The sequence below is a fragment of the Anopheles gambiae genome, chromosome 3 (genome assembly GCF_943734735.2).
Source record: "Anopheles gambiae chromosome 3, idAnoGambNW_F1_1, whole genome shotgun sequence".
Taxonomy (NCBI): Eukaryota; Metazoa; Arthropoda; class Insecta; order Diptera; family Culicidae; genus Anopheles; species Anopheles gambiae.
Window position 1 is genome coordinate 81576169 of NC_064602.1, and position 72089 is coordinate 81648257.

At 43.0% G+C, this 72089-nt stretch overlaps 2 protein-coding genes across 4 annotated transcripts; one reads left to right on the forward strand and one right to left on the reverse strand.

Annotated features, from left to right (window-relative positions):
- The first annotated feature begins 8468 nt into the window (after nucleotides 1–8468).
- On the forward strand, nucleotides 8469–54549 carry LOC1278280 (serine/threonine-protein phosphatase rdgC). Of its 3 annotated transcripts, none has more exons than XM_317894.5 (11): nucleotides 8469–8592; nucleotides 22422–23001; nucleotides 42189–42316; nucleotides 43125–43218; nucleotides 44197–44471; nucleotides 45066–45419; nucleotides 45527–45607; nucleotides 47991–48176; nucleotides 48273–48525; nucleotides 51056–51234; nucleotides 52873–54549. In XM_317894.5, exons 2-11 carry the CDS (start codon nucleotides 22680–22682, stop codon nucleotides 53590–53592), a joined length of 2592 nt encoding a protein of 863 aa, XP_317894.5. In that variant the 5' UTR covers nucleotides 8469–8592; nucleotides 22422–22679; the 3' UTR covers nucleotides 53593–54549. The 3 variants fall into 3 exon arrangements, with proteins under 3 accessions (XP_317894.5, XP_061512906.1, XP_061512907.1); XM_061656922.1 differs by having other exon boundaries at nucleotides 44155–44471; nucleotides 52873–54548; XM_061656923.1 differs by lacking the exon at nucleotides 8469–8592 and having other exon boundaries at nucleotides 22861–23001; nucleotides 44157–44471.
- Nucleotides 54550–61914: 7365 nt separating this feature from the next.
- Nucleotides 61915–62934, reverse strand: LOC3291324 (chondroitin proteoglycan 1). The gene is made up of 2 exons (XM_061656924.1): nucleotides 62825–62934; nucleotides 61915–62742 (listed from the first exon to the last, which is right to left on the reverse strand). Exons 1-2 carry the CDS (start codon nucleotides 62873–62875, stop codon nucleotides 62002–62004), a joined length of 792 nt encoding a protein of 263 aa, XP_061512908.1. The 5' UTR covers nucleotides 62876–62934; the 3' UTR covers nucleotides 61915–62001.
- Nucleotides 62935–72089: the final 9155 nt, after the last annotated feature.

A 72089-nucleotide genomic window follows, 5' to 3' on the forward strand; every position in this document is an offset into this window, starting at 1 on the left:
TTACACCACGTGATAGGGACCTATTTTGGTCTCACGGTCATAGTTCAATTCTCATCTGGATCTCAATGAGGACCACAGTTTTATTCGTTTATTATTTCAGATCCTCAGCAATCGTTCGTGTCCCAATAGGTTTTCGTTAATTTTTCGTTTGTGTTACTTTAGCTGTGTTGTTTTGCAGAAAAACAGGTGTTATATTCTCAACGTTATTAAAGACCTGTTTAGATCGATGAGTCGATGTTCGAAGGATAAGTCGTTGCATTCATCTGTACATCAAAATTTTTTTTAAAATATTTTCTCAACAGTTCTTTCTCAGCGAACAGGTCTTTCTCAACTATTCTTTCATATTAATTGCTATCCCTGCTTCGGTAGCAGAGATGTTCCAGTACAAGTATCTAGATCTAGGTATGGAACAGACAGTGAACATCTTAAAGTTTAGTTTTGAGCATATAGTTTCCCGAACGATGTCTTTAAGTAATTGTATGTAAAATTATACAAACATACAAGAATTGATGGTAATGTTACACAAAATGTGATCGATTTTTTAATAATTAATTAATTATTATATTTTTAATCAAATGCTGAAACAATAATACTTAAGAAAATGCCATAATTTGGTTCTGGTTGCAATACTTGACAATACTTGAGCATGAAAGCTGAAAATGGCTATTTTTCCAATTTCGCTACTGTTTGACAAGCGATAGCTAAACCAATTAACTTATATCCCTAATAAAATCGATTCAATTTGTAAGCAAATAACTAATTAATGGCTTTGGTAAGCTAAGTTCCCGATGGCGTATACTATTACTCTGTGGAGGTTTCAGTGTAATTTGGTCCATTACGCTCAACGGAACGATACGTCTACCGTCCTTGAATCGGTTCCCTGTTGCTTCAAAACCTCAACTTTCTATCCGAACTGCACCTGCACGGTGACAGGCTGTTCGAAGGAATGGTGACCAAAGAAGAAACGATAGTCAAGCTTCTACAAGTTATGCAAGAACGTTGCGTACCCAGAGCCAGAGCCACGGTTGCCGTTTGCACAGTGACTGAAGCCCTATGATGAAAACACTGCTAGCATAAAGATAAACACAGGAAACACATTGATTGACCGTGAGCGGTTTCGGACACTCCTGAGGCAGGCCAAGACCGCAAAGCGGTTGTAGCGCCGGATAAGTAAGTAAGTAAGTAAGTACACACACTGGCTAGCCAGCTTACCGGCTGCGGTGTGTGACGTGCTTTGCGTAGAACCTTCCACTATGAGTTTGCTCTTCCGCTTGCGACACAGGAGATAGAATATGGATTTTATAAATCCACCGAGTTAACTCGAACGGTACATTCACGAAACGGATTTGATCCAAGCTCGGCAGGATCCATCCGCCTTTTACAGCACGTGACTGAGGATCTTGGTGAGCGGAACAGTCTGTGTCGGTTCCTTCCGATACCACGCAATTCGATACGGTTCGAGAAACACTCCGCCCTTGACCTTTAGGACAGTGTGTATTTAAGAGCGGTTGCCATCCGTGAACGATTACGTCCAATTTGTGCTAAAATCTTCATAATGTTTTTACGCTTAAGAAAACACGGCGATGGAGGTGGGTGCGCTTGCGGGAAGGTACTGCTTTGTACATCGAGAGCAACGGTTGGTAGAGTGCCATTTATGCATGCAGCTGTTGACAAAGTATGGCCAGCCTGGGTATTGGAGCTTCACCGGGATGGTAAATAGGCAATTCTACATACCCGCTACACCTGCTGCTGCTGCTGCTGCTGCTGCTGTAGAATGTTCAGGATTGATTGGATTACATTATGCAGTTGCGGTTCTACCGGATTGGAAGTTTCCGGAAAACGGGAAGACACTTTCCCTGTGTCCCTGTACTTCGAAATGGTGGTAAATATTTATTTACAGATTTGATTGTGTTTACTTACTCACAGGCATCGATCGGTGTGGCTCATTTTATATGAGCGCTGCTTCGCTAAACGATGACATCGTACCGAGGAGGGAAAAGCTTCCCCCCGCTCGCTCGCAGTAAGCTGTGAAATCGATTAATCTGTAACGATGTTGACAACCTGTCGGAAGTTTAATTAACCGGAAGGTACATTTTTGCACACCGAGCATAAATTGTAGCGCCAATGTATTCGTTTCATTGTAGCGATGCCCTACTCTGGGTGATGAGGGTGATTTGCAAATTGCGGGAATACGCGGGTTTTGTAATTCCGCGTGGGTGTGTTTCGGAACCAGCCCAGCAGTTTGCATGCCGAGAAGAGAGTAGTATTGTTTTTATTTTCCTTTTCAGAGATATTTGTCCTCATAATGGAAATTTTTGCTTGAGAGACATTCAAAAGAATGCCTATGTATTGTTAAGCAATATGAAATGAGAGCGATATTAAACAGAAAACCCCAACTTGTGAGAGTTTCGAGGTAACAAGCTTACCGTTCGTTACGTACGTTACAGCTGATACAGCGTTACACGCGTCGGAAGAATCGATCAACTTCTTCTATCCAACGTTCCCGAACCTTTATGTTTTGTGCAGGTGAACTTTTTAATCTTTGTCATTCGTCATAGAACTGCTTCCATTATATGACAGGGCCCGGGGTGGAGTTGCTTCTAATAAAAAGTTTCTTCCGTCCGCACATTGAAGCCCCACATTGCGAGCGAGAGTGCAGACTGCTTCCGTTGTCTGGAGGAAGCGAAATCGATAGTTCTATCGATTTTCACCACAACGTTTTTATTTTTGGTTTATTTACTACACCATCGATAATTGAATTACGGTCCAAAGTGTCATCATTCATCGGGTAGGTTGTCTTTCCTGGTTTAACACAACCGATACAGTAGTGGACCTTTCGACGGAGGGACACAGTGAGTGTCCAAGGAGTGCCGGTGGGTGCGGCGACATCGGCGAACACTCACACGTACCCACTGACGGTAGCGTTCAATTGTTTTTCGACGTTTCCAAAACTCCTCTTCACTTGGACATGTGAACATTTGTCTTTACAGTCCACTTAATACTCGATAGCAAACACTCTCGCACACACACACGCCTTGTTGAAAAGGCTATTAAGGTGAGTTCTGGCACCAGGTTTTGGGGCACACGGGGTGAGCACGTTCCCAACAGAGGAATAGAAGTTTAGCGTGAAGGTTATCGAGTTTTCATGGTGGGATTGTCCATACCAGTAGGACACGTACCCTTAATCCCAACGGGAGATGCCACATGGTACGACTTTGCGAGTGTGTCAGCTGGTATGACCTAACTCGCCTAGTAGTCGTTGGGATTGGCACCACCTAACCTCAATTCCGTCATGTAGGTAAGTGTGCCCGTGTGCTCCGGAGGTCGAGGTGCGTTAGTCAGCGAAGCGATTACTCAAGTGCCCTCGGTACAATAACAGCTGTACTTTTAAGTGGTCTCCTCCCGTTTTTCGAAAAGGGGTCTGGCACACACACACACAGCCCCGGAGAGCTTAAACTGGTTTGAATTGGAATTGGATGGCCTTGTCTCGCTTGCTCGCTATATCACGATCAGGGTGTGACAGTTGAAGGTGGTTCAAGTTTACTGTTGTCAACAGTTGTACTTCAAGTTCATTACTGTGCAATCGATTGAAGTTGTAATCGGTTCATGGAACGTGTAGAATTGATAGAAGGAATGAGTTTAATCGTACGTAAAAGTACATTTTATATGATATTTTCATAAAGTGGATATTCATAAAGGTATATGGCATTTTTTTTTTGAATGCCATTGTTATACAATATTCGCAGGGAAGTATCTCTTTTGGCTCATCAACAATCTCCTTGCTTTACGCCAACCAGGAATCGGAGCAGCTATCGGAGCAGCCAACGATGCTATCAGCAGATCAGTTGTATCAGACTAACTTTTCCCGCTTTTTAGGAGTAACTTTTTCGCCCCCGCTTATTCCGGGTGCTCCACCAGACCGGGAATATAGTCAGCAAACAATGGAGCACGATAACGTGACAAATTGAGATAACTGCCAAAGTGCTTCGACCGTTAAGAGTGTCGGAGCATTCGGGTGAGATTCAAGTAACGCGTGCATAAAAGCTAAACCCGTGAGATAGCAAAAGGGCAATGAACAAAACATCTAGTGTTTTGCTTCCGGGCGCACTAGAACTTGTCCTCCTCAGCCCCCGTCGAACGTTGGCATTTGGAGTGCCGCACTGGAGAGAAGTGTGGAAATGCCAGCCAAGCTGAAAGTTCACGATATGAATCTCACACCACAAACCTGGTGATGATTATAGAGAGTTTCGCAAGGCTTCGTTTTGTCACCGCAAAAACACGACGTAAATGGGTAAGGTCACGGCCAGGCAGGGTAGAGATCGCTCCTTTGAATCGATTTTGGATTTTCCAGGGACTCAAAGATGGGTACCAAAAGGTCGGGTGCGTATCGGGCGCCTCAAAATGCTTGACGTTGACAAATGCTTTGGCAGTGCGAACTTGGGTAACGCGCTGCTAAGCGCTCAGCTTACGCCCGGAAGTGGTTTATTCAATTTTTGCACTCCTGCAACACTCACTCACTCAAACGTATCGCGGCAGCCGTTTGTTTTTTTTTAAGCTGACTTGCAAACCTTCTATATATGTACGGCAGCAAACCACTTCCTGCAAAAATGCGATGCAGTGGGTGGAAAATTAATCTTCCATCCATTCCTCTGGCTCTGTGTTGCGTTTTCGTTATCTCCAGTGGCTGACCTTTTGTCCGTTCTGTTGTGTGTTCTTGCGTGGGATGGGATGGAATGGAAGGAGGGAGAAGAAGGGGGGCAATGAGTTCCTTTGGGGCGATGATAAATGAATGAAGAGCACGGGGCAATGTGAAGAGTGTACTACGTGGCCGGTGGTACTGTGCGTTGTGCCTTTGATCGATTGTGCGATGTGTATGATTGGATGTGCACGAGATAGCATGATTGCCGCCCCTGCTTAGCTAACGCTCTTTATGTTGTTTTATTGGAATTCTTTGTGAAAGATTATGCTCACCGAAGCACGCTCTTCGTGGCATACACGCTGCAATCTTGCCCATTGTTCGAAATCAATCAACTTTATTGAGGAGTTTATTAGATCGTTGCTTAGAACAGGGATAGGTGCTTTGTTGCGTTTTTTTTGTTGAGTACCTAGTGAAGAGCTATTTTCATTTACTTCCTACACAGAAAAAGCCGACGTGACGTTTGATAGATTAATCACAATTAACACTCGAAACGCGGAATGTTCTAGATGAGCACACTAAGGACGTTCTTGTGGAAGCAGAAAATGATGACACGGATTGATATAACGAACCTCTTTGCATAAATCCAGCTCAAACAGGACGCACTAACCACAAAAGCACACAGAAACAAAGACATAAAAGGACCATCAGTAAGACCCCGACGTGTATCGCATATCCACCATTCAGGCGGACCAACCTTCGGGATCAGTTCCAGTTGGAAGGTACACACCTTCATGCTTCGGCTGTCGGTAGTACAGGTACTGGTGACGTTTGCACTGTCGCCACACGGATTAGCCACGCCAAGGCTGTCACTGTCGGGTGCAAACATCGTACTCGAGCTGATCCGTAGCGGGAACAACGTACAGAGAAGCGGGACGTTCGGTCGTGTAAGAAAGCCCACTCCCCCCCCCCCCCCCTTCTGGATGGTGTTTGCGCTTGGGAGTTTGCCATAATACACACAGACACACATAAAAAAGCGAATCGTCAGCGTAGCCGGGACTAGGTTTTGCTCCTTTACCGTACCGTACCAAAACCAGCGTGGAACAGCGAGTTGAAATGGCAAACACAACAGCCGGTCGAACTGGAAAGGGAGGGGCTGGGGGGTCTGATGTTTGAGTAGACTTTGCCACAACCACGGCTCTCCGCGGTGGTGGTCGCGGAGTGTGAGAAGATGAATGCAACCGAGGAGCTTCGGTTAAGTAAACAATTTATCTTCCAGCGTTCCTCAAGCGAACGACCGAGTTTCGATCGAGCGGTGATGGCGTCAGGAAGACTGCTGGCCCCTACTGGTACTGTGAGGTGCGGTAGCTGGCACAAGGGACGGGAAGACGTTTCGCGGTAGGCAGCGCTGGCGAAATATAGTAGTTTTAGTAAGCGCACGCAATGGTGTCTTGACACGAGTACGTCGATTATCTTGCTTTGTTTGGGGGGCCAGTTGGACAGTTGGTGCTTTCGCTTCTTTGCACTGGCAAGACAAACAGGGAATACGTGAAGCATTTCGGTGGGAAGAAGATCAAACTTAACAAGGTACACCTGGGCAGGTGAACGTTCTGTTGGGGGTTGTCTTTTTGAAGCATTTCTGTTCAGTTAAAGTGATTAAATACTCTTAAAATAATAAAAGATATGCGTTAATATAGTTTATTTTTAAAATTATTGTATGTAATTATATAATATTTTAAATAATATATAATTATTTTATATAACATTGTTAGTACTTTACAAGAAACTAGAAGAAGTTAAAGCGACTTATTGAAGCTATTTAAAATAACAGGATATATTGTCTTCGTGTATCATCAATTCATTTCCATGAAATTTCATCAAAATTTACGTTATATCAGAGATACCAAGACCATCGAAATTCTCTGGAATATATTTTCTTTTTTCGGATTTATTTGAAAATGGATTGATGATCATTAAAACCATGTGCTGTGTGGCTATCTATTATCTATTATCTCTGTTAATCTATTCTGTCTCCGAGATTAGGTTAATGTTTTTTTGTAGAAATGTACAAGGAATAATACAATCAGTGAATAGCACGTAATCATCAATCGTAAAAGAGGCGAATGAGGCCAATTGGCTCCTAGTTTCTATAAAAATAAAGAAAAAAAATCATCAATCGCGTTGATAGTTGGTTCATATTTCTAGATATGTATGTCGGACGACTTTCTTGACTGGCTCCTGTAAAGAACCGGCTATTGTGCTTGTAGTCAATTCCGAATGTTGTACCGGTATCTATGCCTTTTTTCTTCTTTTACTCTGTCACAGTTACACAGTTTCCCATGCATGCAAAGTTAGCTACATCCTGCTAAACCCGATCCTTCGAACATGCTGTGAACCTCTACTGCTGTTGAGTCACTCTGCGCCACTCAAACACACAGTTGCATTCTCTGTTTTGATTGCTCTCGAAAGCAACTGAAACTCAGAAGTTTGAAGAGTCGCGTAGTAGGTGAGACCTCCTGATTCACCTGCTGCATTCGTAATGGGATTTTGTTGTACCGATGTTGTTGGATTGGTTCATATCACGTTCAGTGTCCACTGGTAATACGATACTTTTCCTATGTCGCATAAGTGGACGTCTGTTACGAGTATCATTCGAGGATATGCTTTGCTTCGCTTATAACGTTGTTGAGGTCCATTTTGATGCTTTATTAAGGTCGTTGGTAAACATAATAAAAATTAAATAATAAAAATCGGATTAAAGTACTCAAAATAATGAGAAAGTCATTCTTTAAGTTTTACAAAATCATCGCGAGCAACGAAATCATTTTACAGGCTCTTGCAGGCCGCAGATAGGGGACGCTTGCTCTACAACAAGAAAGTAGTATCCATGTATTTCATTAGAGAACTAATATAAGACAACGTTGTATCATTATTCCTAATTTCGTTGTGGATCTTGTCTGTCTAAATAATTATAAATCTAGTTTTAAGTATTTTCTGTAAGACTTACATCAATCTTTATCATTCCTCTAGTAACAGACTAGTTAATTCACAATGAGTGTAATGCTAGTGTACGATGGACGAGCATTTATTACATTTTTGCGTGGGAACAGCGCGTAGGTCAGGCAAAGAAGCCAATCGAAACTAGTTTATAAATGCATTCCGTCACTTACGATATGCATCAAAATGCTAACACTGCCCCGAAACGTAAACAACCTTCAGCATCCACAAACAACAACAGCCCGAGAACGTTACCGCCCCTCGACACAGCGTTGTGGTGTATTATACAGCAGCTTGAAGATACGATTCTTCTCCTCCGATTCAAATCAACACTTACCAGTACGTTTGGGAAATGCGTTTCATTTCACTCCCGCACGTTTTAAAAGAGCGTTCAGTTTACGCGCGCTCTCGTGCAACCGTCTTCGGCGTCCGTCTGTCGCCGGCTTTACCACGGGCGAGAGTGACCGTGGAGAGAGCGAACGTTAGTAGGCGCTGAGAGCGTATAGATTATGGGGCGAAATTTCGCCCCAAACATCGTGCCGCCTGTGCCTTCCGGGTGCACAAGGCCAGCTGTTGTGGATGCCCCGCTCCGGTTGCGTCGGCGCGTCCCATATGATATTTGTTTTGACTATCGTCAGCCTGTGTCTTCGGGTGCGCGCGCGAAACCACCACACGCGGCGGGATTGCATTTGCGGCGAAAAGCAAGCGGCAACTCGTCCGTTCACATACACACACATATACCATTGGTAGAGCTGTGAGCCGCCAAGCGCACAACCGGGAGACGGTTGATCTGCCTCTGGGATGGGATGCGAAACAGGTCGATTCGGAAGACATCGGTTCGCTTTGCCCGCCAGTTGGATACGGTCGGTCGTCGGGTACGCACGCGGATGCAACCCGCTCTACAGTGACTGTGTGCGCCCGTTGGATGAGCAAAGCGCGTGTGTGCTAGTGGTGCCAAGGTTTGGAAGCGTTTGAATTATAGAACAGCAGTTTTGATGAAGTGCCCTCGCACGGGTTTATATATAAACCCACTGGTGGTGGCGAAGAAGCAAGCGGTGTGCCAAGTGTGCCGGTGCGCTAGAATGTGCTGGCGGGCTTACAGATGGGAAACAGGTGTCACGAACAGCGGTCGGACAAATATTGTCAGTATGTAAAGGTGAAACTCAATTCCATTCCGGTGGGGTGCGGCGTGTTTGGAATTGAATGTGATTTTTTATTCACTTGTTTTTGTCCGGCACGTGATCAATGGGAAGTTGAAAATGACTAAGCGAAGGGATGAACCGTTTGCGGCTGTAGCTGCCGCAGGCCCCTGGCCAAAGTGTAAATCTCTTACCCCGTGTGTGTGTGTGTTTATGGGTGTGTGGGGCTCTGTGGAGCAGTGTTTCACAGTAAATTACATGTTTGAAACAAAAATCGATTTTATTGGATGAAAGTTTTGCTTTCGTTTAGTTTTATTCTCTATTCGGTTCTGTTGTGCGATGTGCTAGAGATTATTGCGTGGTTTAAAATGTTGCCTTACAACTCGGCAAAGAAAAGTTAATCCTCCAACGTGTGCTCGTGCGCTGGCAAATGGTTTGAATGTGTTGTGGTTGTGACTGACGTGTAGAATGGGCATCGAATGGTTCCGGGTTTTAAGCTCTTCGTGAGCTTCCGAGTCCGATGGGGGATTTTTGAAAAGGTTTAAGAACGGTTCGGTAGATAAGCAGGAACAGAAGTTTGGGAAGCTTTTCCGGCAACATACAAACAAAGAGAAAGGGTCCGTCAAACCCACACACGAGGGAGATTTTCATAGTGTGGAACGCATTAGTTGATGGTAAGTTTGGGTTTTTGTTGGTTTTTATGGGTTGTGAATTTTAATTAAAAAGTGTGGTTCGGTGAAAATTTATATTGGTTATTAAAGATTTGTGGATTTCTGTATTATGAAGGTTAGCGTTAGGATTTATGCTTTGTGGTTTATATTTTAATTTTCCATTTGAAGACTAATGGCACATATGGGAGTCGGTGTAGTAAAGAGTCAGAAACGTGTGAAACATGTGATGAGCCAGATGAATAAGGGATAATTTTGTAATAAAAAATCTTGAAATAACAATTAATAGTCCAACAAAATTTAAATAATATTATATTACTTCTACTGATTTTGATTATTTTAGTAATTCTAGTAAATTAAAAAAAAAAAAAATAAAAAAAAATAATTAATGGGTAATTTACTTTTACATATGATATCAGCAATCGCGTAAATGATCCATCAGAAAAGCGTAAAAATCCATTTTAAGATTGATACTCATGAATTTTGTAAGCTCGCAATCACATGCTATTGTACAATGACGTGCTGCAGAATGATGTATTGTACGTGTGGGGAAACTCCTAAAAATATCGTAAAACAGGACGTAGACGCGCAGCTATATTTTCGCTACTCCAGCGTTTACGTTTACGCGATCCAATGCGTTGCTTTTCGCCGGTGGGAAGTAACCAATTTTCGTCTGACGTCACAATTTGCAAAAAGGAAGCATCCTTCTTGGTCGTGCTCGAGCAGCGTATCCTGCTACGTTACGTGGTGTCGTTCTTGATCTCTTGATTTCTCGGCTGCCCCGAGGGACTGGTCGTGCAGGAATGCTCGAACCATTCATAACGCTTCAAGCAACGGAAGGGCAACGGTGGGCAGGAAATGAGATGCAATTGAGTTTGCGGCGGCACTACTCGGGGGAATTCTTCATGGTTTGAAGGTTTTAAATGTTTACTTTTATCGAGTACTGAAAGTGGTTTTGTTCTGGGATGTAGAATTTGTCGCAAATCGTGCTATGGTAGAGGTGTAACACTTTTCTGTTAAAAAGCAATTAAATTGCTTTAAAGCTTGTCTTTTTATGGCTGAGAGTGGATAATGTTAACTGTTTAATGCTTTTATTCCACATTAGTTGGTTTGGTGAATCAAGTTTCAGATGTTGAAATTTGTTCTAATAGTTTTAATTATTAAGTATACTGTTTTTGGACACTACTATACTTACACTGGTTTTTTATAGAATTTTAATAAAATTAATGAATTCATAAAAATAATTCCAATAATTTTAGTGGTATATGACCAGTCTGACTATGTCCCTGTCTGTTTAATAGAATGTGTATCTTCTTTTTTTATTTCTAATAAATGCTTGAACGTTTGGTAAGACAGATCTGTTCCATTTTGAAGGAACCCATCCAGAATTTATTGAGATTTGTGTGTTTTGCAAGGCAGATATTATGAAATACTTCATATGAAACAGTTAGTGTTTTATATAATGTACAATTATTTGAACTTCATCTATATCAACTGAAAATAGTGTACAAAATACACAAAACAAAGTTACAATATAATTTAGTTGTATTTACTAACAAGACCTCTTTTTTGTCGTATTGCTAGCAACATTATGTTTGCAATCTGATCAGGAATAAATTATCTTCCAAAAGCAACCCGACTCAAACACGGGATTCTGTATCCGAATCCCTCAGTCTCAGACAATAAACAAAATAGATCGTTACACGTTTTCACATTCAGCTCCGGTAAGATAACACGCTGGTGCGCGTTGTTTATTAAAGGCGCACCATCAACGGCTTACGGGTTTCGGTTATCGTTCTGATAAGAATCCGCCTTAGGATATCAAAACCGATCTGGGTGCTGGTGTGTCGTTGCATTAAAACCCGAACACACAGTACGATACCACCACCGTCATCCAGTGAGTGTGAACCACGTTCACAGCCCGACAGAGATATGCTAGTCACGTGCGAAGATGACACTTTCGTGCTGGGGATGCTGTGAACCGAAGCGGACAGTATCTCCGTCGGGAGATTAAGAGGCAATTATTTGCAAAGCAGTATTGTAGCGCGATACCGACCCGAGGACCGGGACCGCCGTGTCTCAAGTGAATGAATCCACATTGACAATGTCAACCAAAATTGGATCAATCTTGATTTTTTGTTGCAAAAAAAAAATAGAAACAGTCCGAGAATCATTCCGGATGGATGGATGCCGAACTGCCAACAACTGTCTTTCACATCGTGCCAGCAAAAAAAGGGTCGATAAAAATGCGTGGGAGGAGAAATGCTCATCTCGCCCGGTGTTGGCAAGGTAAGCAAAGTAGGTTTATGCGTCGCCCACTTGCCGCGTGTGCGTGCGGGCGAAGCACGGCGACACTCTCCGCTTCGCTATTTCCAGAAATATTCTCACAGCCGAAAAGAAAACGGTTTCTTCTGGTTTTAGTGCTTGTCTTTATTTTCTTGTTTTTTTTTTTTGCTTTGCCTCTTTTCAATCAAAATGGTGCGTTACAAAGTGGCCAACAAATAAATGGAAGGAAAATGTTACTTACCGTCGGTCAGATGATGAGCTGTTTTACCGAAAACGAAACGTTTCTTTTCCTGAGTTGTTTGAGTGAACTCTGAAGTACAGCGCAGTCAGGGAGTGAAGGGAGTGGTAAGAAGCAAAGAAACAGAATTCGGCATCGTATTTCACAAGTGTTTGTTTACTTTCTTCCGGAAGTGATGTGGTTTGGCTGCAGGAAGTAATGGAGCGTAAAAACGAGAGAGAAAGAAATCGGATGCATCACAGTAGGCGAGGTTAAGTGCTTGGAGGAAGCATGCTTGCTTTCTTTCGCCTGCTGCGTTGCTCTGGCGGTATAAAGTTTTTCTCGCAAGTCAAAAATGAAATTAAACCTGTGTGTTGAAGACGAACGCATTCTACAAAGAGAAAGGGAGAGAGCGTAATACAGTAATAGAGAGGTAAGCGAAATGAAAGTTATTCTTTCATTAGTGCAAGTGCTGCACGCACAACTTGATCGTTTGTCGATGAATCACCCACCGTGGAATGGTAAACATTTCAAATGTGTGAAACTGTAGATCCCAATCGCATCCCCGTACGATTGCATTCCGTGCTCGATTGCGGTAAACGCTTTATTCCGAAGAAAAATCAATCTACTGTTGTGGGTGGAAGGAGAAAAATTGTTTTCTCGCTTTTATGATAGCCACAAAAATAAAAGAAATTGGATAGCATTATTACACAGAACGAAACGGTACTTATGGCTCTGGTGCTGGTGTTGATGGTGGAAAGTGTGGGACATTAATTTTAGAGTGCGATCTTTCGTTGTTCTTCTCCGGTTTCACAAAACAGCAGCACACCTACGGTGCAAAATGGGAAAAGGAAATCGATTTACTGGGATGTGCGGTTTTAATTCTGCGAATTATTTGCTGACCCACCGATACGAACCAGAACCAGCACTGCAAACAGATGAAAAATGATATTGATCATCGGAAGAGCGATCGAGGATGGAGGTATACCATTCGGAGAATGAATTATTACACGCTTTTGCGCGCAGTAAGAACTGTACGGAGGAAAAACAGAAAAATCAACACACATTTGCATTAAACAAACGGTGAAATCATGCGCATTTTATTTGCCTTTCCTCCTCCCTTTTCGGTAGCCAAAATCAGTCAGCACTCATCCGTCAAATCCAATCCGATTGATCGATCGACCCGGTTTGCCGGTGCCGGCTCGTCCATCCACAGCGGCACACTTATTGTCGGTCCGCTCTGGTGGCCGGCATAACTCTCAGCAATTGCAATAAAACATTAAGCGGACATCTTGGCATCTTCGCTGTCTCTCGGTCTCCACGGTGCGGGGCGACCCCGATAAATGCTGATCTGCTGATTGGGCCAATAAACCGTAAATCGTAAAGCAGAGCCAAAATGCAAATGTTTTCTGGGTCAGTCGAGCGACGACGCTCCCTGGTGAGGGGGTAGGGTATTGTCTACCAGCGCAGACCAGAACGCAGACCGTCGGGTCCCGTTGAGTGAGATGGTGCCGGCTTGGGAATAAACACATGTACAAAAAAGCGTCTCGCTGCGAGTAGGAAATTCGGTCAGGTCGGAATTAGTCTTTCCCGAGTTCTGGCCAGCGTTCTATAGCAACCGTACGGGATGGCGGAGGCAACAAAAAAAAAAAAAAAAGAATTGGATTTGGATTCTTCAGACTACAATTGTCTGCTGCGCAAAGTGCTTCGTTATGCAGAACTTGTAGAACAAAGTGCAAAATAAGGGTAGCAACTAGCAACATCATAATTGGATGCCAATATTTGGAACACACGAGAGCATGAAAAGTGGCACCGTACATAATCTCGAAATGGATATTGGATTGCCAACGGATTGTTGTTCGAGTGGTTCTGTTATTTTGGCTATTCCCTTCCCTCCCTTGGTATGATGTAATGTGTCCCAACGCCGAATGGAGATAAATTACTTTCCACCTTTTGCGCTGGATTAGATGCTGCGGCGTGACGGCGACATCATCAATCTTTCGTCGGGTTTGCGCGCACCGGGCTTTGCGTGCGAGCGCTGGGGGGGTTGAAAATTGTCGTCACGTGTCAACATGCTGGGGCGCACTTTTAGAGCGCCCTTTCACAATAAGCAACCGAAATGGATTGATGTTACCGAGTGTGCGCACCACTGTTTTAGGGTCGCTTTACAAACAACTATAGGGAAGCAGCTAGGGTTTAAAAATTGACTCCCATTCCCGGTTGCAGTGCTGTGCCGCTTGTACCTTTAGCTGGGTGCATAAAGCCTAGCCAGGGATTGAAACAATGACATTAACGGCCCAGCATACGGCGCTACGACAGGTTTGTGTATTTGGTACAGTAGGGGGTAAACAACTCGCCACTGGCCACGGGTGGGTTTTATTGATTCAATTAAAGCGTCAGATTAAATCAATTTGTTGTGGTGTGTTTTGCTTTGTTTGTGGCTTGGCATGCGCTTTAGTTGGACGCGGTTCAATTGTCGCTGGTGCTGGTGCAGATTGGAGCAGATTTATTGACTGTATACGCCGACCAATTTGATGATTCGACAGAATGGTTTTGAGGAGGTAGTTTGTAAGTACAGCAAGGGTTCACCGTATAAAATTTGCTGGTAATTCAATATTGGCAATGAAGGGTAATGCTAATTGTGAAACAATTGCACGATGCATCATTTTGATTTGTTGATTAGCATTACGTGAGATCTCAGTCTTATATTCTTGTGTGGGTGTAATATTCTTGTGATAGCAACAGCTACAAGGTCACACGATGATTGTATCGCATCTAGACCATATACAGTAATAAAGGACTGTTTGGTTGTGTGATAAACATGTTTTCGATATGGCCGCGTCGTATATTTTGAATTAAAAAAAGAGAGACATTAAGGTATGAATGTTGCCATCTGTCGTCAATAAAACCATTTGAAGCTTATGCTGGGATCAGTACGTTATCAATTAGATTCTATTAGTGGGCCCCTTTTTTCTTTTAAGATCGTAGACTGAAATTTCAGCCTGTCAGCTGTTTGCATTGTGGGTGGGTGTAATAGACAGGTAGGCTTATACCAAGGTGTATGCATTTAGAAGGTTGATTTTGAACGCTTCTGCTGTTGAATTAAGATTTTAAGAGTATTTTGTGTATTCGTCGAGTTACCAGAATGCCTTTTTAAGTAAAAACCTTTACCCGTAAGGCTATGAGACCTCCTTTGATTCGAGATTCCTCCCCTTGATATCTTTAATGCACCTTGAGATGAATGAAAAACCCAACCTTGTTTTGCCATTTTTTCGAGCAGGTACTCGAATGTAATTCTAGCTTTGAGCCTGAAAATCGCAGCCTAGTTTTGTGTGTGGTTTTGTATGAAATGTTGACATCCAGCCACCAACAGTCAAACTCAAAACAAAAAAGCTGGCTAGTATCGTGAAAGGACCCAGCTGCAGTTATTTTCTATTCCAAAAAATAAAGTAGAATATTGAGCAAATTCAAGTAATTGTGATTTTTATTGTAAATCAGTATGAATGTAAATGTTGTGCATATAATATTCATTGAAGTTTACAAAAATCCTATAATTGCTTTGTAGCAGCCTCTTACTTACTCGTACTCTTGTGTACAAACTGGTTTTATGTCATATGTATTAGGATTAGGAGTAACAAACAGGATGATGTGGGAATGAATCTTACTTTACTAATCCCAAATATATTTGAGATGCCCCAAATATGTAAATCTAAATTTTTCATTCTCCGCCCTTAAAACCGTCACTGATTTATTGCCATGTCAGTTTCACACGCTAGCAGCCTGGTAAAAAATGTGGTCAATGATCTTGTGCGCTCAGATATTCTTAGATTTTCACCGGATTATGAACCCAAAAGCCCCATGTACAAGGTAAGATTATCCATTCCAAAACCGCGTAATCTGACGCACCTTTGTCGATGGGAAATGGTTCCATCAGTGCATCAGATGGAAGGTGTTATGAGTGATGGAAAATGTCACCTTCAGTCATGGTTGCTTCCCACCTTCTAGTTGAGTTTATTTGCGTCTTAAATGTGCGGGCTTAAATGTAGAAGTTTCGATTAGAAGGAATAACTGCTACGGTCGTTTAAATCAACTTTCTTCCCCATTGCTTCCGTTGGATTCAGGATTTGGTTCCACCCCTCTACCGTAGAGGATTTTCTCTCATCTTATCGAAGGCTTAACAGACAGCCGTATTGATCGTATTTTTCCGTATTCTTGCGAAAAATTGGCAACCGATGGTTTGGATGGATCCCTTTTTATCTCTCTCCTTCTCTCTCTCTCTCTCTCACTCACTCTCTCTCATTCTTTTCTTTTACTTCGAACGGTTTCAAAATGGAGGAAGTGAGTGAGTGTTTAAATTCCTGCTTCCGAGAATGCTCGGTTTCGGTGTAAATCGAGCGTTGAAAATTTGAGCCCGTTCGATGCCCGACTGGACGCACCGAATTTCACAGCAACGCATATGGAGCACACCCACACACATATAAGAGAGCAATCCCGAAGTAAAAGAAGTAGCTGGGAGATATAAATTCCTTGAATCGCTTATCGAAGTTCAATGAAATGAAAAATTGTTGATTGAGTGGTAAAATAGGCACCGACCGACCATATGATGACCGACCGGTATCGGAGAAGGAGACACGGAATGGGCCACTCGAAGTAATTGGGTGTGGAAGATTGTCCTTTGTGCGCGGTGTAAGGTAGGGGAAAGGCAGAAGAGGCAACGTGGCAGCGGCTGGGTCAAAGATTTGCTGTGGATTAGTTTCGATGAAGCAAGAAAAAAAAACTAAAAAAAACCGGCGTAAGCTGAGGATTATGAGGCACGAAGGAATGTATACTGACTGCTGTGTGCTTTCCGGTGGGTGGAAGTTATTTGTTTTCCTTCTTGGGATTCAGTTCCCAGTTGGTGGGCTCTTGAATGGACGTTGAACCGGTGAAAGCAACATCGAATGTTTGTATCTAACACACTGGAAAAGTATACGAGATGAAGGATGCATTTCGTGCTGCAAGATGGAATGCAACGGTTATTTGTTTTTAATCACAAAAGTGATAAAGAGCACGTGCTTTGCTGTGCCGGGAATTACAGTAAAAGTATATAATTTCCAATTGTAAACTATTGAACCAGCATGGCAACATGTGAATAAAGTATTACAGCATGTAAAAAATGGATTTATTAACAATATTTCATATTCAATATATTCCATATATTCAAGGCATAGCTTTAACTTTAGCATGCAATAACTGAATTGGGTAAGGGAAATTGAATTATTGGAAGTAACTCATCATGAGCGTTGTGTTCAAAATATTTAGTTATCTGTGTAAAGGTTTAAATGTTAATGTATTCTGTATGAATGTCTAAAACATGCGATTTAATGGAATTATTATATGGATAGGTCATACATAGTTAAGGTTATAGCTCTTTAGCTGTTCCAAACTTTGTTCTTATAAATTTATATTTCTTCTTTTCTTTCTTTTTCTATTGCCTAATTTTTTACATGTTTTAAATTATTACTTTATTTTTAAAATATAAATTTTGGTTTAAGGATATTTTTCCACAATAATTTGCAATCAGTATAACAAATTATTGTTTATTTTTCAGTTTTTTTTTATCATTTGATTCAGAAATAGATGTTAAAGATAATTATTTAACTGTGAAATAATCTTTATACAATCCCGCAATTTATTTACATGTTGTTTGTTTATGACTGTATGAATAAAACACAAATTGTTTAGTTATAGCTATTAAAACGCTCGCTAAACGATGGCAACATTAATTCAACAGTTTAATACTAGGTTTAAATTTCCATTTAAAATTCCAGACGTACTCCAATATAATTTAAAACAAATTCATCAGCTGCTTTCACTCAGCATTTTGCGTTTCTTATTTCACTCACTGTGCACTTCAAAGACAAAAACTGCATTCCGACGACTGCCATTGCTGCTTTGAAGTGCAACTGATGTTTTAAGCGTAACCGTGGACGACTTTCCGCTTGGTGGCATACGCAGCTAAAGTGGTGGTTACTTCTTTTTATTATTGCACGAACGCTGCTTGTTGTGAATTGCAAGATTGCAGTTGCAACGTTTCGTATAACTATAATTGCAACAGTTCTTCAACCGCTGCTAAACGACGCTGCCGCAACGATCGTCCGCCCGTACAGCCCCGTTTAGGTGTTTTGTTGTTTCACGTTTAACGTGGGGGTGTAAATTGCATACCCCAATCCCCGCCTCCCCCAAAAAAAGACACGTACAGAACTCGTACGCGCTCATTCAGTTTCGCGTGCAAAGGACAGTCCCGGCATTGTGAAATGCGAACCCGGGGTCCGAGGTGTTTCGTTACGTGTGTACGATGGTGAAGGAGGTGAAAAAGTGTTTACACTGCTCGTTGCTCGCTCAATTGTGAAGCTGAAAGGAAACCCCGTTTACATGCTTGATCATGGAAATCCGGTTACGGTTGAAAATAAAACGGAGAAGAAAGGAAAGGGATGAGGATAGTCAGTAAACAATCCACTCGAGTTGTAGATTGCGCTACGAACGGAGCTGCGAGAAATGTGTGAGAGTCAAGAAAACGTAAGCAAAACGTACGTTTCAATATTGCTGTATTGCGATTGGTGCAACCGTGCGAGTGTTTGGGAAAGAGCAGCAAACACACACAGACAGCACAAAACACAAACACATCTTTGTTTCCCTTTACTTTCTTTTCCTACGTAACGCAACACCTCCGCGTTCAAGTTCAATTTGTCCGAAAATTATGGCCCCCCTATTTATAGGTGCAGTAAATTTAGAAGTAAAGTATAAGTCCACCACCGTTTAAGGGTCGTCTCGGTAAGCTGCCGGCGGCAATACGGCGAAACGACACCGTTTGCACACTGATGAGGTTTTGAACGGTTGGTTGGTATGAATTTATTTTACGCCTGGAAATAGGATGTCAGCTTGCGCTTTAAAGTAAAGTGTAATTGTATATAAATTAGGGATATTTTTATATTAGTTTTGTATTTATTGAAATTTAAATAAAAATCAATTCACGCTAGACATAAAAGTAAATTTTTAAACTATCTCATTGATGCTTTAAAAGGCATCATCACCTTTAATAGATCCATTTTTTTATCCCCACACGCCACGTGGTTATCTAATGGAGACGCCCGGTACGTCACGCTGTTGGCAAAGTGGACGAGCGTTTTAATTCACCATGATTAGAAACGGGACCGTTTTGCCAAGAGTGTCCAAGGGTGTGAAAAATTGTGTCCGTGCGGTAAGGTGTGCAGCCAAATGCACGGTTGGCCGATCGCCAAAGGTGCAAAATGTGCAGTCAATCGCGACACGAGCGCACACTTGTCTGATGGACGCGTCTGAACGGTCGTCTGGTCGGGCGAAGCGCACATCGTGGTCGTGCCGTTGACCGTTCATGACACAGTAGTAGAAGTGATGGTGTGTGTGTCTGTTTTCACAGCCCCCTTGCTACGGTATGATGACTGTGACCACCTGTTTCATGATTAGACTGCGAGCGTTTTCATTATGATGACGGTGGTAGTGGTGCTGAATTTAAGGGAAGATCCCGAAACGTTGCCTGCCCCTTTTTGTTCTTGGGCTGGCTTACAAAACACAATAAAATTTTACATCCCTCCGCAGCCGTAGCCGTAGGGGTTATGGCGAATGCGTGTTTCATGCCAGGTCGCAGGTGCGATATGCAAAATGTCACCGTCACGTTCCGCATAACCTTTTCGGTGAATGTTTTTTAATTAAATTATTCGTGCGAGGGAAATGTTCGCGATTGTGCAATGCGAACGCGACGCGTGATGGTGTCATCCAATTTCACCTTCTGGTTCGCTGTTTTGGGGTGCGAGTGTTAATTAAATGATTAGAGGCACAAGTGCAGTGGGCACATGGGTAGTTCTGTTTTGTTCGAAATTAGTTTATTGTGGTGTAGCACGCTGATTAAGTAAGCCATTTAATTATATCAATTAAATCTGGCACCCATGTGTTGTTGATTCGCTATGAATTCAGTTCATCACTCACTGAGCTATGTATGGGGTAATTTAATATGCTTTCACAGTATGCTGCGATGAAGAGTGCAGCTGAGGTTACAGTTTCATTTAATTTTAAAGTAGGTGCAGCATGGGCCATTAATGAAAAACTAATCCATATCCTCATCGGGACTCGATCTCGCCCGGATATGCGAATAACACGGATAATGAGTCAAATAATATATTTAATCACAAATTTTTGATTTTTCTTAAATTTATCTTGTGTTTTGATAAAATAATACCCAGTTCTTATTAGCTTTATGTTTTTCCAATATCCAATTTTCCAGATAAACGGACAGCCTGATAAAAGGTATCCGGATAAATGGCGCTCCACTGTTTTTTAAATGGTAGCAAAGTGAATGTAGTACAGCAGAACAAGGAAAGATGGTTTGTATTTTTAAGCTTTCCTTTTTTATGATGATTGGAATATCCCTCCCTGAAAGAACTACCAAACAAGATGTTTTTTTTTCTAATTCCCACAAACAAGCTTTCATTGAGCGCGAAACTGCACTCTCATTGTGATGGCAGCTCGTAAGCAGCGTAAAAAGTACACTCCGGCTCGAAGGACCAAAACATGTTTTTTAGTACACGAAAACCTATTAACCAACCGTACCAACAACTGCCGAGGCGGCGGTCTTTTGATGAAAAAACACATCTTCACTCTAGAAAGCCGGAAAACAGGACCGACGGCACGCACACGCCCAGCCAGGACCACTATAAATCATCTCCACCCGGGCCTTTCATTCCCCTTTTGCGCTTTTTCTCATGTGTGTGTTTCTATGTGTGTGTGTGTGTGTTTGTGTGCAAGAGTATGCGGGGTTTTCTGAGGTTTCTGCGCTTTCCTTTCACGCTCGTGATTCGTGATTTGTCGCAATGCCTGCAGGAAAAATGCTGCAAATGCGGACCCGCTCACGGTATGTAAATCGCTTCCCATGTGTTTCCTATGTGTGTGTGTGTGTGAGTAGTGGTTGTGCGGGCTGCTTCCATTCATGAACCATGCCGTTCATGGGTCATGCCGTAAAGTTCTGCAGAAATCCCTGTGTTGCCCGGCTTTCGTACGTTCCGGCTGGTTTTCCGACCTATATGAGATTGCTATTTCTTTCCCCGTTGTGCCGTGCAAAAAGGGGTTGAACGGTTGGTACAGCCGTTGTTCCGCTTCATCGTTTCGTCGTAGGCTTTGCGGCGCTCATCGTCCATCGGCGGGCGCCCCCATCGACGAAGCATTTGCAGAGGCGGGTTTGGCGACAGCGGAATGAAAAGGTTACGAGACGAGATGTGCGCGCTATTCATGAATAGATTGCCTCGCGCTCTCGCTTCACTTTTCCGATCGTGTGTGCTACTCCCCATCCATCCACCCTCTTTCACCATGCGAATCCATGACGTCGGCTTGTTTGTCAACGGCGAATGACCTCAATAATGGTAATTTAATATCGTGCATATTACAAAGGAATAAATTTTTCGGGAACAGACCTGGTTTCCTGCTTTCTTTTATTTTTCGCAAGACGTTTCACGCTGGTCCAGCCATGTGAGACGGATGTCGTTGAATGCGGCGCTGACGGGTTTAGAGCCGAAGAGGAATTCCACCGAAAGGCTTAGCCCTTTTGGATAGTCCTTTTTTTGGGTTTTGTTTGGGTACGATGGACCTTTTTTCCCCTACGTGACAGCGTAGGACGTGCAAAGACATTCCGACTTGACGTTCGGCGAACGAAACCTTTAGCCTGCGTTTGGGGCCTGCGGTATGTCGGAGTTCATGGGGAGTCGTGCAAACGAATTCAAGGAAATGTGTGGCGTGCATCAGCACATATCACTAGGGATTAGGATGAGCCTAGAGTCAAAATTGTTCTCTCGATTATAGTACGTTTCTTTTCCTCCAATAGTCCGCAAAAAGCTTGAATGTCTAGCAGCTCTAAATAGTAACGCTTTGTTGTGTTTTCGATTCGTTTCAGATCAAAGTTGGCCGGTTAGGCAAACTCTCGAAGACTCTTGCTCGAAGAGCGGAAAATGGCACAGTGGGAGTATCTTCTACTGTCTGCAGCTGGCAAGGACATCGAAATGAGCACAACGCCTCCCCAGTAACAGCTCCTTCGTTAAGGGGGTTTGTAAACTTAATTAAAATATCTCCAAAGACAAGCTGGCATTGTGTGTTTGTGAATGTGTGTGTGTGTTTGCGCGTGGGTAGAAAAGTTCACTGCTTCCCACTACAGAGATCGTTCGAAATGTAGCATAAGTTCATCGCAAAATCAGATTCCTATTACCGAAGAGAGGCAGGTGTAATTTGTGTTACAAAGTAACGCACGGCGTGATGTAGGGGGAGGGGTTTGTGTTTAATGACCTTTTTGTAGGGTAGAAAGCAAGGGGACAAAATGCTGTCAGTTTGCTGTCAGCTGTAACGCTTTATGTAATTGAAAAAGGATAGGAAGCAACGAAGTGTTCGTATTTTTTAATATTTTTGTGTCTCCTCTAAAGTGAATTAAAGCATAGTGAAGGTTTAGTATGTAGTGGTGAATGTGTAACAAAAAAAAATGCCAACAAAGTGCACACGAAGCGCAAGTAATGATAATTGAATTTTCATCAACCACCATCAACCGAGCGAAGGGTTGAAACAAGGATCGAAAGTGGTAGTGGAAGGTGCAAGCGGATAACGTGTAATCAAACAACGACCAAACAGCGTGTGTGCGATGACGGTGTGCTAGTGGTTGCGGCATCATCGGTGGTAGTGCGTGAATGCGGAACCAGACACAATCGAAGCGTCGAGCAGAAATTAACCCGAGTCACCCGAGCAAGCAAGCGAGCACGTTCCAAACGAGAGGAAGCGGGTTGGGGAAGCAGAAGGTCACGAAGATGCTTCGCAACTGTGGCTGTTTTCAGCGGGCTCGGCGTAGCTCCAGCTTCGAGGACTCGTCCTCCTGCCGGTCGTCCGAGATCGAGCGGGGCGGCGAGATGACACCGCACAGTGGCAGCCTGCTGAAGCTGTTCACCTCGAAGGGCTGGTGCAGACAGTGGCGCAAGAGTGGCCGGGGCATGAGCATGACCAAGATTGAAAGAAGTAAGTATTGTGTGATGTGTATGTGTGTGTGTGTGGGGTGTTTTGAGGTTGAGAAGACCGCTGTGGTGTTGTGTTTCAAGTTCAACACCATCATCAACCGAGATCCGAGTAATAATTCCAACGGGGAGATTGTGGGCAGCACGAGGGATATGTGGTAGTTTAGTGGATACGATGGTTTTTTTTACGATTCCCCGTACGGGAGCATCCATTTGCCGTATCTTTGTTTATTATCTTCTGGCTGGAGAGGTTCGTACAGCGATGGCAAAGGCTATGTCCCAACGGGAATAGAATGAGTTTACGCTCGTTCTTTGTGCCGTCTAAATTGGTTGAGAACGTTTTATTTGTCCTCCGGGGGAGGCAGGATGGGTAAAATTGTTTCATTATCATTATAGCGAGATATGTGACCGACTTACATCTGGCGTTTGGCCAGGGGTAATATGACCCATAGGTCAAGAAACTCTGAAGTCGTTGGGAGCATTTGATGGGAAATGTTCGAGGTCAAAATGATCCAAAAATGAGTAGAAATAGTGAATTTTAATCATTAAACAATAAGATAATAGGAACGTTAGACAATGGGCCACTTCTCTCATTTATGCCAGAATACTGAAATTTTAGCAGCTAATTTGATGTGAGCAATGCAATGATTTCAGCCACCAAGTGTCAAACTTTATATAAAAAAGCTGTCTAGAATCGTAAAACGCCCCAGTAAAGTACTTTGGTTGGGAATGTTCAAAGCTGCACGTAAAAAAACCCGCTCAACCGAAACATGAGTTAAATAAAGAATAAAGAATTTACTTTATCAACTGTTTATGTATTAGATAAATTACATGAATTTAAGCGGATAAATGGTAGGAATTCGGTTTTCAAAGCGTTATATTTCAGCTTGTCGATTAAGATATAGGGAATAGTTCAGTTTATACAGTAATAAACCTTAAATCAGTATGATTTGTTCTTGTAGTGGATAATTTATCGAATCTTAAATCACAGTGAAACCGTGATGATCTCTGATGGAATAATAAGCCAAAGGAGGAGGTTCCAAACATTAACGGTAAAGATATTCGTGAAAACGCTACAGTTCCATTCAAACCGTTAGTTTTCTGGATAAACTCCTTCATTTTTCGTTACATTTCTGACGAATAGATACACTCAGTTAATGCCCTGATCGCTTTATGACAAATGACCTTTAAAATCGACGATATAAAGCTAAAAAATCGATTGGCTTTTTGACATTATATTTGAATAATACAGCTGCAACCAAAACTGAAATGTTCAAAGGAAAATTTATCCAGATGAACAGATTTATGTTTTCAGCACTATCTCGTCACGCAGCTAATGGATTTACTGATTACAAAAATGGCGAATCGTTTCAATCCAAACCCGTCCATCCCAAATCGTGAAACAGGAATATTTCCAAAGTATCTACACCAATAATCAATCTTTACCCTTCATGGCTATGACCAGTCACAATTTTCACCAAATAACGCCGTACGAAATGTACCTTCTTTTTCGCCAAATATTTAAGCAAATTAATCTTAATTGGAAACTAATTGGTTGCCATCTTCATCCAATAGAAGAAGGTCATTCGCACGCACAAACAAAATTTTGACTCTTTCTACATGGTTTATCAAAAATCCACATTTTTTGGTATTTCGAGTACCATTCAAGCAGATCATGGTTAAAAATTTAGAACAAAAGTCACTTGGAATTTAAATTATCTTATGAGTCTTTATAAAGAATGTTCATGATTCGTCGACGAGTAATTAGTCTTGACATGGGTGTAACAAATTCTTCTCACACAATTCTTGATTTAAATAATTGAGTTACTAAACAAAACGACAATAAGCAGTCAACTCATAGTAAGATGACAGAGTAAGATGAGACTCTAATTATGTACATTATTGTTCTAACAGAGTTAAACATCCATGTTCTAAGACCACGACTAATACATTCCTTGATTTAGAATCACTGAATGCCATTAAGAGGAAGAGTGATATGTTAAGTTTTAGTGCTCTCAGTAGCTCTTGTTGAAGCAAGACCCTTTGGAAAATACTACTCAGACTAGCATGAAATTACTCCGTAGGACAGTACAGCTCACTTACAACAAAGAGTCTTCAGGAAAGTGGATAAATAAAAGCAACTTGCTAACGAGTCCATTCATTCCAAGTCACACACACACACAAACGCACACTTAATGTCAGTAATGAAACGTCATATTGGGAGATTGAAAACTAGTTTGCTGCCCGTTAGACCCGTACGTAATGCCAGCCCGGAAGAGCGTTGCTGGTTTTGTTTTACGATTTCTGGTGTGCAACATAAAACCCCTCACGCAGCAGGAAGAGCAACCAGCAAAGCAGCGCACGGGGCAGCACCATAATAAAACTGTGACATGCTGTAGCATAGGAATTGGAGAAATCAAGCTGGAACCGATGCAGCCAGCGGTCGGGCAGATGTAGCGCCAGGAAATGTAAATATTCAATGTAATGCTCGTTACGATAGGCTGTGAAGAGGGCCGGCACATCGGTACAGTGGTGAGTGGCGGGATGGTTAATGTACGCTCGGAAGCTCTGCGACAGATGATGGAATGCGGATTTACGGGCGTTTGTAAAGTGCGCGGAAGTAATTTAATAAAGTACAACGGGCACGGAGCAGCAGATAGCGCAAGCCTTACTTTGTAGTGTAGCAAAACGTTTTGGTCGTTTTGGGTAGAATGCGATGTGTATGCGTGGAATGGTTTTATGCTTGCGCCGTTTTCGAAACCGTACATTTTATTGCATCTCCTGTGCTCGAGATGTAATCAAATTCCAAGCGTCGTGCATTAAAATGTGCGTTGACTTTAGCAGGGAAAAAGAAAGAACAAAGTAGAAAAAAGTCTTCTCCAAGCACGAGTAATTTGCTGCAGCGAAAAAGTTAAATTGAATCACATAAAATGGAGACGAGGTGAGCTGAAATGATGTCAGCCGTGTGCGAAACAATATTCGACCAATCAGTCCTGCTTGCGGACACCGAAAGTGATTTTACTTTACGTGCAAGAACGAGAAAGAGATAGACAGAGAGTAAGCAAGAGCGAGAGCAAGTGGGAAAAAGGAAAATGCAATAACTTCTTCCAGGCAAGCCCAACTGCAACGTGACCTTCGGGAAGAAATTTGCTGGTAAAACTGTCTTTTTTCCCTCGAGGTCTCGAGGCGTGCCGTGCGTCTATCACGTTCCGTGCCAAATTTCGCACCAAAGACACCCGCGGGACGACAAAGTTTTTCGTGTCTTGTGTGTAAGTGTGTGTGTTTGTTTCAAGCACAGTGACATACAAACACGAAGACAATCTGAAATGGGACTGTATTTGCGTATTTTTTTTGTTCCTCATTCAAGACTCTCCTCTACGAGTGGTTTTCCTCCGTGGGTGAATATTTATAATATGCTAAAGGCAGAAATAGAGCGATAGTATAAAAAACAGAGCGAAAATCCAAAAAAAACACAATAAGCCATTAACTTTCCGCGTAACTCTGTTTGTTCAGCTTTTGGGGACGGTGCCAAACACGCAAAAAAAAAATGAACTCAAACACCCGAATGGAAGAAGTGGGGCCAAAATGGAAAATGTTATTATACGCCTGTGTCTGAGCCTGTGTGTGTGTGTATGAGTGTGTGGAACATTCTCATGGTCAAACGTTCTCTTCCCCTCACCGGGAGTGCAGTTTGCTGACGTCGTCGTACGTCATCGTTGCGTCAGGGAAGGAAAAATGCTGCAGAGCCGGTGGGAACGCACGAAGGCAAGCAAATTATGCTCGGCAAAACATGAAAACAGCATATCCATCATCGCACCCGGCTGTGTAGGAAGTGCGGGACATGTCGGTCAGCTAAAGTGGTCCAACTTTTTTTTGTTGGGCTCAGCTGGTTACACTTACCCATTGACCGATGAAGGGAGAAGCGATACTTTGTTTGTTCGCCAGCCTTTTTGTTTACCTTCGGGAAGGAAACTCATTTCCACGGCAGTTCACCTTTACGCGATGGGCGCGGGTTCGGGATGAGTCATCAGGTGCGTGAAGGGTGGGCAGGATTTACGCATCCGGCGAAACGAGAAGGGACAAACATAAAGGAGTACACACATACACTCTATGGGCTGGAAGGATATAAATACTTTTTTATGGCCAGAACAGGCAAACTCATCGGCCAATTCGGACGGGGAGGGTAAGGGAGAGAAAAGGGAACGGAAGGCTGCGTATTTTCATTCATAAAAATTTACGCTCATTTACCGGTAATGCGATGGTTAGGCTGAAGAAAGGTAGGACGTAAAAGCCAAACGGGAAGTGGTTTAGTAGGGAATGTTGAAAGGAAGTCTCTAATAAATAAGTTTTTTTTCTGTTACATTGACATTCTGTGCAAAAACCAGAAATGCTGAACTCGGAACATGTTTACGTCTTGATGGAAAAAATGGAAATGAAGCAGAAACTCGCAACAGGGACAATCGAGTGAGCGCGGTGGGATTTTGAAACTTCTCCCATCGATCCAGCCGCTAGAGGATGTTTCCAGCAAGCGGTGTTACACTGCGCGAAATGTATCGTTTGCAAGGGGAACGTCCTGCAAAGGCCTCATCGTCCGCTGAGAAACGATTGTGACTTTTACCGACGGGGCAGACGAAGTTGATTCGATGAAAGCCGCTTTCAAAATCATCCGACCCAGCACGACGGTTACCATGGGAATCGGCAAATGCCACCCGGTAATTGATTATTCATCTGTCATGTTTTGAGCGGCGGCGGGTCGGACCGGTCGCCCCCCGGGTCGGGGCAGGACTGGCGGACTTGGAATTTTTATGCAAACAAGAAGCTCAAGATGGGTTTAATCTGCTCGAAAGGGAAGCAACATTTTGAGGCGAGCGAAATTTCGTCCCCGATGTTCCCGGTTGGGCGCAGTCGGCCCGGTCCAGACCGTTGCGCGTAGAGCGTAATGTAAAAGTTAAACGAAAATTAATTCAAATTCTACGGCTGATTTCTGATGCGTCCGGCCGGGGCCGGCTTGATTAAGTTCAAACGGCATGGTGTCTTGTTTGTGTTTGTCATAAAAGTCGAAGTGTTCCAAGCTTCACATTTGGCCCGTCGCTGTTACTTTTGGGCTGGAGCAGGGTTGGTTTTTGGGGGAATGAAATGTGGATGTATTGTTTGTGGGAGAGAGCGAATTGTTGTTTTTTTTTATATTTCGAGCGTGCTGTACTTGAACGTTGAGAATTTAACGAAATTAAATTGAAAATTTTATTGGCACCCGACTTAATTGTTTAATTAATTTTAGATGAAGTCGTTCACTTTGTGGGTCGAGTTCTAGAAGGTTTTAATTATAGAATTTGATCAGTGGAGCAATTGAACAATGTTACTTTAATTGCTATCATTTATTGCTCAAAATCATTTAGGAGCAAAACGCTTGACTGTGGGAAAGTTAAAAAAAATAAAAACGCTTAAATTAAAACGCTTAGAATCAATTTCACCCGTTTGTTGTGTCTATAATAGGTGAAGGTTGTTTGCAAAGTTTGATAGAATTTTATTCAGGTTTTAGAAATATCTTTTTTGTTGAAACATATTGTTTTTCAATATTGGGGTCCTTTCCGTTTTATGCTGGTAGGCTGAAATTTCAGCCTGTCAGCTGTTTGCATTGTATAGCAGTTTTCGAGCAGCTATCTAACTGGGTATAATATACAGGTGGGCTTATCTCAAGGTGAATAATTTAGAAGGCTGATTTTTATTGCTTCTGTTCCTGAATGAAAATTTTAAGAGTGTTTTGTGTATTCGTCAAGCCTCCAGAAAGCTCGTTTGAGCAAAAGTTTTCACTCGTTCTGTTAAAAAGTGATGCTCAAAATTGGTTATAAAAAATGCTATGAGACCACCTGGACTACATACACTTCGATTCTATATTGCATCACCTGATCTCTTTAATGCAACTTGGGATACATGTAAACAAACCCGTGTTTTCGAGCAGGTACTCGAATGTAATTCTAGCTTTGAGGCTAGAATAATCTAGACTGAAAATTGCAGGCTAGTTCTTTGTGTGGTTTTGTATGGAGTTTACATGATTTCAGCCTCCAACTGTCAAACTCCATACAAAAAACTAACTAGAATCGTGAAGGCCCCCATTATTTTTATCTGATTTAATATTTCAATATATTTGCAATGTTCCATCTGATTTATGAAGTTTGGGCATCCTTGTAGCAATCAGTTATTTTAATTAGTAAATGATTCTTATGGTAATTGAGCTCATTTGGTGCTGTAAGAGTGAGTGTTTTTTAGTCAAAATAAGAAATGGTGTTGTTTATTGATTTTTTAACTGATTTGTGCAGATTATTTTAATTTGTTTTTATTATCTTGCCTCTCTTCTTTTTACAATTACACAATTAACAATTGTAACAATAACAATTTTACAATTATCTTCACTCTAAGTGTTCGGTATACAATTTCAATTCTGTAAAATGATTGTGTTTTTAAAATGGTATTTGCACTTCTTAGATAAAAACGGCAGTACTATCCATTATTTGAAGTTAGAATTAGACCATACTTAAGTAGGAAAAGGGATGGACCTGTTTTGTGATGGTATTGTATTAACCCTAGGCAGTCTCAACACTGCTAGAAAAATAGAAACCTTAAATGTTGAAAACAATTTTTCCTCGCAACCGAATGATATAGAACATTTGAATCTCTGTTGCAAGAACATGCAAGAAATAATACATTTTGCTATGTTTGTTTGTACTACTTTTATAGTATTATTGTCGGAACAAAGATTCAAGCCGGCTTGATGGCCCATTTATATCAAATCATGAAACTGCCAAAAGGTTAAAATTAATAACAATAATTAAAACGTATGCCTTGACCTTAACGATCGTAGAGAATCATATGTTACAATCAAAAATGTTACAAATGTTTAGATAATCTTTCACCTACACTCTTTAACGCATTCAAACATGTCCAACACAAGCACCGTTGACAGATCCAATCTTCTGCACGGGTAGTGTCCTACCCCACCGGTCCCAAAAATACGAAACTTGTTAAGTATCGCTCGCTTATGAAATTAAACGCGAAAAGGCGTAGGTAGCTTGCCACAGCATAAGCTGCACCACCCTTCCAAACGAGCCGCTTCACTAATACACTCTTCTTCACCGTTGGCCGTCATTCTAAGCGTAAATGGATTATGTTTTCGAGCCTGTCCATCCCATTAGCCGTTCCGCGAAATCAGTGGCAGGCGAGCGGCCGCCAGGATCGCGCGCGCACACCACCCGCACTGACACATCCAAAGCGAAAATAAATCAAGTGAAAACTCAATTTCCTCCATCTGTCACAGTGAGTTTGTTTAATTTTCACCACAAACTCCCAAAAGGGGTGAAATGTATGGGCTGGGCCCACTTTTGGCCCACTCTGGGCGAGCCGTGGGTGGGAGGTTTTTTGTTGCAATCAACTCACTTTCCCTCATTCCCAGGTTCCTTGGAGTTTTTGCTACGCGGGGAAGCATTTTAGCGTACGCCGGAACGGAAAGCAGCATCTAATAATTATGTCATCGTGTTGGTTTGGTGCAGATTTGGTGGTCATTTTTGCTTTGCCGTTGTTGGTGTTGTGTACGAGGAAAAATGTTTCACTTTTTGTTTTGCCGGATACATCATTACAAGTTTCCCGTACCTTCGGGCGGGAATTCAGGAGGAAAACAGCCCCGGGGGTTGAGCTGGAAAGCCACTCGGTGTCATTCCCACGTTTTGGGCGAAACAAAACTGTCGTTTCACAAATTTATGGTTACATAAAACTGCCGACAACTGGGCTAGAAGGGGGAATCGGTTTGGTAGGAGCCGGTTTCGGTGCGCTGCACACACAAACCGGAACCGTTTTGGGCGAAAAGAGTGGGAAATTATCATTCGTTTGTAGGGTTTGCGCCGGCATTTGCTAGCGAAGAACGTGGTATCCGGTTTTCATCGGATGAAAACTTAATTTTCTGTTTAAAGATGAGATCGTTCTTACGCGTATTCGAATGGGTTCAAGCTGTTCTAGGGTAAATGGCAAAGTTTGAATATGTTGTTTGCTAATAGGTTCCTTAGCAAGTAGACGTTACGCTTTAATTTATTTAAAGTATAATATTGGTAGGGAAATTATGTGTAAAAAATGTCAAAAACATATTAAATTGTTACACCATTTTTCTAAACATTCACGACGCTAAAAACAGGGCTTAGCAAATGTATGCAGAAGATAACTTCTGTGTGCTTTTAATATTAGTTTGAAAGTTATGCCCGGCGTTATGCTGTTCGTTGGCTGTGTTTTTGTTTCATGTTTTACGCGCTCGAGAAATGAAGGATTCTTCATCATCTGAGCATGGTTCATAAAACGCAAATGCTGTACCCGCGCGAAGAAAGCGTAAAAGCTCCAGCCCTGATCCACCATATTGAAGCGCAAGCAAAGCAAACAAAAATCGCTGTACAAAACCCATAAAGTGTGTGTGTGTGTGTGGTTATCGTTAAGCGAACGTTTCTTATACCACACGGAGTGAAATTTCCACCGTATTCACAACACACACACAAACCGAAAGAACTCTTCTTGTGCCAGCTCATCACAGCCTCGATCCGGCGGTCCGGGGGCCGGGACGTGCGAAATGTAAAGGTAACCTTCTGCATTATATTATCCGCGCAGTTTACGAGGAAATTACCGAGTGCGCTTTCCTGTTGGTTTTCGCCCGCTTGATGGGCACGGGATGGGATATGGTTTAATGGATTATTTCCACATCGATTGAAGGTTTTCCGTTCGGCTGTGGAAGTTGTTTTTTTCTCCTTTCAGTGTTCAATGCTAGATCTTGAGAGCTTTCTGATGGCAGATGGAATTAAAATTGTAGAATCATGAAGTAGAGATCGAAGGCTTGTACGGGGAATTACATTCACCTCGGTTAATCCGAAGGTTGCAAAGTGATTTAAGTGTTGTGGTGTGTTGTGAATGACGATGTAATTTAAGATGATGTTTTGTAGTTAAAAATACAGCATACAAATCAAGTTTGAAATGGAGGTGGATTTTCGGTAAAGAAATAATTACAAGCAACGTGTAATTTTCGCCATACAGCATTACGTCTTTTTTGTGCAATTCCCTAGCTACAGCCGAGGGTAAGGAGGCACGGTTGCATCAACATCCAAAATTGCTAAAAATCACGCGACCACCGTTCTGCAGGGGTGATGAAAAAATTCTACAACATCACGCCCAACACGCCCGTCGCCGGCAACGCAGGTTGATCGTTCATTATCTGATTTCTTCCGGTTTGGCGCTTTCTGCTCCCGCTGCGCGGCACGGTCAAGCGTGGCTCGATTTCACGGCACACGCTGGGTAGCGATGCGTACCAATTAAGTACAATTTCCTTAACTTCCCTTTCCCGTCCACATTCCTGAGCTTCCTTCCCACTACGTGGGTGGGGGTGTGGAGGCAAAGTGTTGGCGGCAACCACCGGAATGGGAAATAAATTGATTTTATCGTGTAGCGTGCGTACCCCGTTTTGGGGTATCGGAATAATTGGAATTGGAGCTCGTTTCGTTTTGGTTTAATTTGTTGGCGAGATTAAATTTGGCTGTGCCCTCTTTTCGGGCACCCGGCTTTTGCTGGGTGAAGTATAGCGTGGAGAAGGGAAAGGCAGTGTAGCGTTTGCTGCCGGAAGTAATCGTTCAACAAATCCAATACAGGGTTTCCCACAATGTATTGGTCAGTTCCCATGATTTTTTGGTGCGTTCCCACGATTTTATGGTCGTATCCCATAGATTTTTGGTTCGTTCCCATAATTTTTTGGTATTTTCCGATTGGATATCAATACAATTGGACCAAACAATTCTGGGAAACGACCAAAAAATCGTGGGAACGCACGAATAAAATATGGGAACCCACCAAAAATTGATGGGTACCAACCAATAAATCGTGGGAAACCCTGTAATGCAATGGCCCGTTCCGATGGAGGTGGCTGATTAACGCGCAGCGGAATAATGTACAGCAGGTGTTTGTTGGCTGTAAACTTTTTCCTCTGTGGTAGGGGTGGAGGGGTAACTTTGCAATGTAAGGATTTTGTTGATTTGATTCAATTGATGAGGTTTTTATTTATTTGATTGTTTACGATGTTAGTTGCTTTGTTGGTGTTTTGTATACAACAATTATGGCTTGGGGCATACTACGTGTCATTTGTTTGATTTGATAAATACATTAAAACTATAATTAAATATGTAGAAAGGGATCGTAGATGCGAATTTAAAGTAATTTAAACTGTTAAAGGTTGCAGCTAAAGTGTAACACAACTGTGAGCCTTTATTTCACTTTCAATTCCACGCCGATACACACAGTAAGCCGAGCCAGAACCTTCTGATCTGCTCCGGCCGATCGCGGCTTTTTATATCCTCCTTGACCCTTGCGTGAAAGAGAAGAAATGTTCTCATCCTTGTTCCTAACGAAAGTTCCAGAACCGTTCCCTGTCTCTAAATCTCGCAAACCGTTCACGGTCTCTACACGGCTAATGCTGAGACACTCATTTGCGCTTGTTTTGTTGATGTTTTCCTACGTATTAGATGTATGTATGTTTACATTTACCTTGCACGTTTTACATTCTTAAATGATAGAATATGAGCTGAACTTTTATTGCTAGATATTGATTAAATAACCACTGCCATTTTATATTTATTATTTTTAAATTCCATTTATTGGATTGGATAAAATATTTGGCAAGCGGAATACATCCGTGATCAATTGCAGGATCGCGACAGAATAAGTTCAATACAGTCATAGAACTTTAGGAGTGCTTTGTACATAATCTATAACCTGACCAAATGAGTTGTTAAATCACAATAAATTATATGTGTTTTTGAAAATACGTTTGATGTTTGATGATAGCTGTTCTTTTGTTTTTCTGTAGACCTATCCTGAGTAGTGATGGGTAAAGTTGGCAAAAATCCGGAGCCGACTCCGATCCGACTCCGATAAATTCGGAATCGACTCCGGAAGGTAGGTCCGCGCTACAATATCCGGAGTCGTTCGAAATCGTCCGGAGTCGTGCGGAGTCGCCCGGAGTCGCCCGGAGTCGGAGTCATCCGGAGTCGTTCGGAGTCGTTCGGAGTCGTTCGGAGTCGTCGGAGTCGTTCGGAGTCGTCCGGAGTCGCCCGGAGTCGGTGTCATCCGGAGTCGTTCGGAGTCGTTCGGAGTCATTCGGAGTCGTCCGGAGTCGCCCGGAGTCAGAGTCGTCCGGAGTCGTTCGGAGTCGTTCGGAGTCATTCGGAGTCGTCGACTCCGGACGACTCCGGTCGACTCCGGACGACTCCGAACGTCTCCGACTCCGGGGGGATCGAGTGGTTCCATTTTGCCGGAGTCGGAATCGAACTAACAATAGTCGGAGTCGGATCGGAGCCGTGGGTGCGCTCCATACAGCACATCGCTAATCCTGATTATTATGAAAAACCATGCGTCTCCATCGATGCCTTAGCTTTCTGTGTATTACAGTAGTTGCCGCTAAATTTTGACTCTAACTAACCTATTTTTGTCTCGAAGGCACGCAGTTTTGATAGCATGTCACAATTTTTGCCTCTAAAGCATGATTTTTTTTACTGTGAGTCAATTGCTTTATTTACAAAATTTTACGTAATGTCTGAAACTGTTCCAAAATTATAAAATTTAAGTGTAGTAGTTAATCATTTCAATGATAGAATTTGAAATATAACCCTTATTATGCCATTGTTTAGAGTTTTAAATGAGTGAAAAAAGTTAGCATGTATTTCCAGGCTAAAATAATGGCTTTAGAATTCATAAATTGTCATTTTTTACACATAAAATAAATCAAATTAAACGATTTTTGTAGAGCTTTTGGGATGTCAAATTCCAATTGTCAAAAATCTATTCAAATACCTTCAAAAATTATCAGGAATCCAACAAGAGTAAAAATTGATGACTTACAAACAAAAATAGGTGCGTTAGAGTCAAATATTGATGCGCACTGCCAAAATTTGCTGCCTTAGAGCGAAAATTAGGTGCAAACGACTGTATTTTAGGATTGGGACAAATTTCATCAAAAGGTAACCATAAGTTTCCTCTTTGTTTGATGGAGTATTTTATTATATTCTTATTTATCTTTATTTTGTTAAACAAATCGCTCAAGAAACAGATAAATGGATGTTTCGAGCAAGTAGTGGAGTACGTTTAAGACAATGTTTAAAGTTTTTTAATTGAAATTTCTTTGGATATCTTCTTCTTTTTCCTCTTCTTATTATTCTTGAACAACAGATTTATTTGTAAATTTAAAAGTTAACTTTTCTGAAAACTTTCCTGCGCTTTCCTGAATGTATGTAATTCTGAGTTAGGTTCATTATCTCGATATGCTAGAAAATTGCAGCATTTGATTAGCTATGCAAAACCGCAACAACAAAAAATCCCACGGGCAATGCGAAAGAGCTGAATGGCGAATCTAGCGCTTCTAGCCTTTTCATAGCAACAACAACAACAAAAAAACTCATCAAAATCGCACACAATGCATACGACCCCCGTTCATGGTATTTTTGCACTGCAACGCCATTTGATCGCTGGTTTTGCGCTATCGTCAGGCAGTAAATTAGCATAATCCAAGAATATCGTGTAAATAGAGCGAAGCGTAGTAAGTGAGTAAGACTCCCATGACACGCCAGAAGAACGCATTTCGTCAGCACTTTCCTCCATACTATTATTTGCCTGTGTGTGTGTTGTTATTTTTTTATATTTCTCGTTGAAATATTTGCTCCACTCTCTGCCTTTTACGAGTGTGTTGGGTGTAAATGGAGAAGTTTTTTTTTATTTCGCTCTCTTCTTCTCTATAGCCTGTCCCGTTTCAACCCCCCTTGAAAATGTGGTTTAATAATGTGAGGTGCCAGGGGTGCCTTGCTGAAATTGCTCGCCGGGCCATGCACAATCCTTTGCCGACCCTTTTTTGCTTGGCGGAAACCGATTTATTTCCGGAGGATTGTACGATGTTAAATAGGGAACGAGAGAGAAAGAGACAGAGCGAAAGAGGGTTATCAAGACGAAGCGGCACCATGTATCCATACGCCACGGTAGCATTGTTGGTGTATTATTTGACCTGCTGGATCCCCTCTCCCCCACGCCGCTTCTTAGAAGCCCGCTGATGACTATCCCCTGGTCAGGCGTGTGCATCGTAATGACCCACTATTAGCATAATTTGGTATTCATCGGTAGTTTAGCAGCATTCTAGGGCAGGGTGGTGTTGATGGTGGGTAAAAACACGCGCACACCCTTGACGCTTCTCGCTTGCCGCTCCGCTTGTTTTGCAAGTGCGGATAGTGTGATGGGCGAGTAGATAATTTAGCGTTGGTGTTTGGTGGTTTTTGCAGAAATTTGCACAGCATAATGTAGCTTGGACGTGGACCGTTTCCCCATACTGCCTCGTACCGGGCTTAGTGGCAATCGGCTTGGGTGAGTTCGTTTACTTTTAGTGATTACAGCATGCCTAGAATGTGGGCCGATTTGTGGGCCCAGTGCCGGTATGCTGCCCAACCGCACTGGTCATCCATTTCGGGAACCCATCAAACGGGCCACAGATACCCGATTCAGGTTTTGTGGTCAGACAGTGTATGGTCGTTTGGTATGGAACTAAGCGAATGGAAGAGCTTTTGGTTCGATTTTTCATTTTCCTGCTACACGCAGTGCACTGAGGTGTGTATGAGTTTATGTGTGTGTGTGTGTTTGAAGGAAGAGTCTTTAGTGGTTTACCGTTCACCGTCGAAAATGCGTTGGTATGGCTTCCGGAAAGCTTACCCGATCGGGGCATAAATTAGATTTAATTCGATGCTGTCAGTCGGGGTAGCTTTGGGACTGAAATACTGGTCTTTAAACACAAATGAGCTTTAGCGTGATGGTTGCTTAGGCGTTTTCTGGTTCTACTGTACGTGCTATGAATCAGCCTGAGTATTAACTTTGTTGAGTTAATTGAGTTAATTTAAAAATTAAATTTTAATCAGATAAAATCCTAATAGTAAGACTCGCCAGTTGAAAAAGAAAAAAATCGTGAATGTAATACAAAACAATGAAATCTTTCAATTCTTATATATAGCCGTGATGGATTTCAATTTCATTTATCTAAATGGTTTGCCTACACTGACTATACAAACACTAGACATTAAGCTAACCTAACTAAACTAAAATAACTTGACTAAACTCAGAGACACCAACACAGCTTATTTTACTGCTCATTGAAAAGGGATTAAAGGTTTAGGTAAAGAAAGGTACGGGAAGATTGCGGAAGGGGGTATAAAAGCTAATGCAGGAAAGTAAGCTGGAACTCAATTTAAGTAAATCATAATAATTTGGTCAGAAGCTCAAATACGTTTCAACAATAATGATTGAATATATTGATGAATATGTGAATATTTTGACAATACTTGAATATATTGACAGTATTGGAGATGCAAATAAAAATGGTAGCTTTTTGGTAAAGTTTTCACAATTAAAGAAGATTATCAATATTATTTTAAATGATATCAATTGATAATTTGCGTATAAGAATAGAAAATTGATACTTTTTAAGCATTTTAATTAAATAATAGTAAATAAAACCTCAGAACGTGTACAAGTTTTTCCAGTTTGGGACCAATTGAATGGATGGACTTTTGATGGAAGGAATGTGCACAGGGTATACTGTTGCATGCTGCTTAATGATAATGGAACTTTGATATACCAGCATTTTTATTAATCATCAGTTTACGCATAATTACTAATTTATTATATAAACATTTAAATGAACTTTGAACAAGCTAGATGTTCTTGCAATCTGTCTAGCAAATTCAAGTTTTTTTTCACGAATTATGTGCAGCAAAACCGTTGATGTCAATAAAACCATGAAATGAACAAACAATAACGAGAAAAAAAAGATTTGCTACCTGTTTGCCTAGCACAAAAAGTTCAACAAAAACGCCATACCACGCGCAATCAAGCTTTATCTGATAGGTGGGTGCTCCTTAAATGAGCAACACCGTTTCTACTTTCTCTCACCGTTTCCGTTCTCTAATCAACAGAGCAGAGCGGTTTAAAGTTCAACATCAAAAGAAAAGCACACCTAGCGAGTGGGAGCAAAACTTAAAAGGTGTCAACGGTTATCTGTGGCAAAAAAAAGATCAACAAACGCTTCAATCACTGTCTGGAGCTAATGAACGACGCCCTAATTAAACCTTGTTGACCTTTTCCGGCACAGTACGCCGTAGACAAGCGTACGGGCGGCAGGGTGATAAATCGATATCTACGAAGAGCAATTGATTTAATTAAAAACCGTGAACCAACTTTTCTTGTGGAGTACTGTTTCCTTTGTTTCTCGTTCTCCGTCAGGATTTGAACCTTTACTAAGAAGCTATCGTTTGTTGTTCATGCTCGGTTTTGCTGAGTGAAGAGTTGATAAGGAAAATATATTGGCATACCAACACAGTCGCTGCAGTTAGCAGGAAAAAGGATTGACGCAGATAAGTTGAAAATCTTTTTCCATTTGTCATTTGAAGGTATGCCGCTTTTCCAAACGTTCATTTTAATCTTTTCTTCATGTCACGATTGGTTCGTTCGCGGAAAATCATGTACCCAAGCGCACGAGAGCTTATCGTCTTACCTTTGGGCAAATATCGGAACGCAGTATAACTATCTAATCCGCTTACGTGAACTGTCCCCGTGGTTCGTGATGGCGTGTGGGAGGGTTACAAAAAAGAAATCGGTTTAAATGCTTACCCAGAATCATTCATAAGCGGTTGAATCGATCTCCTGGCGCGCTGGTAACAAATCGCACAGAGTGTGGGATGAAAAGCTTTATAGCTTAGGAGCGTAATCCATGTGTAAGCAATTACTTCATTCTTGTATCAATAGGAGCACATAGCGGGAATTGATTTAATTTGCACCCCTGGAACATAGCTTCGCATGAACAAGCATTGAGTTGATGTATTGTGGGACTATTTTTGGCATCGATATGTGTACTAAGAAAAGCTACTTGCTTACGCGAGGTAGTAGATTGGTGGTACTGAAAGTGAACCTAAGGACTATTTATGAAATGAATGTCTTTTTCCTGAATCTACCACAATAAAAGAAGAAAGAAGAAGTTTAATACAAATCTCTTCAAACCAAGCTGGTTAAGCTAAACTCGACAAATGGTGCAGAGCAATCTAAGTTTTATTGAATTTAATTCAAGCTCAACCATTTTTTTTTTTTGCGAATTCCCAACAATCGCTCTAATGAGGACAGTTTGCCAACGAGATTTGGTACGAGAAATAATGGATTAGTTAGTGGCACACTAACAGTGTGATATTCTGAGAAATATTTCAAAAGCTCATCACGCTTAGTCTTTCAAATTTTGTGTGTGTTGTGTGTGTGTGTGTGCGTACCGGCACGATGGCTGAGCAAAAGTTTATCTGAAGAAAACCTCGGTATGATCATAGATGGGGCTGCTATAATCTCAGTGGACGACGAAGTTACTTGCCAATTTGGTGGTCTTGTCAAACTGAATCCATTTCTTGGAAATGGTATGTACGTGCCATTGGTGAGAACAAAACCGAGCGAACTGAAAAACTTTGTGATGGATTCTTAGTTCATCGTGCAGCTCTTAAATCATTTGCATCTGAGCCAATTTTAAAGAACAGGGGTTTTCAATGCCGACGGCGCATCGTTTAAAATACAGAGCAAAGAAGTCGGAAAATAATGTTTTTTAACATGTAACATTCACAATTAAACTATCCATTTGAAATCTAAAGCAAAATAGGGCTGTCGTAATCTTTAAGTTCATTGAATAAGTTTGCAGACAGCTATTGCCCCTTGGTTTAAGCTCAGAAGCGAATTATCAAGTTAAGAACTTATTGTATAATCATAGGAATGTGTATCCTTTTTCTAATGCGTAATTTTTATTATCAAGTCTGTTTGATAGAATTGACAAGAGTCCTATCGTGTGGAACAGTCATCAAGTCTCAGGACCTCACTTAAATTCCCTAGATATAATTTTCACTCCTGACTTACTTACTTAGCTGGCACTTTCACCGCTTTGTGGTCTGCTGCAGGAGTATCCGTAGCCGTTCACGGTCTCGCGCCTTTGTCTACCAATGTTATGCTAAATTACACTAAGAATTATTCTAAAACACAATTGTATGCCTAGGTATGTGATAATACGTCTGGATGTGGCACTAAACGTAGCTTTAATTTCCTCCGAGAAAATAACGATACAATGGGACATTACATAAAAATTGTCTCTAAGTTTTTTCAAATAAAAATAAAAATTTAAATTTCATCATGAATCGAACTGTTGCTCAAAACCGAATTTTCTATAGAAAAAATAGAAGAAACAACCTGGAAAAAGCTGGCGGTGAGACCTTAAACATATGTTACAAACAGTCAACTAAAAAGCTTGAAGTTGACTTTTTTATGAACGAAAACCCCTGCAATACTTAGCCTGATGAATGTCAAAAGCTTCCCCCTTGATTATGCCACTAGAAGTGATGGAAAACTTTGTTGCTGATGGAGTTAGTGCGTGGTTTGTTTTGCTTAAGGAATCGCTTATACAAATTACACATTGGGCAAGCAACTCGCAAGACAAAGGCATCTGGTGCTATTTTACCTCTGTAAAGGCAATGCTTCAAAGAAGCAACAACTGCCACAAATGGTGGTGCACACAAAAAAAAAACCAAACAAGAATGCTCTGGATAAATTGCCTCCCACCCGGCCGGTCCAGCGTCAGGTATAATTATTTCTACACGCATCAGACAAAATAAATGACACTGCCGCAGCAGCGGTGGCGTGCGCGTCTATAACCGGCACGTGGATCGGTGTGCCGGAGCCATGTTTCTTAGGCGCGCGCGTAGGCTCAATTAATGAGCTTCCCCGAGCGAACGCGAGCGTCAAGTAGGACACGATGGCGATAAAAATAATGATAACGATAATGATGCTACCCGTCCACCGTCCTGCCTACCATCGATGCTTGTCGGTAATGGCAATGGGTCGAAAATGGCGCATAGCATGAGAAATGGTCGTGTGTAGCCGGCTGTGGGTGATTCCGTTTCGGGGGCTGCTAAAGATCGCGGATCACACGTGCATCGCGGTGGAGCTCGGCCGGAAGGGTGGGTTGCCTAGTTTGCGGAAATGGATGCTGCCGGTAAGATGTTCGGGGTCGTCCTGTTTAATGAGTTTTTAATTGGAATAAATTTGGCCAGAAGCTCAAAGACAATAAATCGTGTCCCGGTACAAACGCCAACGGACGATGGTTTGGGGGGGGGGCCAGTGATGATAGCGCGCACCCGACCCTGTTGCTTGGTGGCGTACGGTTTCGGTGACATAAATTAGAAAATATTTATGTAATCATTTAGAATCTTGTCGGGATGAATTTGCTCCTTCACCGAGGTCGGGTTTGGTTCGCCGTTGATGGAAATGGTCTGTTTATTTTTCATCGGGTTCGTTCCGTCGTGGCAGGGGGCAAAGCAGTGTTCCTAATTTAGACAAATTTCTTGCCCCGAAAAACTTTCCTGCAAATGACGGCGAGTAAGTATCGAACCATGTGACTTTTATTTACAAAAAAAAAACTGCAAATAGAAGTTTGGTTGTGTGTGCGATACGTAGATCAATAATTGTGATTCATTTATGCTGGTGCTATCATTAATCAGGATACTTAAAACGGGTCCCGTATCCTTTTGCGTGCGTGCGTGGGGCGACAGCGTATATCTCTAGAGCAGATAAGAAAGTTAGCAAACTGATAAAAAAAGGACACAGCAAGGAAGCGCAGACACTCGACACGGTTCGCCTTGGTGACAGAGGAAAGTTTAATGAATTCAATAAATTATGTCGTGCAGCGCCAAGGGACAGGGAAGGGACAAAAAAGAACCCCAAGTTTTGGTCCAAGTTTTGGCACGCGTTTTTGCTGTTGAAAATAGAATTCACATTTTTCGGGATGATGTTTTTTTCTTCTGTTGCTGCTTAATTTGAGTCAGAAGATTGCTTTGTTACTAACGGGGAAGGATATTTTAAGGAAGGTAAAGCATGTGCAGCTAAAGCAACAAAAAATTGTCATATTTATTCATCGTTAGTGAAGAAGTTTTGTATCTCGGCGAGTACGAACGCATTAATCCCTTTTCGTGCGGTATCTGATGAAACTTTTCCTCTGTGTGCTTTTTTTTTTGGTAATTTGTTTCCATGCTCCGGTTTGGCCGATTCGCTCAACGAACGTGGTGTAACGTGGTGCAGCAATGAAGGCGGCCATTCTTATACAGCGCTGGTATCGGCGGTTTCTAGCCCGGATCGAGATTCGGCGGCGCTACACGTGGACCATCTTCCAGAGTATCGAATATGCGGGCGAACAGGACCAAGTACGGGTGAGTAGAGTGGAATAAGTGTTGGAGAGATGTACCGAACTTCATCTGTTTACATTTGGTAGGGCTGGAGCCTTGTTCAAGTTCTGTATTTCACCTTTTGGGATAGTTTTAGATAGATAGTTAATAAATATAATAACAGTGAAGGAACATTAAAAGTGAAGTGACTGTGCGAAGCTGATACAAAATTATAATATCTAGATACAATGTTAAATTCGCCCTGAAATGGTATTATACTGTCTTGTTGTTTTATTCACATTAAATAACTATTTGTATGGTGCACACCTTAACAACGCAGTTGAAAATGGTACCGTATACATGGTGTGGTTCATAGGTAATTTTGATCAAACGATCCACCAGGCACGCTCGCTGCACTCGTACGAATATTGAAATTGGCTGCACTTGAGTACGGTTTTTAGCTGAGTGGATCAAATATTTACTCACCGACAGCGCTGCAACCAGCGCCGCATGCATCGAAGCCACGGGAACGAGGCGCTATATTGATTTTGAATTAAGACTCACTTCACTAAGCGCCACGTTCCGGCGGGCACACTGTGTAACCACTGCTGCACGTATCGTTTCACCGCTGGAACGTGCATGCTTCGCTGGCAGCCTGGCTGCGAATCGCTCTCCATTCCGGGGTGGATAAACTGTGGCAATGTGCAATGTGTAGCCGCGCAGCATTGATCGTGGCGATAATTAATCAATAATTGCAACGATGGTGTTGAGTTTCCCGTAGTCCGTAGTGTGTTTGGCAGGTGGCGATGTAGAGTTTCAGTAATAATATTGGCTGCACTCTTTCTACTTTCAGCTGTACAACTTTTTCAACGCACTACTTACGCACATTCCAGAGACCGCCGGACGTCCGCTGGACTCGCAAAACACATCCCGCTCGTCGTCCGCAGGTAATCCCGGCGTGCATTCTTGATCCCGTGTGCTGCTCCACCGTGTGAAAAAGAGATTTTCCTGTTTTTGTTTGAAATGCTTGAAAAAAAGAAACGCTCGCTGGCACGGTTTTATGACGAAAACTATCTTACTGCAAGCATAAACGAGGACTAGGACGCCCGAAAAAAAAAAACACCAGCAAGAAGCGATTTCAGCAAAAAACACAGCAACGCTCAGCCTAGCAACAAAGCATAAAAGCAAAATCACCAAAATCTCATCCACGAGTCAATAATATTAAAAAAAAAAACAAACGATCATTTGTTCGCAATCCTCATAAAACCTGACATTTTGTTTGGTCTGGTTTTATTTTTATTCTTTTTCTCTTTCTCTCTCTCTTTCTCTCTCACTCTCTTTCTCACCTTTTTAACTGTCTCTCTCTTTCTTACTGGATTGATGCTTTCACTTTGATCTACTTTTGTGTCTCTTTCTGATATTTTCACCATTTACTTACACATTTGTTAATGCTTTAATAATCCATTAAAAATCTTTAAAAAATACACTTTTGGTTTGGTGGTTACACCTGCCTTTCCAATCACCCATTGGCTGCACCTTCTCTTGATCCCCGGTTGTTTTCTTTCTCTCTCTCTATTTCTCTCTCGTTCTCTTTGGTTTGAATAATCTTTGTTGATCATTCAAATTACATGCTAACAAACTACTGTCCCATCCCGCAATTGGCTGGCAAAATCATACTTCATTGCCATAACCATTGGTGCCTAACCTCCCCTGAACTTCACCTCAATTAAACCGTCCATAACAAACCTTCCGGCTTCCACTGGCTATCGGCAACACGGTTACAATGAACACAATCACATATCTATATCTGCACACACACACACACACACACGTACACCGACACTAAACCCACCCATCACCCTCACCACCACGAACACCAACAGAGGCACTGAATATGAAATTTTCCGACGAATCGGACGATCTAGCCGACGAGGGTATTACCGGACCGGAGCGTGGCTACCAAGGGCCAGATATCAAGTTCCCGCTCGACAAGAAGGAGCTCGAGGTGATCATCGATCTGTTCCGGAAGAAGAAAAACCGCCTGCACGCGAAGTACGTGGCGGGGATACTGCGGGAAGCGACGTCGAAGCTGAAACGGTTGCCAAATTTAAACCAGGCGTCGACCGCCATCTCCAAACAGGTGACGATCTGTGGCGATCTGCACGGGAAGCTGGACGATCTGCTGGTCGTGTTTCATAAGGTGAGATGAGTTGGGGTATCGAAGTTGGCTCTGGATCACAGGAAGATAGTTTATTTGTTTATTTAGTGTAGGATATATTTGGTGCCGTGACCAGGATAAAAACGGGGGATATTATGTCAAACCCCAATTATGTTCAATATCTGTTATTGAAGGATGCTTATTTATAAGCACGTGTCAGATAACAGACGATGCATAAAATTCAGATAGGGAATTGAGAAGGGAATCATAAGGAAGAAGATTCGTTATCTCGGTAACTCAACGAGCAAAAACACAGAAAATGTAATTTATTCCATGTATGAAATGTTGTCTGCACATTGCTGTACCGTTCAATTTCCCATGCTCAATGTAAACAACGTCTCGCCTCGATGCACCCAGAATCGATCCCAAGTGTCACAAGCAGAAAGGCAACTACGGTGCCCGTAGAAAAGTTTTCCCCGAATAAATTTGCTTCAGAATTGCATTATTGCATATTTGGGGAGCCCGTGTGTACAACGGTTGAGTTGAGATTGAGTAGAAAATCGAAACGAAGCTCCAAAGGAATCCTCTTACATCGTCAACTCATACCAGCCCTTTTCATCTGTGCCGCTTTTCCAGAACGGACTGCCATCGCCAGAGAACCCGTACGTGTTCAATGGGGACTTCGTGGACCGGGGTAAGAAAGGGCTGGAGGTGCTGCTGCTGCTGCTCTGCACGTTTCTGGTGTTTCCGGGCGGCGTGTTTCTCAACCGGGGCAACCACGAGGACACGGTGATGAACGCCCGGTACGGCTTCATCCGGGAGGTGCACCAGAAGTACAAACACAACGCCGAAAGACTGCTGAAGCTCATCGACGAGGTGTACCGGTGGCTTCCGTTGGGGACGATAGTGAACAACCGTGTGCTGGTCGTGCACGGCGGCATTTCCGACTCGACCGATCTCGATCTCATCCGCAGCCTGGACCGTGGAAAGGTGAGCTGGTGGTGTGCTGCATGTTTGACCATCATTCGAACTAATTCCCGTTTCATTCTATCTTTCCCAACCCCGCTCACGATGGACATCCCGATGCATATCAATAGTATATATCACTATTGCGGCCGCCCATCACTGAAAGTACCGCCCCGGGCGCTGAAATCATCGATAAGGTGGAATGGAAACAGGTAATTGATTATCGCAATAATAGCGACTGTCGGTCTGGGGAAGCAATATCAGCCTATCATCGTTGGATTCGTTTTAACCTTCGTTTTGGGGGACGGATGGCTAGGTTAGGGTCATCAGGGTCAGGTCAGGGTGAATTTGACTTACTGCCTATAATCGAGTATAGATTGATTTGACAGCTACTTTGGCACATTGTCCACCGTTATCTTGCTAATGTGACATTGATTAGGTCTTTGGCTTGGGGCAACTCTGGACAATTCTGGAACATGACAAGACAATCTGGGAGGCAGTTAACAATATGCTTTGAAGCACGATTTACATGTGTTAAATTGACATTGAGATACATTTGCATAGAGTATATCTAACGACATTGCCTGAAAATTGTTTGCGAATTCTCGATGTGGAAGGTGCCTGTTTCTAGAATTACGTCTAATTTTGTTATCGCATGGGTGATACATTCCCCAAGCGCGTTTATTTCATCACAGCACAACCTCAGTTCGTTATGTGTGTTAAATTACCAAAACCACCCATGATCTTTCGTTGGGTTACAAACTTTTCATCACACCCCGGACATGGTTGCAGGAGCGCAAATCCGTACCTAGCTCACGGATTAGACACGATCAGCAGCACGAAAAGCATGGAGCGTGTAGGGAAAGTTTTAATTGTGTACCAGCAGCCTTCGGGGAGCAGCCTATTTGCAGTGAGATTAGGTTGGGTATCCGTTCCCGTGCCAATTGAGTGCCATGCTCCTGGCAATGCCGCTTGGTAGGCAAAAGTTATCCAATGTAAATTTGGACACCCGTCCGCGTACGACAGAGGGAGCCAGTTTAAGTTATGCAAAGGTCCAAATTAATTTCCTCGGCTAAGCGGTTATGCGATTCAATTGATTGTTGGTACTGAACATTCGTAGTAACCCGCACGAGGATGACATTTACCCTGATGGAAAGAGCCACAGTAAGCTTTTGATTAGATTATCAATGTTCCTGGGGGACTTTAGTTGGAGAGTTTAATTTGTTAAACTTGTTAGTAATAGAGCAATAAATGGGATGGGAAAAGTTAAAATAGCTGGTGAATGTGTAGTAGTTTCTATTTAGTTTACAAATCATTGAGCTACAAAGAAAAATAGGTGATTGTTTGAAAGAAGCTCTCTAATTCATTTACTAATTGGTACATGTAAATAGGGATTTTTGGATTTTAGGGGTCACAATCAAAAGCTGATTAAGTTGTCATAAGCTGTAAAGCTTAGTTTGAAAGCTTTCGAAACATTTATCTAACATAAGCGTATAAGTTGCGATAGACAAACGATCCAATCACTTCGGAGTAGCTCAATCACAAGTAGCATGCCACAACATTTTTTTTACGTGAATATAAACCAATCCCTGCTAAATACACCGTGAAACGCGGTCATTGGCATTAGTTGAGGCGCAAAATTAATAACACAGTCACACAATCCGGCACTTTCCCATTTGTTTCCATTAAAAACAAAACCCCACCATTACGATGTGTGAAATGGGGAAAGCATGTTCTGCACAATTACACTTACACACACATACACATACAGTTGGTGCACCGTTTGGCGAACTGGAACTGCGGACACACAGAACAGAACAAATAGACCGAACGGTGTCCGCCAAAGGGACAAGTGAGCCCACGTTGGTCCCGCGTGTTGATAACCGGGTACTTTATTGTAGGTGTCAGGGAAATGCACTTTGCTCCCGGGTGTGTCATCCCGGGCGTGTGTGAGGAGGTTAAACGAGTCCGAGCTCCCGGAAGCGGAAGCACAAAAATGATGTACAATGCAAACAACCATTTGCTCTTTGCCCCGTCTGTTTCTCGTGCAGTTTTTGCAGTTGTGTGCTTTTGTGCAGTGTGTTGCATTACAAAACCCCCAGGTCGGAGTCTTTTGTCGTTGGTCGCAATCATGGCCGTGGTTACTGTGTTACGATACATGCAAGTATGCATGCATAACCAGAAAGTGCAGGATGATGAGTGGGCATGTTTGTGTCGAGGTTCCATTAGCCGTTGCGTTTGGAGATTTTCACGATGCAGTGCGACGTCTACCGGCAGCTTCCCGCTGATGCTGGCGTTATTTGCATATTTATTGCAACGTCTACCCACATACGCACACACACGTTTGATGATGTGCAAACTCCGTTCACTCGCTTTATCCCTTTCCTGTGGGCAATCTAGCAAACCCGGTATGCCCGTTACGGTCGATTTAATCAACTCACTTGGCGGGCGGTGAAAGGAAGGCAAAACATCTTGATTATGATTGTGCAATCGAACGTACCGTGCAGCGTGCGGATGGTTTTATCGCACAATTTTACCGCTTTACCGCACTGCGTTTTGTTTTGAAAAAAAGCGTTTCATCTTTCACCCTGCAAGGTGTTCGACATACTGTGGAGCGACCCGCAGCACACCGAGGGCTGCCGGCCGAACTCGTTGCGCGGAGCGGGCACCTACTTCGGACCGGACGTCACTAGCAAGTTCCTACAGCGCTACAAGCTCCAGTATCTCGTCCGCTCGCACGAATGCAAACCGGACGGGCATGAGATCATGCACGGTGGCAAGGTAAGGTACCGTGCGGCGCGGTACATCGGAAATCTGAAGTGTCTGAAGGTTGGTTGATTGATTTTCCCTCTCTCTGTCTCTGGTTCGCCATCACAGGTCATTACTATCTTCTCCGCATCGAACTACTACGAGATTGGCTCGAACAAGGGTGCCTATCTGAAGCTGGATCCGCAGCTGGACACGCACTTCGTGATGTACACGGCGGCCGCCTCCAAAACGCGTAAGCTCACGTTCCGCCAGCGGGTGGGGCTGGTGGAAAGCTCGGCCCTGCGGGAGCTGGCAGCGAAGCTGCGCGAGCGGCGGATAGAGCTGGAGCGGGAGTTCAAGTCGCGCGATCCGGAAAACAAGGGTAAGTAGGGGAGTGTTGGCCAGGAGGAGACTCGCCCGTAATCAGTGCAATCAGCGACATAAGGCTGGGAAGGTCGGGAAGAAACGAGATAGGGGAGAATTCAGCCAAGGTGGAACGGATACGGCTGAGCTGTGCGAGCCTGTCAGTGTCAGCGGTGCCGGGGCATTATCGTGTAAAGCCACAAGTTTATGGCAGCTATTGGATGGGTTCGAGATTCACATTCTCGTCACGGTGGTTAGCACCGCTCAGAAGAAGGAACAAAAAGTAGTACAACGTATATTTACGAGACTTATCTCATCTCAGGGCGGTCGTCGTTTTGTTCCGCCGATAGTGTCCAAACAGGACCAGATCCCAACGAGCTTGGGCTGGCCCTTTTTGTTCGTGGACTGTGATATCTTTCCGTGCTTTGTGTTTGTGTGCCTGTGTGTGTTACAGAGAGAGAGAGAGAGAGAGAGAGAGAGAGAGAGAGAGAGAGAGAGAGAATCATCACACAAAAACAGCAAGCTGACTCTCCAGTCGTCCGAATGTCCCGGTACATCCAATGAAGAAGAAAAGATTACCTAAACGGCAGGACGTGACATGTTGAGGACAGGATTGAAAAGATTTATCGCACCAAGGGTTTTTCCCGTCGCTTCGGCAATGTGATAGTTCGGTCGTTTTGTTCTTGTGTGTGTGTGTGTTACATCGAACAAAAACTTGAAGCATTCCGACTCCCCGTTGAGTTACTTCCCTCTTCCCTGAAGGGATTGGTTCGGAGCTATCGCGCGGACGGGCAACGGGTATCTCAAAATTGATGCCTTCAAGACTCGAGGAGGGAGAATGGAACGAAACAGGAAGAGGAAAAAGGCATGCGGAATTTATGATTGTCGATAAAATGTCATTTTCAACCATCTTGAAGCGAATTCGAGTTGGAAAGCTTCCTGGACTGCAGACTCCATGGTCAGAAAATGGGCGCGAAAACGCTACCAAAGATGCGTCATTCGTCATTCGGTTGAAGAAAAAGGTGCTGTTCGGTAGGTCGACAAAATACCTCCAGCCGGATTCTGTGTTCGTGTAAATCCCGCTGCTCGTCCCGGTGAAATGAATAATGTGGATGAGAAAATAAAACATAATCCCTCTCCCGATGGCTGCGACGGCTCGGAGGGTCATTGGACACCCGGCTGGACGTTGTCGTAATCTACACCTGACCGGGTTTTGGGAGGCAGAAGGGGGGAGGTTTCTTGTTTGGAACTTACTGCAGAAGCAGCGTAGTGTAGTGTAGCAAGAAATAAACAAACAACGGACCCGAAAATACGCATTCCTTCCTTGCGACACCATCTCCCGCTCTTGGGGTTGTCCGCAGTCCGGGGGTTTCTGCTTAATTCGGCAGAAATTTTATGACTTTCGCCGGAAATTGCTAGACCAGCGACATTGGAAGGTTTGCAACCAGCTTCGTGGTGGTGTCCCGTTTGGAACACACAACACCATGGGAAGGGCATTTTGAACCTTTTTTTTCCTCTCCACAGAACCATTATTAACTTTTTTGCGCTCTTTAGCAGCTTTATTTTGTTGCGGACGGAAGGCGCACAAGTACAAACAGTTAGCAAGAGTTGCCCGTCCACTCGTTCGTTCCTCGTTTGTCCGGGTTTTTTTCTCCCATCGGCGACAATGTATTACCGTAGGATCTAGGAACCGTACTGGGAGCTGGGAGAGATCATAAAATTTCCATCAGCGTCGAAGACTAGAACCTCGGTAGTCACCGAGTGAGTGTGTCTTTCTTGCTGCTTGCAAACCCCTCCCGGAGGAGATGTGAAGGGAAGCCTTGATACTCGTCCCATGAAGAAGCCAACCACGACCGATGAAACAACCTCATTGCTAAATCATTTCCCGTGGTTCTCGTTCTCGTGCGTAGAAGCGGCGGAAAAAGGGTTACCTCTGCAAGCTTGGCGTGTCGATGCGATTTAGTACGGTTCATTTTCTTTGTGGCAGTTTGATGCAGTTACTTGTTACTGTCTCTCGTCCCTTTTTTTGCTGCTCGCCTACACTGGTAGAGTTATTTGTCCAGCGAGTACGTCGTTTACCAGGGTTGCACTTAACCGTAGCGCGTAAAGGTCGGGACGAGATTTCGTACCTCATTATCTGTTTGTATTATGGGCTACGCATAAAAAAGGAAAGTCGAGACATTTCATTCTGCACCTCGTTTATATTTTTAATGTCAAGTTCGTTACGAAAAAGGAGAAAAACTGAAGTCACATTCTTGGAGATGCTCCTAGGAAACGGCACCGACAATGTCGTTAGGACGATTTATATTTATCTCAATATAACAAGCAGCGTTTCCAGCCCCAATTCCAGCTGCATCTTGGTGCGATGGTGGCAAAAAGCTTCGAAACAATTCAAACGTCCTCGCTTTTATCTAGCATCATCCCCGGCACTGTTAATGATACCATTAGCAAGAACACCTGCCACACCTTGCCGACCATTCATCTTGGATCTGTAGTTATTTCTGGAACCGTTCCATTGCATCCATTTCGCATTCGTTCTTCGTCCGCAGGTGTGCTGCCGCTAGCCAAGTGGTGCGAGGCGCTGGAGAGCGCCACCAGCCTCGGTTTGCCGTGGCGAATGCTGAAGGATAAGCTTGCACCCGCCGATAATCCCACTGCCAGTACGGTCGCAACGGTGACGGAAGTCAGCTACCGGAAGACGCTGCACCTACTCGACACGGACTCATTCGTAAGTATCGCAAAAAAAATGAAAGCAAAAAGACTACAAATACCCGGGGATATAGCTACTAGGTCAATGGTTTAGAGATGCGGCTTGAGGCTAGTAAACGTTAAAGAATGTATCTCACTGCGTGATGCGGTAGATTGACGTGCTGCGGTGAAAGGTGGTGGTTAATTTTGTAACATTTCAAACGATGATGTTGCGCTTTTGTGGACATATGGGAGAGAGAGAGAGAGAGAGAGAGAGAGAGAGAGAGAGAGAGAGAGAGAGAGAGAAAAGAGAAGGGTTGTTTGTTTCCCGCGAGATCCGGGCTGGGGCTTAAATTTGTAAGTCAAACCCGAGCGCCGTTTGATGCCAGCTGGTACCGGGACTTCGCCGGTTCCGTCAATCATCGTTACTGCTTGCGATGGGGCTGTTGACGTTAATGGCGGTATCATTTCGGTTAACCGAGATCGGGTTATCGCGCCGGCATGAAAACAGGCCGGCTTTTGAAGTGGGTATTGATGTAGAAAGGAATGCGATGAGTCGTGGGATAGCCCCATTTGGGAGTTAAGGCTAGATCGCTGTGGGTAGATTAGAATTTTTGTATAAATGATATCTTTAAAATGGTTTGCCGGTATACATTCAAAATTTATGGTTTTTATTTTAAGAAATTGAAGTATTTATTTTGTTTATGATTTTTATAGGATACTTGTAATGACCTACTTAGTACAAGTTTGTTTTGATAAATTAAATGAAAACAGAGTTATTTTAATGATGATGATTAAGAATAGATTTCATGCTTTTTAGACGTTAATTATTATCAAACTCTAAAATCAGCATTAGGTTTGGCCTTCATAGTTGGGAATTTATATATTTTAGGAATACTGGCATATGTGATATGTTAAGAACGTTTTTTCTAACTCAGAGTATCCCAGACACACGAGTACGTTTTCGTACCATTGTCTGCCAAAAGTCTAACACCAATTTGAATAGTTGAAAAGAATAACACAATCCATTGATTACCAATAAAATGATTAAAAAAAAGCAAAGAGGCAGGAATTAAATGGAGCAATAAATGAGTGAAATCTTCAACAGGCATCGAATGACATAATAATTGACGGTTTTGTTGTGGATCTCGTAACAATGAGTGCGTAATTGTATCATTATTTGTACATTCTACGAGCAGCACAAGCGATCATATCGGTTTATCCCCTCCCCTCCCCTCGCAAAGGACATAAAAAGTCCTATGCCTACATTGACAGCATAATCATCCGATAGCTTTCCAGAAATAGACGACTTGGACAGCAGAGGGATGGGTATGACTAGCTTTATTACAAATGCCCCCACCAAGAATATAGACAGCGTGGAGTATCATTCCTTCGGTTGACTATACCATCCGCCGGTGTACTACATTCGTGTCAGTGCGTTATGTCACTCGCACACGACACAAAACAAGTCGATCGGTACCGTACCACAAGCTATCGGGCTCCATTTGCAAATGACACTGTACCGCCTCGGGTGCGATTGCTTACAACCCTCCCCCCCCTCCCCACCTCCCTCCAGACAAACAAACGATACACCAAAACAATTTGGTAGCGTCCCGAAGTGTAATTTCATCTTTCCTTTCTTCATTTCCGGGTGCGTGTTTGCTCGCTGGGCCATCAGAAATCGGCCCAAAACGGTACCACCTCCGTGGCGGAATCGCTGTACAAAAACAAGAGCAGCCTGGAAGCGATCTTCCGCATACTGGACAAGGACAACTCGGGCCAGATCTCGCTGGAGGAGTTCGGCGAGGCGTGCGAGCTGCTGCGGCGCCACTTCCCGCACAACACGCACGAACAGCTGCTCGACATGTGTCGCATGATGGACATCAACAAGGACGGGCTGGTCGATCTGAACGAGTTCCTGGAAACGTTCCGGCTGTGCGAGAACGCCAAGGAGCAGCTGCTGATGAGCCTCGAGGAGCGCGCGATAGCGGAGAGCAACGGGAACGGGTCGGGCAGTGGGCTGGACACCATTGACCTGCAGCCGTCGGGCCCGGCGGCGACGGCGGACCGGAAGAAGGACGGCCTGCCAGACAGGAACGGGAACTGTGCGGCAAAGACTGCCAGGGAGGACTGCCAGGGCAAGACGGATGGGCGCCGGCGGAGCAAGAAGCGTGCGAGCGGCAAGCGAGCCAACAACGGGCCGGAGAACGGGGCGCCGGAAGCGGACGAGGACACGGACGACTACGAAGACTACGAGGCAAACGAGCCGGAGGAGGGCGAGAGCAGGGAGAAGAGCGCCGGCCCAGTGAACGGTACAGTTATAAGCGCATCCAACACTGCCGCTGTCGCTAATAGCACCGCCAACGGTGACACTCACAAGGACACCATCGTCGCCTAAACGGGGCACAGGCTTATGAGTGTTTCTTTTCCTATCTCTCTCTTTCTCTGTGTGGATGTGTTCGTATGTGTGTGTGTGCGTGTTTGCGTGTATGTGATTCCGATCTCCAAAGTACCTCCTCCAAGTTTGTTGCTGTGTTTCTATCGCTCCTCTACCTTCCCATCTCACTGTACACTGTTTGTACCCGGCGTTTAGTACCGTGACTCCAAGTGCGGTGGAACTTGGAAAACAAGTTCCAGGATTCAGAAGGATTTTATCAGTGGAATTGAGCGTTACCTGAGAGAAGGAGGGAGAGAGAGAGAGGAAGAGGGAAGTGAACGTGAGGTAGAAGAGGTAAAAGGTTTCCCGCACATTCTTCCGGCCCTCGTACGGTTGCCCACCGCAGCACACTTTACAGTTTACAGGCAGCGTGTTTGACCCAGTGGTACTACAACAAGATGAAGCTGTCAAGGAGTTGTGCAACAACAGTGCTGGCTTTGGTTTTGACACATGGCTTCTCATTAAGTTCACCTGTTGGCTTATGGGTTAGCAGCGGTACCGGATCAGGTAGGAGCACACAGAGCTTTAACACAACAATGTTTAAGATTGTAAAAGGGACAGCTACATCTCAACATCTCGTTGAGTGGTGGATTACTCTGCATAGTGGATTACCCTTTTTCATTCAAACAGTAGGTACGTTCAAGCTTTTTATTGTTCTATCCTTGCTTCATGTTACCTTCATGCTGATTGCACTTTTAGTGTTACGTTACCGTTTACTTTTACGACAATCGTACTACAAGTTTTATTGATTGTCTGGCGTAAAACAGTAATGTTTAATCATTGAATCGTTGTAGATGTAAATTGGCTTCTTGCACTTCATCTACAAAATGTCTATTCCTTCTCAGAAGGTTGGCTGTTCGCTCTTTTAAACGTGGTTAATATTCTCATCAATGGTCTGATGCAGTGATCCTCTTTTTTTCATAAATTTAGGAGTGAGGAACTACTTTCAAAAATACTTTTGGGAACAAATTCAATGTAATCAGTGAAGTGAGTTTTGTGTTGAATGGCAAGACTTTGCCTGGAAGTAGGTAAAACTTTTCCCGTCAATCAAATACTTAAGCTGACTTATAAAGAAATACGTTACTCAGACAGCTTTTTCAGTACAAACAACTTTTGTAGTATGAGCAAGCATCCTTTTCTCTGTCAAGTATATGCAAACGAAAACTTTCAACGTTAAATTAAATTCAACTTCCTGCAAGTAAGTTCTTCCATCATGAATGAATGGACCTGTACCGAACAGCCGGTAACGAACAGACAGACTAATGTATTTGATTTCCTCAAAACTCCCTCAAAACGATAGGAGCAGTATTGAATTTCTCTAAGCATGTAATTCAACCTTGTATGCACAGAAATGTATTCGATTTTGTAGGGTATGTTCAGTGGCCAGGTGTGTGTCTGATTTTTGCCGTTACTGGCGATCACTGCCACCATACATGTCTTGTTAGTGAAGAGACTCCAACCTTCGACGCTGAAGTGGAACGAAGCGTCAATCACTGTCAGTGGCGTTAAAGGAAGGATTTCAGAAAAAGTTCATTTTGCCAAGTGTATTGATGCTTGAAATGTTTTACATATTCACAACCACAATTTTATCCGGCGCGTTATGTGGTAGTGTAGTGTCCAACTGGAGCTTTAAGAGTGAGGTGTTTATATTACTAAACGAGTGTAAAACACAAGTTGAAGTATGGATTGATATTGTGCTACTTTATGGCCTCTAATCACATAAAGCATTGAAATGAATGAAAAAGCCATCAGGAATTTAAGGATCGAGCTCTGAAAATGATGTTGTGTTGCGTAAAACAAACCAAGCAAGTAGCAACACAAAGCAAAAATGCACACCTGAGGCATGGAAATGGCACCCAAACTAGCACTTTCTGACACAATCCATTACGGCTAGAGTAATTAACCTGGAGTAGCAAGAGTGTGTGTGTGTATGCTTTGTGATGCCCCATCACTCAACACGTGTGTGCCATGCTGCCAACATCACTAAGGGGAACGGGAAGCGAATAATTGCGATTAGCCAGGGAGTGGAAAGACAAAGACCCACTTAACTCATTCACAAACACACACACACACACCGTCACACGTTTTCGGAAGGAGGGAGCATGCTCAAGTTTTTGCTTCATTTCCGGCTGTAATCAACTGGATAAATGGCACTTTTTCCTGCTCCAAACCCATGATGTGGGTGCTGGGTGCGTTTGCCGGCGTGGGCGAAAGCGTTATTCATCGCAGCGCCGCGTGGTACATTTTGTAGACCGAGTCGGTCAGGTTTTCCAGCATGTGTACTTGGTTGCTTGGGGCTGTGTAATGGTGCTGGTACGCATGCACCAATGCGGTTGAAGCGTTTGCTGATTAGCAGTTGATAGACAGGTGACCATAAAAGCATTACTCCAACGTCGTTAGACGTTGCGAAACTGGTGAAGTGCTAAATGACTTCAATTAACGCTGAGCTGTAAGTAAAGGTACATGCAATAGTTGTGTACCATGGTGTCATTTGTTCTCACTTTTCTCATTATATTTGGTTACCATTATAGCTCGATGTCACAGAACGTTTCATTAACCTTTCGTGTTTGATTAACGGACTTTTTGCGTATTTTCATTTCATCCATTCAGCTTCATCCCCGATATCAAATCATCGTTCTTCTCGCTCACAAGAGAATTGAAAGGCCACTTTCTTGCTTGCCTGTCCCCCCCCCCCCTCCTCCTCCATCCCAAACAGTCACAATACTTAATGTGTGCACTTTAGTAGCGTCTCTTTCTGCAGGCTACACCGCTGTTCTTCTTAATGTCATTAACGTCAATAATGTGTCACTTTACTGGCTGCGTGTATGCGAATGGGCCACTCTCACTTGCCATCATCATCATCATCCTCCTTCAAGTCGCCGGCAGCAACACAACAACAATGCCACCGAGCGTTGAGAAGAAAGCAGTGAACGCCGAAGCTCCTGCTTGCCTCCGGGGTGGCAAGGGCCACGTACCGTCTCGGCATCGGTTTTGATTCTTATACTTTATTATTTCTCATCCATTTTTACTGGCTCGATTCTGGTCGCTCGAATCGTTGGCTGTTTAAATGACACTGAGTGTGTGAAAGTGTGTGTGTGTGTGTGTGCGTGTGATAAATGTTCATACAGCCATTAGATAAAGATTTTATGAAGGAGAGTAAAAGCAGAAGCGTTGTCATTAAGTTGCTTTAGCTTGTCGAACAGTGTGGCATTGTTGGGCTGGTGCTGAAAGGTTAAAATAATGTCTCTGAATTTCGGTGTGCATTATTCGCGCTTCAAGTTTAATTCGATTAGAGAGCATTTATGGAGGTGAGCTTTTGCGTTGGAAGCGTGGGGTGACATTATCGTTGCCTTTGACAATGGTTAGAAGTCATTGAGTGCATTTGATTTTAATTAAATTCAATGGATGAATTCGTTTGAACGTAGAGAGAACATGTTTCCACGAAGAGGAACATTCAATATAGAGTGTTCTGTGCTGCTGCTAACATAATTCATTTTGGAGCTTCTTTTCAAGCATAATTTTGAGATTGAAAGCAAACATTAATCTCAAATATAATGTCTTCAAACATCTAAAATTATATAAACTAACAAAATTAATTATTTTTAAAGTTTATTAACAATTAATTTTTTAAATTTTCCGAAAGCTTTCCGTTGAGCTTTTTTGCTATGAAGCACCAGGCTTCTCCATCGAGCGCATCAAAAAAGGGGGCTTAATTTTTTTATCGCTTCAAAAGCATCAAAAAGGTCACACACACACTCCAATTCCCCGGATGGATGTTAAAAAAACATTTCAACGAAATCGAAATATTGTTCCCTGCACGATCCAATTTTCCTAGGAACGATAAAACCGAAACCAACCCGACCTGGTTGCCCCGTTTTTCAAGCACCAAAGTAGTAGATCCACTTCACTTAAGTGTCGTAAAATGCTGCTGGTATTATTTTCTGAACACTTTCCTTCCTTCACACACGATGTTGTAAACTTTCTGTTCCTGGTACAATGGCGCTACATCCTATTTGAGCGTGGTTCAGATTATTTTTTGGTATTTGAAATTCAGAAATACCCTTCTGGCCCTGCTGCTTTTCGTAATCAGAAAGCTGATTACGGTGTGAAAGTTTCCGTTTTGGCCAACGTGTACTACCTGCGCTTTTCTCTTAGCCGGCGGGCTAAGATCAAAGCTCACACAATCACACCAGCGTGCCAAATGTGATTTGTACGGTACGGCACGTGCCGAGCGCGCGTTGGTGCAGATGGCAAAACTTTGCCTCCAAATGGTTGTGGTTTTTTGATTTTCCCTTTTATCTGACTTTTTGGAAGAATGGAAGGAAAGAATGTAGCCCGTGTCCGGAGGCAAGGGCACGACACATTCCAAAAACCAGTGCAGGCAAGGCAGGAATTATAGCAGCTGTTGTGAGCTAAAACCGGGTGAAAAAAAACGTTGAAAAGGAAAGTGAAGAAATAATTTGGTTGGAAGGTTTGGTTTCCCTTTTTTGCATTTTTTATTTAACGCCAAATAATGTGTCAGTGGTGTGAATAGTCCACACACATACACATACACACAGGCAAAGGCAAAGAAGTGACACCAAGTGAATGTAAAGTATGCAAACAGCGGCGCGGGAAAATAAAATTATTCTCTGCCGTTTGGTACGTTGAATATTGAATCGCAGGTGATTTTTGCTCCCTTTCTTCATACAGTTTCACACCGCAGATTCACTTTCTTTGAAATGAGAAATGAGAAGCAACATCCATTCCCATTACAGTTCATTACTGCTTAACATAGCAAAGGTTTTTTTTTAAATCTAAATTAACTGACTCGTGAAGGTGAAAATTAGATGGCAGCTTCATTTCTGGTGACCTTGAACGAGGAGGAACATTTTGTTGCATTTTGTTTCTTTTCTATCTGACTTCTTTCCTCCATAAATACTCTCGATGATTGCTGTCGTAACAAGTTGAGCTACTGTTTGTGTGTGTTTGCGTGTTTTCTGCTCGTAAATGGGAGTCTACGCTACTACAAAACGACAGACGAGATCGCATGGAAACTTGAAAGGGAAAGAAAACACGCAAATACGCGAGAAACGCAATGATACATTTCCAAAAGTTTTAAATCTGTTTGTGCCGTTTTCCGGACGGTAAGGGACTGCTTTCAAGCAGTGTAGGAAGTGTGAGAAAGTCAGGATGAGCTCAGGCTGTGCAAAACAAACAACAAATCATATCCTATTTCGAATTGAAATTGGGAAAGTGAAACAGATTATGGTTACTGTGTTGGGGTGGGTGCGATAAAAACTCTCCGTCACCGGAAACGGAAACTGTTTGTTATAATTCACAAAAGCGCGTTGCCCGAAGAGAAGGGATACGCTGTGCTGTAAATATTTCTCACGACAAGCTTATCTCAGTTTTTTGTTCGTTTTTTTCTGCACTCCATTCTCTCCAACGTGAGAGATGGAGATTAATTTTTCCTTTAGCTTTCGCACAGCTTTTCTTTAAACGTTTCAAAAGCTCAAAAATGCAGCGCAAGTCGTACTGGACAGCATCCGCCTGCGCTATAATCCTTTTTGCCATGTATGCAAGTAAGCTTGGCTGCATTTCTACACGATCTACTTCACATTTCTACGCTCAGTGCACATTCCGCTTGCATTCCAGCGGGCGAAGCAACCCTTCTCGAGCGTGTTTAAGATCCACCGCACCGTAAATGGAAGGCATTTCACTATCGGTAAGCTTCTTACATACCCAACGGTTTTCTTTTTTCGAATTAAATTTCATTTCCTGTCGCACTGGTGTTAACTAAAGTGCTCCGAAAGTCCACACTCACACCATATCGCTCATCCGCTCGAGAGTGAGTTGCATTATATTTGTGTGATTTTTTCAACACACACACACACCTTCAGGTTTTAAACTGTGAGAAATTGTGCATGAAATGTGTAGTTTTATTTCTTTAATTTCCTCCTTCTGTCTCCCGTTTTTTATACCAAAAAAACTGCGTCATTTGGCTTCTGGGTCTTGCAACTGGCGCTATTTTATGTATGGCAGCTTCACCGATGGCAGAACACTCTCCCAAAGGTCAACGCTGGGCGGAAGAGGTTCGTCCAAGGCCAAGGATTGCATTTGCGTAAACGGTGTATGCTTCCGGTGGGTGGTCGGAAAATGCGTGATGCGGGAATTGCGTTTATGTGTGTGTGTGAGGTGCGGATATGCGGTAAGGGAGTGTGCATGGTAGGAATTTTATAGAATTTAAAACTGCAACAGACATGAAACGAATCTCGTGGGAACAAAATGAGTACACCGACGCTTAGATGTTATCGATTCCTATACACGTTTTAAATGTTATCGTATCTGTGAAAGGAAAATGGCAGACAAATTAAAGGACAGTTGATGAAGGGGAAGGAAATGATGAAGAGTAAATAGAGAGAAAGAAAATGAAAGAGAGATAGCAAGAGAGAAAAAAGAGAGGAAGAGAGAGAGAGAGAGAGAGAGAGAAAGAGAGAGAGAGGGCAAAAGAATAGTAAGATAAAAAAGAAATACATTATCAAAGTAAAACCAATCAGTTTCAAATCAGCTAAACAAAAGCGCAAAGCGAACTAAAAAAAGGAAAATAACAGACGTGAAGACAAAAGTAAACTCCAAACATTGTGTATGTGTTTAATGTCGTTTTAACAACACGACTCATCTCAAATTCAACAAGAAACAAACCCACTCAACCGAAACAGGACGGTTTCCCGGTGTTAGTAGATAAAGCGAGAGAAATACTCTAAGTAACGTTACGGAAATGAAAGAAAGTTGCTAAAAACTAAAAAACATAACACAAAACTGTGTAAGCCAAAAGAAATGAAATCTTAAACGTAAAATGATAAAATCATACACACATCAACGCAAATTATAAAACCGATATTAAAAGCTAGTAGCAAAACCATATTTAAACTTACTGTAATGGACGAACGAGCACAGTTTAAACAAATCCACTTGCACGAAATTCCCATTTTTTCGATCTTCGATATTCCTGATAGTTGGTCTAGCTTATCGCCAAGCATGTAGCGTACTGGTGGTTATACACGAAGTTAGATGAAAGATGAAACGAACGAGAAGAAAGGTTTAGCTAAATTTGCCATTCGCCATTGTACTCCTATATTATAAAAGACGAACACACATCTATATACATATATGTAGCTGTTTTATATCGAATCGCCGTTATATTGAAAATTTCCTAACACAAGGATAGAACTAACTAGTGGAGAAATTTAAGAGAAAAATTAAACGTTACAGAGGATAAGAGTGGGAAAATTGGAGTGGTTAAGAGTAGCAAATGCAACTATAAAATCTATAAAACTATTTGTATCAAAGTCAATGCAAAAGCAAAGCGAAAGGTTAAAAGAATAACCGAATAGCTTAACCATTGTTGCTAAATATCATCCTCAAGAATGCCAAAGATGTTACCAACTTTTCTAGCACGATGAAACAAAGCAGAGGGAAGCGGGAAGAAACAAACAACTACGAAATGATAAAATCATTTTTAAGCTTTACTAAACAAAACATGGAAACCAAAACAACAACATCTAAACTCGTAGTAGAAGGTATCTTTATTTAGGTTTTGTATTCCGTTTCGGTTTAAATGTCACTTTGTGCGCGTAAAGTTATGTTACTGCTATGGTTTAGTGTGTACGGGCGGGCGGTTCTCTTTTATAGTACCATTTATTAGGCACACTGTGTTAACCATTGCTAAATGCTCAGTGGGATGAGCGGGTAAGGGCAGACTCGTGATCAGCGTAACGGAGTCAGTGATTGATAGTGTAATAAAGTACTGATTTTTCTTCGCTCTTGGTTTAACCGTTGATGTGCAATAGAGCGTTAATCGAGAGGGATAGAGTGAGAATAATGACAAAGTGTGAGAAAATGATCTGGATAGCATGGTAAGTAAATAGTTTTAAGCATGTACTTGGCTTCGATGATGGAGATAAAACCAATTTCACATACCAACATGATATGAATTAAATCTGCTACGCTACATCAACATTTATTTATCTATTGCACTCTGTTGGAGTTATTTAATCGTCGGAGAGTGTTCTACGGCTTCTAAAAAACAATAAAAGATGATTTATTATTGATGACAACAAGGTGACAATAGTGTCCGTTCGTCTGATGCGAGAGAAAATAGCTGAATCGGGTTGGACAAGAAGATAAAAAGCATTTTTGAAGAGAAAACGCTCGCAGCTGGTGATCGAGTTTTCTGGACACCAATTGGTAAAGTTTTGATCCAAAGGATGAGACACAAAGTCAATGACAAACAAAAAAATCAATGCATTTAGTCTCCCGAATTTTTAATACCAACATCCTTTACTGGGGCAATATACTAAAGGCTGACTAAGCTAGAGGCACTACCATTTAGCACTGGACATTCTGGACCCAGTCGCAGATCTTGCGCACATCGTCGAAGGACGTTCCGATAGGGCAACGGGTGAAGCGAAGGATAGTGGTACCGATACAGTTCACGTACTCCGAACAGTTGGACGGGTTGCGGATCTTCGCTCCGAGTGGCTTTCCACGGCACAGCATCTGCAGGCTGTTCAGGTTGCTTGGCGGCTGGGGCTGGGGCATGGGCATGGGCACTGGTGGGACGATCGGCAGCGATGGTGGCATGATCGGTTGCGATGGCGGAACGATCGGAAGGGACGGCGGCTGGATCGGTAACGAAGGCACTAGGGGTGGGTTCGGCATGCCAACCGTTCCACAGATGGCCACATCACGCTCTACGCACATCTTGCGGTAAGCATCGAACAGCGTGCCAGCGGGACACTGGAAGTTGATGGCGCCCGTAATCGAGCACTGGTAGAAGCGGCTACAGTCGGCAGTGTTGGACAGCAGGGTCGCGACGGGCTGGTTGATGCAAGCCGTCACGGTGTGCTCGATGTTCGCCGGCAGTGCCTTGAGCGAGGAGGTCAGAATGCTCGTCGGGATATCGCCGGGCTCGCAGCGCACCTTGTTGGTGGAGTCACAGGCCAGCGTGCGCGGATTGAACAGCGTGTTGTCCGGGCAGGTGAATAGAATGGTGCGCCCGGTACGGCACATGAAGAACTGCTTGCAGTTGATCGGGTTGGGCACCAGATCTCCGGTGTTCTTGCAGAGCTGTGGCCAGATTAAAATAGAATAAAATGTCTGGGATGAAAAAAAAGATCTTCCTATTTAGTCATCGATTGTTCACTATTACCTGTGCGCTCGCTGCGGCAATCAAAGCCGCGAAAATTAGAAAGCGTTGCATGTTGGTTGACTCCTCCGACTCTGTTGCGTATGATGTTCAGTCGTCCGACAACGAAATATATATATACATCACAACGAAACTCGAGTCAACATTTGCAAGATATAATTCCAGGTAAGCATATCAAACTGATAAGATAAGAAGATCTCGTTGACATCAATGACCTATCTATTGTTTCGCTATCGACAGTAGATGCCAAGGTACGTGTTTGAACGATTGCTTGAGCCATCATATTTTGGGGAAGATAGCAAAGCTTGTTTCAAAGTTTGACAAAGACGATCACATCGTGTTCATTAGTAGTTATCGGTGGACGAGGAACAAAGCGGATGTCACCGACGAGGACGTTATCAGTCGTTTCTCTGACAGAAACAGGAGTATCATTTCCGATATGTTGAACTGCGTAACGCACCTGACAGTTAACGTTGTTGCAGATCTTGCGGAAGTTATTTGATAGATATAGGTACAAACATTTTAATCACCTGCAGGGGAATTCCCATCCCTGGACGATCAGGTGCGTTGAGCGGCATGTCCGATGTTGTACCGATACGAGGTACAAGGAATTTTTATGTGGAGGTAAAGCGTAGTAGCAAGATCTTCAAGGACGATTAGTATGTTTAAGAGTCACTATACAATGAATCATTTGTGAAGGTCATTTCAACAATGTTAAAGTAGAAGATTGCAAGAGAGCAAAATTCACCTCCGTTAAGAACGTATGCATGTAGCGATTGGAAGAAAGTTGCATGCAAGTTCCATATCAATCTGCGTTAATTCCCAAGCAGCAAAGCTGTGTAACGAGTAGAAAGAAACGTTTAACGTTTAAATTTGTAAGAGTGAAGTTAGTTGAAATTGTAAAAAGTTAATTAGATCCTTTTTTATGATAGCTTTTTATGTCAAAATAAAGAGACAATATTAAATTACAAATAGCTCTCCATATCTAGAGAGAGTATTGATAGAGCTTATAAAGTAGCCTTAACATTTGGGGCGAAACAGTTGAACTGATTTATAAAATTCGAAAAAAGTGACAACTTAATTAATAGAAATGTGAGATTAGTTTCATAGTACATTTGAAATTCTCTTTGCCAGATTTCGCCCGAGTATAATGGTTACTCAAAGATTCTCAAGCGCATAAACAGAAAAAAAGGTTATATCACAATTTGTAAAATTTAATAAAATAAGACAACCTACGTAAGAAATATTCCAAATCAATTCAATCGTAATAAATTACACACTATGTGAACAATACACTAACAATACGTTTTCGAGTTAATTTAGTAGAAAATATTAGCCAACAAAACACATTTTGCATGAAGATTGAGCTACATGTTTTTAACAGCTTGATTTAAGAAAAAAGAAAAGGAAAGAAATGAAAAAAGTGGTTGCGCTTTTCAAAACTACGATGCCAACTTTTCGTTTTTTAAATCAAGTAGATTTTAAAGAAAAAACATTACGACCAAAAATGTTTCATCATTGTTTATGTCCCTTTATCATTATGGTTCATATGTTTCATATGTATATGTTATTATTTTTTTTAATTTGTTTTGCTTATTTTATAAGTACTTTTTCCTCGGTATAGTTGTTATATTTATTTTTTGTCCTCCTGAGTTTTGTTAGGATTGGATTGTTTGGATTTATATTTGCTTTCGTTTCATAACGCATTTATCACCTGTATCGAGCATATATGCTATTATAATTCTAAACGTTACAAGGCGTTACGTTCTCTCTTCAAATAATGCATTGTACATGTTTGCATTCGTGAGCAGCTTGCGTGCAATAATCTTGCACTTGTAATATGTTGCTTGCAAGTTTCTTCATGTCGGATCCATCTTAACTAACCCTTGTGCTCACAAACCGTAAAAAATCATTTTTGGAATCTTTATTCTGGCATGTTATTCGTTAGAATTATCAGGTGAACTCAACATATGAAAGAAGAAACGCGAAGCAAAGAATAAAGTGAAAATTGATTCTCATTAATTGTATAGTAAAATTGTACAAGCATACCCTCTTTACCATCTGTTACCTTCAATTACAAGGCGATTGACCGAAACGTAAAAGATAGTTCCCGGTGGAGAGCACTTGATTCAATCATAACTTCTGTTAAAAAAATGCTCTAAAAAGAAGCAAATAATGAGCATCTCTTTTGGGTCACAGTGTGACATTTACCCCGAAACGCTTGTTGCTCCCGTTCGATGAAGACGATGAACTCCGAGAAGATGGGCTTAATTTACCTTCAACTCGTCAACTGACACCCGAGGCATCATGTGAAGAAAAAGTCATCTTAAAATCCATAAAACAAAGCAAAAAAAAACTGCTATAACATGTATCCACACACACGCAAGTTTTTTTTTGTTATTTCGTTCATTCCTGGCTCCTCTGGGACCATTCCCGGAGGCATGCCCGATGACATGTAGCGCATAGGATCGGATTGAATTTTTACACTGTCTCTGCTCTTCGGTCACACCCGTGGTAGGGCCGCAGAGCTCGCTCTTCTCGCACCATGGCCACCGTGCGCGCGTTGACCTGGACGTTGATGGACGATTTCGAATGCGAACTGACACGCTGAAAACTGAGCCGGCCACGAGGTGTGAAGGATTGATTCTTACAAGTTTAATTTTATTAAACACCACGATTGGGGAGGAGGGACGCACACGTTCCAGCACACGGACAGTTTCGGTCAGCGTTACGGATCACCGAAGAGGAGTTATTTATCGCTCGAAACGGTCCATTCCCCCCTCTTAAGAGAAACACATTTTTGCGTAGAGTGACATAACTTTTTTTCTTCTTCATCTCCTCCTCCTTACCCCTCCATAATTAACACCTTTCGGTGGGACCCGTGCGTATGTGAACAGAGGTTTGATAGGTTGGTAGAGGATTTTTTTTGCTGGGACGTGAAGTGCTGCACTTTTCGTCGATTGTTCCAGCGATTCGATCTGCTGGAAGACGCACGTGCGATATTCTCGGCCGAGCAGCAGGGCCCGGTCGGGTAGCTAATTAAATTATTGATTCGTGGTGGTCTTCCTGTCAGCTATGGTACCGACCATGGTCGAATCCGTACCGGGAAAGAGTAGCTATATCGGGTTGAACCAGAGCTTGGCTGCCTGGCTAGTTGGCGATAGAGCTCAACGGGGAACTGGGTAGGTAACGTTTAATCATTTTGTTCCTCCGGAATATGTGAGGAAGTGCGGGGAACCTTTTTTGTGCTTGCAGTAGCACACTAGTATTAAAATAGTAAAAAAAAACGGTGCCCATGAAAATTGCAGAAATAAGTTTAAAAAAACCCTACCTCGATGAAAAAGAGCTGTCGTGACGAATGGAATTACAAACCGTAGATATCATTGGGTTTCGTTGCTGCCGGCACACCGTTCGCGCGGGACCAGTAATCGGGCAGCACAGGCAGCCTTCTAGATTCGGTAGCCATGTTCGACTGATAATTGCATAAACTTTCACAAAAATGACTCACGCTCACTGTTGGGGTGCTTTTTTCTTAACCTTTGGTTTTTTGTCTGAAACCCATGTGAGTGAATCCAGTAGACATGCAAAATGAACCGTCGGCCCAAGCACATTCCGACCCTTTGACAAAACCCGCCGGCAAAGGAAATCGACCCATTAATTAGCTATCGGCTGGGTAGGTAACGCTGCGTGCACGCATCAGAAACTTGGGGCTTGGGTACGTTTTGTAATGTTCGTTGAGCGAATGGGAAATGTTAGGTCGAGAAAAAAGCTTACCTAAACTATCAACGGTAGTTGTTATGGGTCATTCGTTTAAAAAAAATGTAATTGTTTTTTTTTTCATATTGTAAAGTTTGCACTCCAAAAGTTAAACCTGTGAGTCAATAGCTTCTGTAGTTTTTTTTACAAAAATCATAAAATCAATCTGTTTACTTTAATCATAAAATGGTCAATTTTTTTACGGTGCAGAATTTAAATACCATGAAGTTTCCAAATCAATAAAGTAACCCACTATCCCTAGAACCATCTACCGGAAAATGCGCTCTTAACTATGACACTAAAAGAAATCTATTTGAACTCTCCTCAACCTGAACATCACCTATTTATTAAATGAACTTTTAACCCGTCATCAGCTATTCATTCATTGTCCCGCATTTCCGGAAAGGGGGCGGATTTCCGAGCTCATGCATGCTCAATGAGTGCTCTTGCGGGAAAAGCTGCAATCACGGCACCATGTAATTTCATCCACTGAATGAATGAACCGTTGTGGTACACTTGTGAATGACAAATAGCACAGAGAAATTGAATGAAAAATCATTTGCAAAACAATGCACAAACATGGAGCCCCCATTGGAACCATTGTCCATTGGAATTGTTTGACGACTTCTCTCTCGACGGCATTCTCTACAAGCGAGGCAAACCTAGCCCATCAACGGTTTCATTCACCCTATCTCGTAGCTACCCCAGAATGCGCCTTTTCTTGACAATTTTTCTCAATGACATGTACAACTTTCCTTCCCCGTGCGAGCACCATTGAGCAGATGAAGCACGAAAGCTTTAATTTCCGACCAGAAATGCAATAAAACGTGCATCCGGTTGGTTAGTACGGGTAGAACGAACGGTAAGATTAGTAGCATTTGTTGAGTCGCCTCTCGCCTTCCCCCCTAGATACGGATTTATGTGCACTCACTTGAAAATTGGACAGCTTGGGACGGGGTACGCATTTATAGAACGCCTATCTATTATTAGTGACAATTATGACGAATGGTACGCGTTTAGCGAGCGATGCCTGCCTGCGATGTTGTTGATTTGGACGCAAGCAACGCGGTGGCCTTTTGGTTGGTGTTGTTGATGATTTAACAATTGTCGACCACAGCGAGAGTGTTGGCAAGTGGCATTTAGATGCGTTGAATGTTAATTGCAGAAGCGAAGATGAGTTGCTTGCAATGACTGCCCGCTGCGCAAAGCGACGGAAGAACTCATGGAGTTCTGAGAATTTTATCATGCCCTCCTTTTCTCTCCAACGGCAAATTTGTCGAGCAGCGTTTCGAGCTACCCGTCCCTGGCTCCGCCTCATACCCCTCGCCTGAGCGCGCTGCCGAAGGTTTGAATGTGTTGGTGCGTCAGACGGCCAATCGCTGTCAGCCATCGTCCGTGCTCTTTCCCTCCCTAGCGCTATCTCATTCTCGCGTGTTGTCAATGCTCGCGAGCTGTTGTGGCGCCAAAAATGCCGTTAACAAACATTGCGGCGATGAAGTTGCATTTTCACAAATCAAACCAAAAAATCGCAATGAGTTCAAACACTGCAATATAAAAATGACTAAGCAAGCGCTAGTTTACGCTGGAGGGTTTGCTGTGCAACGCGCTGAACCCTAATTCGCATTGACACGTTCAGCCCGGCGCTGATTTTCATCAACTTTCCGTTCCACCAGCATCTAGAACGCAGGCCGGAAAGTTCACTGGCAGTTCCTGAGGCCTGCCATCGATCTGAACGTGTTAAGTACTAAGCATAACTTTGTTACACAAAGCTTTTGCTTTCGTATGTTGTAGATTACATAGATATGCTGTGCCGTCTGCGCAAAGGTATGAGCGTGCGTGTGTGTGCAACACTTTCGCCAAATGTGGTCAAAGAAAGGAAGGTGTTCATGAAAGGCGGAAAAACGAATGGAGGCCCCTGTCAATGGTAACTGATGACCGGGAGCAGGGGGTATTGGCACACAGCTGTTGGAAGATTGAACGGTATACTTAAATTGCCGGCGGATGGGAGGGGAGGGGGGTGGCCATGGGACCCCTACGATCATCGGTCACAGTCCCTAAAATTGTAGTAGCCATGGGGGAAGGGGAGGTGCAAATGGTTCTCCAGCCACGGAGCCCCAACGACCATCTTTCCGGGGGGGCCCTTATCGCTAATACTCTGTCCAATTGTAGACATACGGCATACTACAGACTAGAGATCTTCGGTGACCGCTTAGTCCGCCTACCGTTAGGTCCACCGCTGGTTCATGACGGTGTTTTTTTTTTTACTGTGGATGTGCATCCTTCCCCCTGCCTGCTGCGTATGCACCGGGCAGGAGACAGTATGGCAGTATGCAAGTTGCACACTGGATAGGAGCGGGCCCGCGGCACCGCCATCATTCCGCACATCTGCATGCCCGTCGTGGGTTCTAATCGCGTATGAACCGGCAGTCGTAGCAAGGGATTAGCCACCGGCTCCGGCTACGTGGTACTCAAGTCCTGAAAAGGCCGACATGATCGCGTTGGCTATTACGCCAATAATAATAATAAAAAGAACTTAGCGTAGCAGTCCACACCCGGGTAAGAGTTTATCTTGACTTTGTTGCTGCCGGGCTACCGCTGTGACGAGACAAATACACGGAATGCACTCGACCAAAACATGAACCTACCGATCCGAACCCATTCCAAGGCATTGCCGGTCAATCGGCGTCATGATAACTACTCCAAACCAACAAGCCACTAGATTCTGGACGGACAGGTGCAGCACCATACGCGCACCGTAATAAACAAATTAAGAATCCTCTTTTGTATGGATTCAATTCAAAATGTTGTTTCCACTTGCGTCCGCTAGCTGAATTGGAGAGAAATGTGCAACATATGACACGCACGTTTGCTTTGATCGTGTGTCTTTTTGATACTCCCAACAGCAGAGACGATCGCAAAGATGCCAATGCCAATGGTTGTGTTGTCTCTCAGGTAGCGAGATCGAAAATGCACCGACTTTGTAGCCGCAGCGGATGAAAATGTACGCATCAGAATCAAATAGTTTTGGGGTTTCCAAACGCACGCACACACACAAACACACAAACACGCGCGCGCAAACTCACACACAAACACGCGCGCGCTAACTCACACACAAATACGCGCGCGCAAACTCGCACACACACACACACAAACGCGCGCGCACATGCATGAACGCGCGCACGCCAGCACGCACGCACGCACACGCACACGCACGTACGCGCGCCCGCGAGCATGAAAGCGCGCACGCCAGCACGCACCCACGAAAGCGCGCTCGCGAGCACGCACCCCCGAAGTCGCGCAAGCACGCACTCCCCCCCCCCCCCCCCCCCTCACTAGACCACCCCCCCCCTTCCCGCACGAGCGAGTACGGCTACCTTTTCGGTAGAACGGCTGGTTCAGCCTTCTTGTAGCGCATCCTCATTCAAAGCGCCGGGCGGGGTGGGGGATCGCGGCATGATACAGTGAACGGTCACTTTCTACGCGCTGTGTGTGTGTGTGTGTCGAGACCCGAAAACTCTAGACAAATTTCGGCACATTAAAAAAAAAAAAAATATTGCCACTATACATCGTGCTACATGATGCATAGAAGGTCGTTGAAGCATCAAACATGTTCAAATTGAAAAATATTAGATTAGTGTTAGACGTTCTCCTACGCTTGTTTTAAATAGGCTTCTTCACCCTCAACTGGCAGGGGCATCGAATGGTCTCATCAGCAGCGGCACGAAATAACATAAACCATCAATACACCGATAACACTTTGAATCCCAATCCAGCTTCTCCCACAGCGTCCCAAGGTCACACACTAATTAATAAATGCTAACACCCACCAATAACAATACACAACCGCAATGCACATATGAGTATCAACGCATACACCACAACAGCCAATCAGCTGGCGGCGGAAGGCACGGGCTGAAGCGCAAGTAAGGCAAGGCAGGGCGAGGGAGGGAGAAGAAGCGGACGAAAAAATGGGCGCCAATTTTTTTAAATTTTTTTGACCGTTTTTTTTTGCTCCGCCGCCCGAACTGTCCGAACTGTCCGAACTGCCCGAACTGCGCGACCCAGCGCAGAAATCGCTGAAGAACAGCGCGGGAGAGCAGGCCAAATCTGCGCTGGCCAGCGCAGATTTTGGTGCATTTTCTGCGCTGGAAACTGCTCGAATTTGCGCAGCGGGTGGTATTTTGGGGGCGAAATTGAGAAAATTTGCTGACAGAGGGCGCTAATTGTATCTTGTACTTAGAGCAGAAGTTAGCTATCATCGATTAGCTCTACTCAGTGATTAGCTTATAACGCTGCTTTTAGGTGATTCACTAGTTAGAAGTGTATGCTTTGTCCTACAAAAACCGTTCGAGCTTGACAATCGTTGCATTTTGGGACATTATGAGCAGTGAAAAAGCCTTTGCCACCACCTCTATATGACCCAGAAGAGAGTTGCGAGAATGAAGCCTTGTTCGTTAAAAAGCTATTTTGTAGATTTTAAAAATATTAATAAGTGGAAAAATAAGAATTATTTGACAAAAGAGAAATGTCTTTGAAAGCTGTCTAAGAACACATAAATAGAACGGAGTAAACTTTAGTGTTGCACTAAGCAGAAGTGCACACCGCGGGTCTCTGACTAGTCCATTGCATTACTCAATAATACAAAGTTATAGTGTTATAATCAAATAATAAAGTGCATGAAGACACGTAAACAATGCTTACTAGTAAATAACTTATTAGAGAATTGCGATTTCAAAGCAACACCATTTACTCTCAATACTAATTCAGTCTCTAATATCTTTTATTTATCTTTCTGAACAAACAACCCCATTCACCATTCGCGCACACTTTTACCGCCTATAATCCGCCTATAAAGACATGTTTTATTTATACTTCAGTCTACCGCAATGCTTACTTTTGCGCAGTCTTTGCCCAGAACAAGCCCATTGAAGCATGTGGACGACGAAGCTTACCCTGCCTCTCGTAACCTTGGGCGCGTAGCGGCCGGAGTGTCGATCCAGTAGTGCTTTCGATGTATGGATACCTAATACCAAGCAAAAACAAAACCCAAACGACGATTGCGTCAAACGCGGTGGCCATTGTTGTTCTGCTTGTCGTATTCCCGTGATACCGCCGCGCCTACCGCGCCTTTATTTACCCTGACTAAGCTCTTTGTACGGTGTGTTTGTAAAAATAACAAAATTAGCTGGCCGTTCGTTTGTCGCAAAGTGTAGAGAAAACGGAGCACAGAACCCTCCAATGTCGGTGTGGCAGTTTGAAGAGGTTCTAGATGACGCGACACACCGGTCGTAACGGGGCAAAGCGGCGCATGTTGTGGTTTTGCCTAGCCACGGTGCAGACATTGATGATTGGGTGCAGTTAGTCAATTATGCAGCAGTAGTTTTTGTGCTGAAAAATTGATACGTTATGGGTTCGTTTGAAGGAGTATTACTTTTAGCAGGATAATTTATTAATTTATTAGAAAAGTTATACTGAGGATAGTCACTATCAAGTGACATTGGGTCATAATTCA

What these genes read in the sequence shown, in the direction of transcription:
- LOC1278280 (XM_061656922.1), top strand. Translation starts at nt 22,680, where the DNA reads ATGCGGAACCAGACACAATCGAAGCGTCGAGCAGAAATTAACCCGAGT. An exon ending in AGATCATGCACGGTGGCAAG is followed by an intron (nt 48,177 to 48,272) that starts GTAAGGTACCGT and finishes TCGCCATCACAG; the next exon opens with GTCATTACTATCTTCTCCGC. An exon ending in GCGCGATCCGGAAAACAAGG is followed by an intron (nt 48,526 to 51,055) that starts GTAAGTAGGGGA and finishes CTTCGTCCGCAG; the next exon opens with GTGTGCTGCCGCTAGCCAAG.
- LOC3291324 (XM_061656924.1), bottom strand. Translation starts at nt 62,875, where the DNA reads ATGCAACGCTTTCTAATTTTCGCGGCTTTGATTGCCGCAGCGAGCGCA. An exon ending in TTGCCGCAGCGAGCGCACAG is followed by an intron (nt 62,743 to 62,824) that starts GTAATAGTGAAC and finishes ATCTGGCCACAG; the next exon opens with CTCTGCAAGAACACCGGAGA.